Source organism: Acyrthosiphon pisum, chromosome A3, assembly GCF_005508785.2.
Source record: "Acyrthosiphon pisum isolate AL4f chromosome A3, pea_aphid_22Mar2018_4r6ur, whole genome shotgun sequence".
In the NCBI taxonomy this organism is placed as follows: Eukaryota; Metazoa; Arthropoda; class Insecta; order Hemiptera; family Aphididae; genus Acyrthosiphon; species Acyrthosiphon pisum.
The window spans coordinates 16,988,376-17,050,764 of NC_042496.1; the positions used below are offsets into that span (position 1 = coordinate 16,988,376).

Below are 62,389 nucleotides of genomic sequence, written 5' to 3' on the forward strand. Positions count from 1 at the left end.
ACACGCATCAATATATACCATGAATCCAAGAACACATTGTATATATTAATAAAAGACAATTTCTTTGATGCCAGTAATTAAAAAAAATTATTAGAAAGTAACTATGGGTGTCACGCTGTTTCTGTTTTCAGCCTTTCGCCGCATTAATAATCGAATTCCAAAGCCCATTGTCCTTTGACGTGTCTTATGGTTGTGCAATTTCATTATTCAAAGAGGCTCACCATACATATATTATGTATATATGTATATGTGTGCGTGTGTGAGTGATTTCTATTGTGTTAACGATAATTCTAATAGTACCTATACTATATAAGACAGAGACTTATTGTCGATGCGACGAAGGGGACTGCAGAAGGATTGGTGTGTAAGGGTGGAGCTTTTGGTTTTTATTATTATTTTTCTATCTGATCAAATCCGATTCCCACCTTAAACCTATTGATATTCATACACCTGATCGGGTTTAATCGAATAGAATACTAATTAATATACTGTAATAATAAATAAGACTCACTAATTTAATTCCCCGATACGTGAAAAAATTATTACTTGACGCATATAATATAGGATATGGAACTCATCTCGGATAAGCCTATAAAATATATAATCGAATAACATGCAGTTTATATTAGTATAACAGTGCTGTAGCCAGAAATGTATTCATTATTTTGGAGGAAGGAGAAGTAGTTTTATCATCACTAGTTTTTACTTTTTAGAATCATTAGAAATCAGAATATAAATATTTGAATGCGTGGGATAATAATGTCTAATAATTTTGATATCTTCGCGCCTTTTTGTTTTAGGTGCTTATTAAGCAAAATATTGTTTAACTATTTAAGCAGGAAATAGGTATTGTCCTACGGTCATCTTGTATAGGTACGTATCGCTATGCGCGTATTTCAATTTTGCTCCAAGCAAAATAATCGTTACGCAAATGGAAAATTTAGTTATGTGCTAATACCTACTAAATATTATAATATACAATAAAGGTACATGATAAAATTACATTAGTAAAGAATTTACTGAATAATAATTAACAATTGTGTGCGTGGTTTTCGTTGGCATAAATGGCATAATTTGCAAACCACTCTGCATAATATAAACGACTTACAAACTTTGGGTCACAAACCCAGCGTGTGCCTTTTCGATTCGGTTATTTATTGTGGTTTTTCTGGCAAATATATTATTATATGCAATATAATATGTGTACGCAACGTTCCCTGCAGACATTTCGTACACGACAATACGTGTACATTTTCGCATAATAATAATAATAATAATAATAATACTATAATATATATATTATACACCATATGATTTACAGGTGTTTCCACAATAATGCACAACATTCGTCTACCATCTTCCGATCGCTTATATATATATATATAATACTAACTAGATAATACTTACGTCTTCATGACTTCGCATCACGATGTTTACCAAGACGGGAGCCGATATAAATTGTATTGTCGTTCACATATACCTATTATATGTATTATATTATTATTTATTTTATTATCGATCGATATGTATCGTCGTATCGGTTCTTTCCGAAACGTTTAGCGAAATCTAAAGTAATCTACTAGGAACATACCTATATAATGTTTGTGACCTATTGTACGGTATTAAAGGCATCTCTATTATACTTATTTTTTTATACCTACAGGATCTATTATATTCTATCGAGATGAAAAATAAAGCAACAAATAGTTATAATTTTGAAAACCGTGTAACGTTCTCCAACCGCGATAATCACGACGAGCCACTTAGATCAGACTGTATAATACAGCGGTGTTTGGAGTGTTAAATGGTGTAGGTAAGAGGAGACGTTTCATCGGTTGTACTTAATAATAAAACATAAACTCCCCGAAGTAAAATGTATACAAAAAAGAAAAAGAAAAATCTAATGATGTTTTATCAAAGGAAATAATAATAATTTATTAGTTGTGACATCGTGTACACCTATTATATACGTGGCAAATGAATGGATTGAGGACACATTTAATGAGTACAAAATTAATAGACAAAATGTATTATTATACATCAATAATTTCTACAAATTGCCAAGAGCCCATTGTAACTCGTAAAACATATGAAATAATCAAATCATTCAAATACCTTTTGTATTGCATGTTTACTGTCTAAACTTTCTAGTGAAATCGCTATAATATTATGAGCAACAAAATTCATATCAAGTATTTCAATGATTTATAATTTATAAGTTTTAATTTGTACACACAAATACAAATCTATTATGTATTACTATATAGTCTACATGCATTCGAAAAATCTGAGATTATACAAATAATTAGGTAGTTAAACATAGCAGTTACCATATTTTGTAATGTTATATTATATTGGATTTTTAAATAAATATGGCCCCTGCAAAAACTATCAATTTTATTTGTCATTAAAACGACCTTAGCGACTGACAAAGATTAAGGTACTTCTAGTGGTTGATTTGATAAAGAACTTTACTTTGCATTGTTCAGATCATATTATTCAGACTCAATATTATTAATAGTTTTTAATATATTTATTATAAAAATGTAATAGCATTTAAAATGTTTATTCCCGTCAAGAATTTGCTGACATTGAAAAAGTGTTCCGACAGATGCAAAGTAATCTTCATGTATTCATATTTTTCAAATCGGACCTTTGGATGTACTTACATTTTTGCCAGTCATATAGACATATAGCTATTTCACGTCCATAAATTGATTTTGACTATTTTGATCTTATAACTAACTGACATTTGCATGCGGGTGCGTAATATCTATGATGTGGGTGATTGCTGAGGAGTATATACACACGCTAATGATCATTTACTACACACAGAAAGGCGAGCAGTGACTTCTCCAAACGAAAGAATTGCCTGAGCACAACTCCTAAAAAAATGGCACGTTTGCAGAGACCTTAAAAGATATTTTTAACTTTTAAGGATTTACAAATTATAAAAGTCAGAGCTGCCTGTATTATATAAACAATGTTTTGTTATAAAACTATTATTAGGTATTCATCAGTTTCCTAAAAAGTAAAAAAATATATGATATATACCGTCTGCCGTCTTGCATGTTACTATTCCAACTAAAATCATTAAGCATGATAGTCATATTTTTTTGTCCTCATTATATTATTATTTAATGTTTTTTCTAGGGAAAAAACTATAAATTATGGGAATAAGCCTAAAATCTACAGAGCCAGCTGTTTAAATAATATTATTTTGTCCAAAATACTGGTTATAGACGAGTGGGTCACTGCAATGTGCAGCAATATGGATGTATTAAATTTGAATTTCAATGATTTATCGCATCATACAGGAAAAATGATTCTGAGTAGATATGGTGTATCAGCGTAGGATATTTTATTTAAATATTGCTATTAATTTATTATAATAGGAAGGTTGAATTAATTTTCGCAAAAAATATCGCATTATTATTATCATAAAATGATCAGTAATTAGTTTGGTTACACAGAACGATCTACTTTAGTCGAATCACTCGAATATCGTTTTCAATTTTCAAACCTTAGTTATACAAACTGAAAATTTTAAATATTTTTAACAACAAAATAATTTGCAAATTTACGAGGTTTTAATGAATTTTGTCAAAATTTAAATTTAAAAAAAAATCGTGCATAAATGTAGCTATCTTTAATATTTTGATATAGGTACCCGCTTAAAATAAAAGCTTATGAAGAACTTTGTACTGATTATATTTTTAAGCTTTTTGGCTGCATGAATATCTTTTTATCGACATTTATATTATATAAAAAAACTTAAAATAAAAAGAGTATTATCTTATGCTTTCTAACTTTTTGGTAATTTTAATTGAATATACCCAGCAGTTGTTGCACCAAACAAAAAAAAATGTATGAATATTTTTACATGTAGGCATGCCTATATGCATATAAACGTATAATATTATAAACAGTTTTGAATTTTCTTCAAACCACAAAATATAAATACAATTGACAAATTAATATTGACGTCGAACGTCTTTCAGGGCGCCACGGCCGCCGCGTATACAGTGACACACGATCCGCGACTTCAATGGACGTCCACCGACCGCACCGCGAAATGACATGGTGACAAGGCAGACAGACGGGAAAGCACACACTTGACGCTTGACGGCTTGTGGCTCGGCGACGGGACGGAGTGCAGTTTTCGCCATTTGTCGTCGTCTTCGTCGTCGCCGCCGCCTTTCACAACACAGACGAACAGCTCGTACCATTGACTGCCGAGTACAAGTGACAGGACGCGACTCCGATCCCGTCGTTGAACTCGACCTCCTTCGTCCCCGCGGAGCCGGTGGATAAGGTCACCTTTGCAGGCATCGGCCGCCGCCTTTATCCAAGCGTCGTTGCGCTCGTGCCATGGCGGGTAAGGCAGACTCGGCATTGACCGTCGGACTAGCAACCGACGGCCGCGGCGCCGTTCCACCGTCACCGCAGGGCGACCGTCTTCACTCGTAGGCGAATAGCGGTGCACCGCCGCCATCCCGTCTACGTTCCTGTTCGAGGTTACATCGGCCGAGGGGGTTTTCCGCCCTCGCCGCAACGAGCAGACCTATACGCATATAATATATTATAATAAAATATATTGAAATAAAACTATAATAAAACAGCTATAGTGTTTATTTTATAGTATGATATCGTATAGTTTTTTAAAAACAAAAATTATACTAATTATTTACGTATCGGTAGATTTATTCGTGTTTGGTCAACTGCTGCAGCTACCGCTACGTATTTAAAATACATCGATATATATCACAGTTATTATTATTATATATTATTATATATTATGTTATTATATATTATTATTATTATTCATCATAAATATCTTTAGATAATACGTAAAAACAAGAATTTTAAGATCGTTCCATTAAGGTACTACGAGAGTAGCTGGTAATAAAATATGTAGTTCACAAACTAATCAAACCAATTTTTGACAAACCATTGCACCTGCATGCATAATAGATGAACTTATTATAATATAATATTGTAATAAAAATTTTAGTGACATTACATAATATTATATCAATGTAAATATAAAATACGTATCTATTTTTAAACCATAGTAATATTCGATACTAATTTTTACAATTATTATTATAATGATAATTTATAATATACAGAGTTATTATATTGTTTGTTGTAAACGGAGAATGGGGCGAGCTGGTAATAAAATACACATATGCACGCAAGGCTGCGTATATATTATGGTATAATATTATGTTATAATTTAATATTCTTTCAACAATCCAAACAATTAACATTAATTCGCATTTATATTTTATACATAAAATATGTATTATTATTTATATACATATTCTTTGGTATTATTATTTAACGTAGTAACTTTGGGCACGTCCTGTGCTCATAATTATATTCACTCAACCGCTATAAAATATACAATCGATTATAAATAAATATATATAAAATACAAGTACCTAAATAAATATTTTAGATCCGTTCTAATATGAGTTTATAGTATGAACTATAAAGTGTATTATATATTATTTAAGAGTCATTTGTGTGGGCATAACTATTAAATATAATATAGGTATTATGATATTTTGTTTCAAATATTATTAAATTCTCCACACACGTGGTACCGGCTATTCATCATTGTGATACTGTTTAGTGTTTATATTATGTTAAATATGTTTGTGTCCGTGTAAAATTGTACAGAAATATCTCAATTGATAAAATATAACATTAAAATAAATCTCTTACAAAAACACTTGGTCCATTTCCTATACAAAATATGAAAACCATACATCCAATAAGAATATTTAATGACCATTTTTAAGTTTTTCAAAAGTGACACAATTTTTAGTTTAGAATTTATTACTTATAATTATAATAGTAGTGATATGATGAGTTAAATCATTTTTATTCGTTTTCTGGTAAAATCATACAGACATTATTATACTCAGAATATAATCTAAGGTTATAATCTGGGTGAAGTAAACATCGCCCGACGCCTGTTGTCCATTTGCCATCGGCCATCAGTATACTATTAAAGAATAAACAATAACTACCGTGGTAAGTACATGGTATACGTAAGTACGTGGAGTCGACTCACGATAATTTGAAATTGACGGGACTGTAGAAAAACTTCGAATTACCGAGAATCAGTTCGAATTGTTGAGTAGTTCGAAATAATGAGAGGGCCAAAAAAATTCGAATTATAGTTAAGAAAAAAATTTTGTTTTTATTATTGTACATACATACGTATTAATTATTTCAGTAAATTCGGTGATACAACTTACATATTAGAGTTATTTATTGTTAATTTTAACATTTTTAATTATTTATTATTATTACAAAAGATTATTATTTTTAGAAGAAATCTGTAATGGTTTTCTGCTTCATTGAATTTAGTTTCATTTTTTCAATAGTATTTTATGTAGTAATTAAAGCATCAAAAACCTCAACAGTGACTTCTGACTGGAGCGAAAAATTTCGTAATTTTTCCAAGAATGAACTGGCTTCTTTTAAAGTCACAAGAGGTTAGGTTAGACCGACCAAACGAAACTAAAATAAAACTACATTCGGCAGACGGCTATCGACGAATCGACGAGTTAAATTACGATTAGAGACGATTAAGAAATAAAACGATACGGTTCTTACGATAATATTCTATAGTTATCGACAATAATAATCTAAATTTCTACGCGATTGTATAGTAAATGATTAATAAAAAGATTATAAGAATACGGATAAAATACATTTGGTGAATATAATTCGAATTTCCGAGCATTGAACGAATGATAGGTACTTCGAATTGTCAAGTGTCATTATAGTGGCCAGTTTTCCCAAAATTTAATTTCGAATTACCGAGTGTAATTAAATGCATTGTTTTTGTTCGAATTACCGCGTGATTTTCAAGGAACTGAGTATTTACTTCGAATTACCGAAAGTTTCGAATTATCGAAGATTTGAATTATCGAGAGTCGACTGTATTATTAGTGGTATGAGATTTCCCAGTAATAAGCACAGTCATTCAAACCGAAACACAATTTTATACAATTCGAAAATATTGGTTTTGCGTTACGTGCGTAATGAATTATTATTAATTTAAACTAGGTTGACCTCTGGTCGTATTTCAAAATAATAAAATTATTTCTTTTATATTTCTAAACTAATATCTATTAGTTTTTTTGTTGTTAATTTCAATTGTTGTAATAAAACATACATGATAGATCTTACATAAAGCTCAAGGAGTTTTATATTATATAATATTTACATATATCCGTATATATATATACATATTTTAACTGATATCGATTTTTGTGGTTATTATTTTTCATGAATACACCGATGGGAGGCTAATAGCCAAAGAATTTATAAGAAATAAATAAGTTGTATCGTACAAAATCATCATAAAAAACAGGGAAAAAAGCGTCCTATGAAGTTCGTAAGAACAACAGGACACAAAGCTGAAATAAAGGACAATTCTGTTTAAAACAGGATACAATATACCGTATGGTCATCCTAATAAATAAACACAATATTTTTTCGGACGTCCCTATAAATGTCAGTAAATGCGTAAGTAATGGCATCCTCTTAATTATTGAATTCAATAATATTTTTCCATACAACAATAAATCGATCAGTACGTTATTAATAATTACTATTGGTCAATATATATATTTTTTTTTTTATTAAACATAAACGCCGTGGCAGCTTTGGCCATTGGTCCAATATATTATTATTTATGAAACAATAATAATAAATACCTAGTATGTTTAGTGTAATGCATAAAAATAATTAATATAAAAACATATTATAATAAACAATAATAATTTTACATAGGTATAAATATTATGTTATTGCTTATTATTATAAATAATAACAATATACACAACAAAGGTGTAAATAAAATGTGCGAACCAAGTTAAGTGTACGTTAAGTGCTGTGGACATGGGTCTTGACGTCTTGCCCGGGGACCATAATATTATATTATATTATACGAATCGCACCCGTATTATATTGTATTATATATTATGAGGGCGTTAATGGGAAAAGAAAGTATAAGCGCTCCACCCTATATAAATGTTTGCGAACATGCGAAAACCATCACAAAGCTCTCGGCGGGAGGCGCCAACGATCGTTTGGAAATTTCCAAACACGTAATCTGAAACATAAATATAATAAACCTATATATAAATGTGAAAGTGTGTGTGCGTGTATGTGTGTGTGTGTGTGTGTGTGTATATGCATTGTACAGTAAGTATACTTTATATATTAAGTATGTCAATATGTGTAATGTAGTAACATCATTATTATAAAACACGTGGTATGGAATCGAGTAAAAAGTTTACACTAATTAACTATTTAACTTAATATCTTACCGCATTGTCATTTATTAATTATTAAAATATATTATAATATATTGTACCTATCTATCATGAATATCGCCTATTTGTATATAAGTACACTGTACACGGAATACAATTGGCGAGTCCCATGACTTGTGCGTGCTGACATAATGTGAAACATTTTGCAGTATTTCACTTTTAAAACTTTATTATATTATTATGTTCAGTATATTTCCGTGCCTATGTCAAAATAGGTGATATTATGTAAAATGGTTCGTACCGTATAATAAATGTACCTACCTATTTAGAAGAGGACGCTTTGGAGAGATCGTAATAATATAATCATTACGGTAGTTATTATACAATGTTATATCGCTGTACATAAAGTCTACATCGATCTAATATTATTATAGCCTATAAACAAAATAATAGTACTCATTCATTATATCAAAAAAAAAAAATGCATTTCATTGTTATTAAAATCATGTATTATATTATATTCAATTATGTAGGTATCCATCAAAATGACACGCGTGAACAGGTGGATTTAAATTTTTTTTTTCTATACAATTATTTTGACGTTGAATATATTATTTAAATTGTTTATACGTTATGCGGGTACCGCACGTGTTTTTCAGCAACATAAATATTATAAAAATATTGTTTCATTTGAGAAAAACACATCAGCTGGTATAATATGATGTTGACGCCAAATTTTATACCGTTATATTATATGTAATGGTGGAGTACATGTGTAGGTATACACTATTTTGCAGAGGGGAAAATTTAAGTATCAGATATGAGTAGATTACAATACAATATTAGAGCAGTATAATACTGCAGAGTACTGGCTGCATAATAAATTATTATGTTCATATAGAGACGCATCACGTGATTATAAAAATTTCAAAACTAAATAAAAATAATATAGACGAAAATGAAATAATTTGTTCTATATACAAATTATACATTTAATATAAGTTTTATTCATACATTTTACGTTTTCCTGAAACGCGCAACAAAATAAATAATTGTTAAATTCGATAAATTTTTTTTTTCATCTTTCTCAAGAGTTAGTTGGTGAATAATAAATATTACGCACTTAATCGGAGACATTTTAACTATGCGAATAAGAGTTAACACGTCTTGTTAAGTATCAACATTTTATGGCTTACCTATATAGTAAAAAGTATAATGCATCTTATTACCGTATAAATATGTATAATATATAGTACTCAACTGTATAAACATCCAATGATTATTTTCGCAGAAAAAAATAACGTCGTAAATTCAAAATTCTTTTCTATAGAAATTTTATACTATTAATATTTTAAACACGATATAGGTATGCGGTTTGTCGTATCTCTTAACCAGCGTTGTATAATAATATTCAATAGCATGGCCGTAAGTCAATATTTGCTGTCGATATATTCTAAAATGGTAAAAATTACCACAGAATATAATATTATACAGCATATAGGTATTACATTAAGTGGTACAACTGTACAAATATAGGTATATAAATTTATATACACGCATCAACATTTCTGATATTTTACAACAAATATTTTTGGAAAATGTACCTTCTATATTATGTACCTTCTCGGACGATACATCATGGTAAAATCTATTTTATTTTTTCGATGGTGTATTTCGGATGTAACTATTCTCATATCCGGGATTATAATATTATTTGATCTGAAAATGTCACACAAATAAAACTGATTGTGTTGAATTCGTGATAAATTATTATATTGGCGCCAATAAGCTTAAGCATTTAAATTATATAAAGAATTTCTATAGTCATCTGACCAGTGTGGTAAGAGTAACTAATGATCAACCAAACCCGGATGTGCAAAAAATATTTTGAATTGTAGTTTAATTTTATAAATTAAACGTTTGAACCGTGACATAATAAAATGATGATATTATGTGGTAGGTACAGAAATCAATACGTAACAACAGACGAATGTAAAAAGCATTATTGTAATATAATATATTATACGGGTTTCGTCTCTTCGATATAAAATCCAAAAAATGATCATTTATCATCTGGGACATCTTAAAATAAAATTACATTATATATATAAAAAAAAAAGTTTACAGTATATTATTATTTAATCCCTCGTATTTGCCTATACAATAGGTACCACTATAAACGTGACCGTGGTTAACTTACTTTAAGCGTATATAACAGGATAAATGTCTCGTTGACAATTTTTTATCGAAACTAAATGAAATAAACTACCTATTTGTGTGAATAAGTATTTTTATAAAGGCGCCAGTATACGCATGACTTCCGGTCAGTATATAAGTACGGTACACGTCATGACCGTAGATCGATAACTTATGGTATTATAAAAATATATTATATAAAAAAATAGGTAATGTATAGTAAAGATGTGAACAATTATTGCAATGCGAGCACAATGGAAATTCTTCGAAATTTTCCCAACTTCTATAATATAATATAATGTACTGGCGCCGAATTGTACCAATACGCAGCCATTCATAACGTCTCTGTTGCCAAATCGGTTTTTGTGCGGCTGAACGTGAATCGCACAATAAAGTCGTAGAATATTTTTCTTTACATATATATTATTGTTTGCACACGAAGAAGATCGTTAGAACTGTAGAGAACACTATATATTATTGTCCCTTTATCCCACATAAACGGATTATACGGGATATGCTGACCTTACATCATAATACCTGGAGCGTTACATCCGTACGACATTTATAATATTATGATACAATATTATTACGTACCTACACAAGTCGCATTTTTGTTTCGGACGTGTAACGCAGGTACCCAAAGGCACCAGCTATACAATTTAAGATTTAAGCGTCTATACAATGATATAAAGGTTTACACTGCGTATAACGTATGACGTCCTGGAGACGACTGCCGCAGTGCGCAACATCACGATAAACCTATTACTTATTATTATACATTACAATACGCACCTATACCACCGTGTACAATGTGCCTATTTACAATTGGTACAATGTACTTGAATTTATTACAAAAAAGAAAAAGAAATCAATATAATACGTATGGGTACATTTTCGTGAGGACGACACGCACAAAGGCCTAAATACGGTCCGGCGGGATACATGCTGATCGTGTACATAATAATATTATATATTATTATATCGACACGTTTTGGCCACGACACGGTTAACGCAACAGCCAGATATGGTCCGATTTTATGGGATCGCTGCGTGTCGCCAACTGCATATATACACAATATACATAATACATATACATATATACACGACCTTTTACTACCTGTGGTACACAAAAATGTTGTCGTAGTCTCTGCCATGATATTATTGCATATATCGTACGACACCGAGGGTGTTATTATATTGTATTCTGTACTATCTATATAAACGCAACAGATAATATTTGATATATATATAATATATATATGTGTATGTACATTGTACGTGTAGGTATACGTATGAATGGTATATAGGTAGGTACTTATGTTACGTGTGCGATCGAAATATAAAATGTTTTGTGTATTGATACGTCACGAAACCCGCATTTTTTGGCGCTGAAAATTGTTCGAAATAATCGTTCAGGAACATCCATATTTTCTAATGTCAGCATAATATTATACTATAGTCTAAAACAAATTTTTTAGTTGCTTTTCGTTCACTGTGAAATAATTTAATAAATAATTTTTATTTTTAACTCGTTTCAGTACCACATAAGACTATAGACCATAATATATTGGCATAGAACTACGTACAATATTATTGATTCTGTCTCATGAAAATGTCCGAGCACTATAATACCCAGTTATTTTCTCTACTCACTGACCTAGATGCAGCATAGCCAATTTAAAAAAATGTAAGTTTTAAACAGAAGTTTAGTTATCAGTAAGATACATTTATGTATGGTAACAGTGGAAACTATGGCTTATGGCGATATAATATATTAATTTACAGCGCCTTTAAGCGACTAAATTCCTATTAAGTAGGTATACTAACTGTTACAAATCACAAACATTTCGTGCTAAAAAATAGAACGTGTAATATAAATTAATTATGCTACTTTTGGCTATTGCATTAAAGTATAAGTATTAAACCCATCAATAGAACATATTAAAAATGTTGCTGCTGCGTCTTTTCGATGAATACCACCTACGTGTGATCCTATGTATAAATGTTTTACTGGTCTCAAATAAACTATACATAATAATAATATATGCCAATATAACTAAACATATAATGATTATATATTTATACACCACGCGTGTACCTATACCTACTGCAGTCCATTACCTTATTATAATAATATATGCCCGTAAGTCATCATAATATAATAAATAAATGTAAAACGATGTATCTATAATATTTATAATATATTATTCGATTTAAAATTAGACGATAAATAAATCTCATCGTAAAGTTAGTAAAAAATTAATATTCGACGCAGACTCATTAACATTTATAACGTATATTCACATTATAATAATAATATTACAAAATAAATAAACGTCATTGATTTATTCCCCGTTTTCCTATTTCGATAGTCTTATCAAAATTATTTTGAATTAAGTCTACGTCTATATACATTATACACATTATACATAATATTATGTATATACACAACAGGCCGTTCGGAACATTAATATATTATTTATGAAAAGTTACATTTGTTTATTTAACTGTTTTTCTTTTATACACTCGTACCTATAATATATGTATATAAAATATATGTAGTAGTGAAATACACCACAAATAAACTCAGTTTTATATAGAATTTTTTTTTCTTTTAACACACGATGCCTTGCATTATGTAATATGTTAATTTTCGATTATTTATTATAACAAAAAATGTAATACCTTAAATCTTCAGCTATAATAGGTACGTCATACTTATAAGACGAGTATATAGGTACCTAATTATCGGGCATACAGTCTACAGCATTGTTGAAACCAGATTTAGGAAAACATCGTAATACATGCAATTATGTAAATCGTAAAAACCGTTTATATTTTTTTATATAAATGGGTATATAGACATTTATTTTATGGTGTTAAATAATATGTTAATACAACATTAATTAATATAATAATATATTGTCATTTTTCTTTAATAGATTATGCACCAATCGATGTTCAAGCAGTGTAAATAATTTATTTTTATAAGTTCATTGGCTGGTTTTGATGAAAAATGTGTTACATTTGTATAGGTTAAGCTGCATATAGGTACCTATTGTAATAACTTTTGTAAATTATATATTTGGTGCAGGATGATGTACGTACCTAATTGTGTAACGTATTAAATATTTATGTATGTACTTCCCACCTCCTCGATTTAAATAAGTTCATATCTTACTTATTATTTTTATGATTTATAAGAGCCAAAAACAAAAAAATGCATACAATTATCACACATTTTATCAATAGCGCAAAATTTTTTTTTGGCTAAAAGACGCATACCTATACGTGTAATTTATATCTGCCTAAGTAATATATTATTATAATAGTCTCACGCACCATCTAAATCCACCTGTTGTAGGATTGAATATTATAAATTATAATAATATCGTTGCGTCCCGCGAGATTTCTCCTTTATATTTAAAATTTTAAACAGATAGAAATTCTTAGGGCTGCTGCAGCATGCATGGTATAATATTATGTTGGGTGTGAACCACTATAACTGTATTTATATTTTACCATTATATGTAAGTACATATTATATATGTATTTATATCTGCAGGATGTCTGTAATTCATCTTGAGCATTTGTTCTGTATTATCATAGAGTACCACCACATGTAATTATTTTCGATTATTTTACTAAATTTATTATAGCTACCTTTTGGCCCGCTACGCCAGCCTATATGCGTTTGTCATATACACCGAACATAAGTCACGTTTCATCAATGTCCCATGACGTATTGCTAGTTGTTACTACATAGGCCATCGGCAAAGTAAAATATTGTATTATATTTACATTTTATTTTAATATAGGTAGGAACTCAGATTAAATGTATTGTACTCGGTATAAATAACTGTCCAGTCAAATTTAATATCAAAACCTTCTCGCATTCTCCCGTTCGGTATATTTATTCATCACTAATAATCTGTATCAATAACACACATATATTTTATTCAATGTCTCATAGTTATGTCAAGCGACAATTTTATGTAAGTATACAAAATACATAAAAATTTTACACACACGGTTGTATTTATTTATATATTTAAAATTCATCATTGCTATACACAGTGATATTCATATAATATTTTTGACGCAGGTGTTGGAATCTAATAATATAATATATTATATTATGTTTTAATAGAACCTGGAACTATTGCTGGAACTATAACTTACCACTTGATGTTTTTTAATGAAGTATATATGCTATAGATATATATACTAAAATACACATAAAAGTAAAATATCGAGTTAGACCCCTCCTTCTGTCTCTGGGGAATAGTTAATAGGGACGCCACTAATGTCACTGAACATGATGCACATCCCAAATGTACCTATATACCTATTATATAAGATAATACCTGCATGCTGCAGTGAATATTACATAGGTATAAGTTCATATAAATATAAGCTATATACATATTATCTAACGTGGCTTCGTTTTGTTTTGGATCTCTTCTGTAACAGGTGGAAACGATATTTCCAAAAATATATATAATAATTTATTACTAATTTCTATTATATATAAAATACATACTATTATATCAAGTATTAATAGTTTTTCTGTTATTTATCTAGTTTTAAATGGGAAATTATTAGTGTGGAGTTCATTTTAATATATAGGTATAGTTTTTTTTTTTAATATGCCTATTATGTTTTTACTAAAAATATATTAATATGTACATGTTCTAAAAACAAAATGTTAGTTTATAATCCTTTTATAGGTATATATACCTACTATTCCTAGAAGAATTACTGCAATATTTATGTATAGTTAAGTACGCTCAGCTTAGTCGATTGTATTGGTAAATTACAACTGTTACTTATTCAACTCACTACAGCAAATTTGTCTCCCTGCATGTCTATATCCTATGTGTTATAGGTTAGTCTATATATAGCCATAAAGGTATAATTTTTTTTCAACTAGCTTTCAAACTGTTGCGATCCGATTCGGCGATACTCGATATAGCAGGTCAAATTTATTTTTTCTTGATACCTATATATCAGGCCCCACAAAATAAGCGTCTGACAAATCGCTTCTTCCGTTTCCACACTGAGCGGCGTTATTGTGTTTAACCACGGTGGTTACCCGATCCGACCCATCACACCAGCGGAGGATTACGCAAGCTCCTGCAGCAAACTCGCATGCACCAGCTGCAGTCTGCACGTGAGGTTTAGTTTGGTTGTTTTCAAACTCGGAAGTCTCGATCGAAACTCGCGCCGTTACGTACTCAATGTCGGCCGAAGTAAACCTAATTGCGATATAGTGCGATGTTCGGTATCAAACCAGAACTGAGGCGTGTCGCGAGGTCGCTGCTTGACCTGCACTGCACATCCGCTTCGGCCGGCCAAACATGCAGCGACGAACAGAAGGGCGTCTCAATGTTAACTTCGGTGGCAGCGGTCGTCATTATTATTGCCATGTTGATCAACGATATTTAATAATGGAACTTTGGACTGGCATAATTTGCCACGACCATTTCGGTCGGGCTACTCAGGACCGAAACCGTATTTGAATCGAGTCGCCGGCAGACGGTGAATCGAACGATAGTTCTACGTCGTTGCGACTGACGGTAACCCTATATTGGATGCGCATCACCCGCAGAAACGGTCTGCACCGCGATGTACGACATTGAACTGCGTATCGCCGGTCGTCGTACCACCGAAATCACCGCGACCTGCCAACACGATCTTGCTGCGGTCTGGTCATTTTTTAGCTCGGCGAAAACTCGGTGCACCGCTATCGTTTCGGCGGACTCACCGTTGAGGGAATCTCAACTTCGGATGATGCATTCTGTACTCCAGTGATAACTGACGTGATCGTAATATATAGATTACATATATACAAATAGACTGGTGTTAATATATTATCATATTATAAGGAAAGTGTGTTATATAAATTATAACTTATAACTGTTAGCATATAATATTGATTATTCGTATTTAGATTGTTCTTTGTAACAATAATACAGAAATAATACTATACTGTATAGTGATACAGAAACGCATAATATATATTTCAATCATTATACGTAGCTGCCCAGTACCTACCCATATAGCTGTCCATAGAAATAAGATTTTAAAACTTTTGTCTAGGGAATAATATTAATATACTATAGTTTACTAATTATTATTAAATGTTAATGTTAAAAATAAAAATTGTGCAAAGGAATTAAAGAAGTTCGGTAAGTTAAAACTGTGGGTGTGCTAAATGCCTAAATTCCCGGTTTCCAAACGTATTTTAAATTTTAATACATCCCATTAAGCTATAATCGCATATAATATAGTACAGTTAACAAGGTAGAGGCGTTGAGCGCCATGCGGGTTTTTACAGTTTTTCCAATGTCACCAATATCGGTAAAATGTAAAACACATTGCCCTGAGAACCACATTTGAGTCCCACTAAACTTATACTTTTATTAAATGATACCCAATATTGGTTCTCATATTTATTCGGATTCTAGTCATTAAAAGTATTACTTACAGACTCTGCACAATATTTTGATATGAAAAGCAAAAACATAATTTTATTATTATTTGTAAAACATATTTAAACATAACCACAAAATATCAAGTATATATTAAAATTGTATGTATCGTGGCAATAGAAAACAATATTTTAACCAAATTTGCGTATGTGTTGAGGAGACAACGTTGTGGTGATACATCCACTGCAGGTAAGTATACCCTCGCGTGATAAAACAATTCAATAATCACATGAGAATACTAAACTGCATATTTTACAACAAAGAAATAAATGTAGGTACAATATAGTTACACGGAAAATACAGTACCTATTATATAAAATATTTATTTTCTTATGTATAATAAATAAGTATAATATTGTACAGTAATCAGTGATAACTAATCTAATATTAAATATATTAATAGGCACCTGGTACCTATATTATAAAAAATAAATTAATATTTTATAACATTCCGTAACCCACTGCAGTGGGTTATTAATTGCGACCCACATTTGGATTACAACCCACTGCAGTTTGGGAATCTCTGTCATAGAGTGTTATATGTATAAACCAAAAACAAGTTGATAATAGTGATTTATTATAATTTGGTTTACCATAGTTTTACATAATACCTAAATAGAATAATATATAGTTCAGAGCACTGTACGAGATGTGGCTCGCGACCCACATGTTCCTCATATTGTGAAATCGATACTAAACGAAGTGCCATATGAAGTCGAATGAAATAATATTTATTTTCATTTTTATTTGTTTATTTATAGACAGGCGCGAGGCGGTTGCCCAATTACAATATAGATTAATTGAATAGTATACTGCAATTTTTAGTTTTACACAAAATTATTGATAAAAAAATTAAAGAAAGTAAGAATTTAAATATTTATTAAACATTACCTAATAGTTACATATAGAGAGAGATCAATATTTACTTATTTACTCATATTATATATATCTATGACACTAGATTATATTGAACAGTTTCAAAAAGTAATAATAATTGCATTGTGTGTTAAAAACATTAATATAGTTACACGCATTAAGATCTAACATTATACTTGTTTACTAATATCATACTTATATTTACAGGAGCATTTGGACTGTACAGTCCGTGGACTGAAATGGCACATAAAAAGTATTTATAAGCGGCACGGCACGGTGTGAAATACGATAATCGTTACCACTTACCACGTGCGTACATAAGGCATAATAAGCGTCCGATGGTCTGTAGCAGGGTCGAAACAGACGGCTGGTTTTTTTTTTTTAAATATAAAGTTAGATTGTGGTAAACACTAGACAGTGACGTTTTTCGTCGGCCGGTCAGTTCGTCCAGTTCACCGGTTTCGGCATATTTTTATTTTCTGTGCTTGTAGGAACACGGTGCTTTTTGGACCCTTAAATATGCCGAAGCCGATGAACTGGGTGAACTGAACCGGCCGGTGAAATACGGCACTGTCTGTAGTGCACCACAATCTAACTGTATATATAAAAGCAATTGGACGGCGGACGGCGGACGCCGGCCGGCCAATAATCCGATCATCTATCTGGACCCTATAAGCGATGCGCAATATTTACTGTTCACGCTTATATTTTTGTGACAGAGCATTATCGTTTGAAATATTTAAATCCATGTTTATTAAATATCAATTGATCGTATAACACCCAGTCAATCAATCCATCCCGAATATATAAGTACCAAAGTATAGGTATACATATTATAACTATTATAACTAATATATACCTATATTTTGTTCGATGCTCCTGCGCGGGTACTGAGTTACGTGTTTTGTGCCGTACCACTGCAGCATATATAGGTTCTGCGTATATAGTCACTTGTCAAAAATAGGTTTAATATATATACATTTATCGCACCTGTGAGTGCGCACTTGTAGAGGTATTTATGTACAGTGTTGAATGCTGTTGTGCAGTGCCCCAAATTCCGACGAATCCGACCGCAAATCTCGATCTATACAACCTATAATAGTTTATTCGCGTCGCCACGACGTCTGTGAGTGCATACTGCATAGGTATAATATAGTAGGTATACTGCAAGTAAGCATGTTGTAGTGTTGTCAAATAACTAAACAAGTCTTTATCTGCACTTCCAGCCCGATGTGTTGACGTTACGTGTCGGCGTCACTATAGATTTTGAATTCGGTTTATATTTCACCTAGTAAATTCTTCCAACTTACCTATATAAATATATAATAAGGTATAAGGTATATACGCGTATTTATTTACTTAAACTTTTAACGAGCAAAATTAAATATGTGGAAATAGCAATCACCAATGCATACGCCTATATAATACCTACATATTATGAATATATTAGGTAGATATATATATGTACAATATACCTATTATAGTAGGTACTCAAGGACCTTCATTATTTTTCTCCTTCAGTAATTATTTTTGATGTAGTTGAAAATCACGCTAAATGAAAGTTCAGAGGTATTAAAATTATTATACAGTAGGTATTTTTAATTTTAAACTGCGTAGATAATAATTATGATGTTTATAAGTATCGTCATTCTACAATTATGAATTAATGGGATATCCATACCTTACCAACAAATTGGCTACAATATCATGACGATATACCTATACTTTATTATGTTTTATTTTACAGAGCTTTGCAGAGTACGCATGTTTCAATTATAATAATAATAAATACCGCAATAATACAAATTTAAATATACCTTGAGGTTAAATTGTAAAAAATAAAATAAAAGGACAGCTTAAAAATGTATTAAAAACACGAGTTATTTCTGAACTGTTAACGAGTCATTCACAAAAATATAAACTACTGCTATAAGGTAGTTTATTAATTTTTTTTTTTTTTAAACAAGTACCCTTGCAAACAGTCCAATCCCATATTTTAACTTTTTTAGGTACATATATTCCTGAAAATATATCATAATATACCAATGACTTGCTGTCTAATAAAACATTATACATTCATTATTACAAGATAGCCACGGAGCTAGTGATCTAAATATTGTTATAAATATTTTGTACATATATTATTACAGCGTGCATATAGTGGGAGTATTACAAATCACAATATAAGTAGGTACATGTAATATAGTAATAATATTATGTCGTAGCGAGTCGTATATTATAATTTTATATTTGCGTGAAAACGACGATAATCGCGCGACCGAGGTGGTGCTGTTTTTCTACACAATATTATATTTAATTATACGGTAGGAGGCCGTCGTCGGTCGAGCGCGCGCATTATCATCATTTATATATCATTATTATTGTACCGCGACCGCGGTATATGCGCCAGCGGCGGTAGTCGGGTTGGTATAAGCAGTAGGCACCCACGGACACGGCGCGTAACGAGTGGAAGCGAGCGAGCGACCGGGCGAGAGAGAGTGAAAACTCGGTCGCCACCGCGGCCCGCCGATGACTACCGGCGAGACGCGCGCGCGCGCCTCGGACCGCCGGCCCCGCACGTCCACCCATTGGCCGGGCCAGCGTTCGGTGGGCGGAGCCACGGTGGCCGCGAGGCGCGCACGACCCGGTCTGTCTACCCGCTGCGTCAGTCACGCCGTGGAGCCACTCGGCGTTCAACAACCCGCTGCGAATACCCCGACCGACCGACCGTGGACGTGCGCGCCCGCACTCGAGTGAAATATAATACCGACGACGACCAGTGTGCGATAATTTTTTTAAATTTTTCATTTGTTTTTAATTTTTTCCTATTGATAATTTTTATTGGTTTTCTCGTTTACTTACGTGTGCCCGATTCTTCGCGAGTGATGCCGCCGTGCCGCTGAGACCGACGTCGTAAATAATTGTATCTCTTGTCGCCGCGTCGATATGCGATCCGCCCGTGTACCCACTATTATATAATATTGTTAGGTATATTATTATTATACATTCGTGATTGTGTCTTATCGCCGTATCATCATCCGTACATCGCGACCTTCGCCTAAATAACACCCCGATACCGGTATTATTGTACTATTATATATCATTCGGGAAGCATTGTATCGTCATAATATATAACATCCGAGGGTGTGACGCGTAAATGACGACCGCGTTATGTTAAACCCGTTTATGGAAAACGCACCTCTGGTCAACGGCATGGGCGTCAAGGTCGAGGAAGACTATATGGCCGCGTCCCAGGACCACTATCATCAGATGCATTACGGGCAGCAGCAGGCACCGCCACCACCACCGCCGCCACCGCCTCCTCCGCCGTCGGCGCACCATCCGGGCTACCCGGGTCCGAGGGACTTTTTGCACATCCGCCGTGACGTGGCCGACTACCACCACCACGGCCATCACCACCATCATCACCATCACCAGCACGGCGGAGATCATCACATGAGCGGCCTGTACCCAGGGGCCGTGCACCACGACTTGCAGCTGCACCACGGACAGGGGTACCCGCCGCCGCCGCACCAGCCGTCGCTGCAGCCATCCGCGTCCGTACACCGGCACAACGATTACGGCGGCCAAGACCCGTACGGCTGCGGGGGCGGTCACCCGGCCGGCGCGTTTTACCGGTATACGAGACACGGCCCGGTGGCGGCCGCCACGCTCAAAGACATGTCGTGCCTGTGGATTGACAAGCCCGGGCCGCCGATGCGCACGTGTGGCAAGATGTTCGGGTCCATGCAGGACATCGTGTCGCACATAACTGTCGAACATGTCGGTGGGCCCGAGTGCACGACGCATGCGTGTTTTTGGCACGGGTGCGAGCGCAAGGGCCGGCCGTTCAAGGCCAAGTACAAGCTGGTCAACCACATCAGGGTGCACACCGGTGAAAAACCGTTTCCGTGCCCGTTCCAGGGGTGTGGCAAAGTGTTCGCCCGGTCAGAGAATCTTAAAATCCACAAACGCACTCACACAGGTACGCAATCACTACCTATATTATATGATAATAATTTTAAAATTTATACTGCCATTTGCTACCCTCGTACTACCCGTGTAATCGTAGATACGACAATAAATAGGTTTTCTTATCAATCATAATTTATCACTGTCTCAGGACATGGTGTTCTGTGTTACTGTCAGTACCTATGTGGCTATGTGGATCATTATTTCCTCCTTTTCCCATGTTACACCCACCCTCACGTCACACGGGCGAGTATTATCTGCCCGAAACGCACAAACCATCATATTATTATTATCGTTTTCATTTTGTTACAACATTTTACTTTTTGTATTTTCGTATTTTTGAATGTACCTACTTCAAACTGATAAAAACCATGCTCTATTTTGCATTCAGTTCCATTAAACCTAGTCATTTGATTTTCAAATAATTACATTTACCTAGATTAAAAAAAAATAGGACTGAGATAATGCCATTTTGTATGATTAAATTATGACATGCGCTGGAAAAAAAAATGTGGTAAAATTTATGTATACCTACGAAAAGTATTGCATTAATTAATTTATTTTTAGTGTTATATAATAATTATATAACACTAAAAATAATATCGCTACAGCGTGTTTTAATTATTAAAACACGCTGTAACGATATTATATTATCATATGATTTGTAAATTAACCGATTGTTTGAAAGTTTGTCAAATTTACTTATTTTTTGAGTGTAAATGAATTTTTATTGGCTCTACTGGTTGCACATTTTAATACTTTTTTAAATTTATAGAAACAACATAATAATATTTTCATCATTAATTAATTTGTAATGATTAATGAATAATGATCAAATCGTTTCAACGAAGGCAAATATCTGTAACAATATTATTTTATGTCAGTGGTAGATATCATCATTCACCAAAGCGATGGGGGGGGGGGGGGAATAAGATTCAAGAACTTAGACAGTTGTATTTGATATAAATTCAATAACTATTATTGCAAAGTTAATAATTAATAACAATTTATATTAGATTATTATATAAAAATTCGAAATATTTTATAATTATATTTATTTATTTTATATTTTATATTTATGTCGGTGTGAAAGGAGAAAAATTCTCGTCAAATGGAAAAACTATCTAAAAATAGCTTTAAACCCATATCCAATTTCATTTTTTCGATGACCACTCGTCATCGTCATTTTACTCATATTAGGTATATATAATAAAAATTAATAAAGCATGAATTCTATAATTTAAAATTAAAAAACGTAGGCCTAACTCAAATGAGGGGGGATTTCTCGTTACTATTTTTTGTCCAGTATTTAACCTAATAATTTACTTAATTATAATTAGCGAAAACTGTGCAAGATTATAAAATATAAAAGATCTATAGGTAAATAATATTATATGAATTTAAAAACACTGATTATTATCTATACCAATTGTATATATTTAAGTTGTGTGTGTCAGATTAATTTAAAATCGTACTCACCAATGAACAATAAAAGCAAGTTCAACTTTAGAAAAGTATTAAATCAATGTTAAATATCGAAAACATAATAACAACATACAAACCGTAAAATTATAATGGTACTCACTATAACTTATGTCTTATAATAAATTTGGTTTTCTGTTTGTTTCTTTTTGTATAAATTATTGCCATTTTCTAAAATATCCGAAACAGACGCATGTATATATTACGAAACCATAATGAAACAAAGTAATAACACGACAATATTTCATAAACGCCTCTTGGAATCATAAAAAAAAATACAAACGAAATCCAATGTTCATTTTTTATTGTCTAATGCGCATATACGGGTAAATAAAATATAATAACCGACTGGTTAGGGTGGTTTCATCTCAAGCACCTCTATTGTGAACCACCCTTTTTCTTTTTTCGGACGGCGTCGGCGACTATCCGGCTACGACTATTCATTTTCTCTATCTGTTTCTGGCGGTACGCGTTCATTATTATTTTATACACATATATTATTATTTTATGTTATTTGGATGGACATTTTTGTAAGTCCGACAAGTGCCAACCGTCCACCGATCGATAATTCACGTCGATCACACCCTGTCCCGCAAACTACCTCACAGCCTGTCATCTGGCAGACTCTGAGTAAATTAATTGCCACTGCTGTAGATTCGGGAAACCGCCTGCATAAACATATAATAATATTAAACATTATCAAACGCGTTTATGCACAAAAAATTCATTCGAATGAACCACGTTTATTATTATTATTATTATTTTTTTTTTACACATAATATACCTACCTTTCTTATAACTTATGGGTGCACATATTATTATTATTACAATGCACTCGGGTAGATAGGTAGGTTAGTTAGATGCCAGTTATAAATATGCATGGTTTCAAAATGGCGCCTTACGTATGATTTCAGATCGGGTTGGGAAACGTATTATTAATCGATTTATTTATAGCTGCGGTTTCACGTCTATTCGCGTATGAAAGTTGTACGCGTCACTGTACACCAGTGTTGTTATAATATGCTACCGAAAGATCATAGGTCGTGTTCAGAGCGCGTTCGTATGTACTTACACGTAGAGTTTGGACCGTGATGCCTCCCGGGCTCGAGGCTGACTCAAATAAGCGTTAAAACGTAAATGCCACTATTGCGCAGAGTTTTCCCCCTCGGGACTTCAGTTAATCTATTTCCATAAACGTATTTTTATGCTTAACGTCATCGTGCTTCCCTATTGTATTATTATCAAAACTTAAAAACTAATTTCATCATCATTTTATATTTCGTGAATGTATATCTCACCATAATTTAATATTTATATAAAAACTATACACATCAATTAGGTATTTATGTACATTTTTTTTTGTTCATTAATACATTGTCTCGCCAATGAGCTTCAAAATTATATATTGAAATATAATTCATTGATGTCAAAAATATATTATTTACATATTAGGTAAAGTTCTTATTAATAATAATATAAATATACGTGCTACATACTATTTAATAGTAAACGTAATAAGTATATTATATTTTATCGCCTAGGTACATATAATACCTACGTACCTATTATTCACTATTAAATAAAAATACATTCCATTGCTACGTCACTTATACTATAGGTACCAACATTCTTTGTTACGCCTATTAGACTATATAACGTTAAAAAAATATTTATTTACAAACGTTTTCCACCTTATCAAGAATATCTTTACACCGTGATAAATAAACACTAAAAAATAATTAATAATCGTTTTAATGCGTTATGTTGAAAAATATGAATTTTGCCAATAATAGTTATTTTAGAAAACACTGAATCAAACTTGGTTCTAAAGAAGTCGTATTTGTATATATTTTCTCGGCATAAAAATATTATTTATTTACAACGCCTATTGGAACTATGCCAAAAAATCATTTTATTAATCTATTGAAATGTGGAATACATGTATAATTAAAAAAAGTATCGACATTACTGATTCTCGTATATATTTATTATGTTTATGTTTTCTGTTTTCAAGGAAAAAGAAATGTGTATGTAATATTTTAACTTAAAAAAGGTTATTCTTTTTATTATTCTTTATCCATAAATAATATTATATCAATACTAAAATAAATATTTCAATGTTAAATTATAATAACGATACGGTGTGCTGATCATAATGTTGTTTCAATGAAAATATCTAAAATAAATAATTTAATGGTGGTTAAAAAGGGAGTTGTGACATTTTGATCACGTATTCCAAAATAACACAATGTATATTATTAAAATTATATTGATAATAATTATGATATCGCTAAATATTTAAATTCGAAAATAAGAGACCGTAATTTGTCAATCGTCGTGAACAAAAATAATAATAATAATAATAATAATAATCTCGCCAACAATGACATTATTTTGATGAAATATGCTTTAAAGTATAAAATAAACTCTCAGGCATTATATTAATATTTGCAACATTGTATGTATCATATTACTTATAATGAAGTATAATATAAGCTTAATGACTGACCTGTAAATCCCATGTTAAACGCATTAAAATGATATAATTGAATTTAAATGCAGAGGTCTGGATGACTGGATGAGATTACAATATTATGATTTTGATTTCGGGCGGCAATAAATATTTCGGCAGGATTCGCATCTTCAGAGTATTATTCATACATTATTATATATATTTACATAGGCATGCTTAATTGTTGTTATTACGTGTGCACATAGATAGGAAATGTAGACAGCTGGCGAAGGGGTGTCGGGGAGGGATGTCATTATTTTAATATTTTATCGAACGAGGACATCTGGAACGGGTTTTTTTTTTTTAGGTTGTTCTATAAACAAAATAAATTACACGTTCGCGCATTATGAATGGTACGGAAAAAAAGAGATGGAAAAAAACTGGTTCTCGCCAAGCATAAATTTCGAAAACCGTTCTCCTACTCCGAGATTGGTAGAAAAATATTATAATGGCCCGATATTATAATAACCCGTACTGCGTGGCCATAAATTTCGTGTTTTTATGTGCCTCGGAAAGTTTCCAGCCCGTTTTAACACATACAACCGCAACACTATATATATATATATATATATATATATATTTATATATAGTAATACACTCAATCATTATATTATATTATAATATAGCCGTGCACACGTATGATGATGATGACGATGATAATAATAATCATACTAAATGATGATGTCCGCCGATCAAGATGTCCACACGTGGGCCAACGTGCTTTTTAGCCGTCTTCATATATTATTATGTAGTGTGCAGAATGCACACTTTACTAATTAATAAAAATCTCCGGTATTCGATAACGAATCTAAAAAATTGAATAACCCCCCAAATAAAGTGCAATAAAAACGTCACATCGCGCGTCAGAGCGTCATCGTAGTGTTCGGATAAAAATAAATTTAAAACGTTATAATATACACACGTGCTTAAACATGTATAGCCACTAGTCAGTATATTATATGTATGCACTGAACGATTTTTAATTTTGAATAATATACCATAATATATAAGATCTTATCGAAATTCGAGTTCTATATATCGCGGGGTGCGTGTAATATACCTACACGAACGAATATTACAAATAATAATACGCACGTAGGCATTTACCTGTTAAACGTTGAAAATGTTTTTAAATTTTAAATGTCCGATACAGTCGTATGATAAATGTGCATCGGTGTATATAAATATATTTATGTAGATGGTGTGTATATGCGAGATTTACGCGCGTGTACCTATATACGTAAATACGATTATTTTTTGTGGCGCGTTAGAAATATTTTTATTTGACATTTTTGTGGTTGTAAAAAAAAAACACTATATCGTTATTATTTTTTAATATATACGATATTATATTATATAATAACATACTCGCCCGCGTACTCGTACACGTTTGAGTGTGTTATACATTAAATTTTCTCTCCTTCGGTAAATATTTCAATTTTACATAATATATAGTATATAAACGACCGTTTTGTTCGTTTGATGCGTGTATAGTGTATGCAAGTAACGGCATCATGATGGTGTACGCAGAAAACAAAACGTCATCGCGTTGCATTCATTGCAGCGGCCCTTTTAAGGATATGATGCGACAAAGTTCAGACATAATATTATAAATACTTGTACCGTCGTATTAGAAGATATACTTACAATACATCTTTCATAGCGTGCGTTTGAAGAACGTTGAAAGGACGTTAGACCTTATTGCGTTAAAAAATTCTCTGCGGTGTTAGTAAAATTCCGCGTTTTAAAATTTGGATGACCCTATAAATGCGTATAAAATATATTAAATGCATATATGCGGCGCTTAAGGAGATATTATTTCGAACGGCGTTGCAGTTAAAAACATATATACCTACGTAGTCATGTTATACATAATATCATGTATGGTTTGCGTACTGCGGTTTTGGCGTAAGCCACTATATAGACCATATAGCACACATTACTCGACCTTAGATACTCTGCAGGTACTATAATATAGGTATATGCTCATACATATTATTTATATATTATAATATATGTAATATGTATATACAGTGTTGTGGTCTGCACAGTACATATTTTATTGTTAACCTTTGCGGTTGCTATTAGGTGTAAAAACTAATGGGAAAAAAAAGTCGAGGCCAAGTGTGTGCAGCAAAATATATTATATTGTTATATTTTCGGTTTTATCTTCACCCCCAAAGCGTGCGTTCCGTCCGCCCCACCACAGCTGAAACCCAATCGTGATGATGTTATATAGGATGCAAACTTTTTTTTTTTAATAATCCGCCGGGGAAGTCCTTGAAAAAAACATGGCCGATAATTTTTGAACGTATTAAAAATATAGATGGAGACCAGATATGTACTGTATAAGCGCGGTTCATATAGCGCCCCATCCACGAACGTACGTGTTTCGCTAACGGGTTGAACAGACAATGACAATATAATATATTATTATTATAATATTTAATGCGCGCGCGCATGTGACAATGTGTATATTATATATACATAATAATATCGTTTATAGCGGCGGGGTGAATGTATACGGCCAAGTCCAGGGCGTGCAGCGGCAAAAGGCCGGCGGCGCGGGCATTAAGAATTACTAATGAGACGGAAACGGCGGCGGCGAGGCGGCGGCTGCACGCCGAGGGTTTGTCCTATATAATATTATATACATAGGTATATAATACACTATGTATATTGGGTATGCACGGTATAAACCGACGTATACCAGAGTGTAACAACCGCGAATTACGCCCCTGAAGCCTGCAGGACCCTCGGTACGCATTTATATACATACTATATAGGTTATACTATACGCGCATTCATAATAATATAATAATAATATACACGTCTCGCACCCACCATATACTATACTACCGAATATCGTACTTATACTACCCCATGGCGCAAAATGCCCACCGACGCTTTCGCCTTGTGTCCTTTCGACACACACACAAGCATTGATAAAGTATATATGTATACATTTATATATAGTATATATGCGCGTTCACTTTTGGTCTCTATCTCTCTCCCCTCTTCCGCCCAACCTCTCACTCGCTCACTCACTCCCGCTTCAGCGTTTATTAACGGTCGAACATTATTATTACATTTCGATAACCGCATACAACGCATATATATGCGATGTCGTCCTCCCCACGATAAGTCCCTCGGCTTATATATATACCGACGGTTTCGTCCAGCTCAGGTACCAGCTATATATATATATATATATATACATATATAATATTATCGCGAGAGAGAATAGGGACACGACTAACAATATATTCCGCATGGACCTAAACGTGGGCATCTACGTAAGGTAAATGTGTAATAGTGTTGCGTCGTATTCCTATATATATATATATATATATATATGTATAAATAATGTTAAGCCGTGATATTCTTACGAGTTATGCGGTATATTATAACCCCCAAGCTATGTTTATAATAATTAATGAAGTATATAGGTATTAAATTATTATTATTTATACAGCAAAAAATATGATTTTATTAATTTTTTTTTTAATAGTTATGTTTATTCACAAATTTATAACAGATAAAAGATCATATTTTAATAGATATGCACTGTGTATTCATATTTTAAATTGTAATATATATATATTTATATGCCTACACTATATACGGGTATATAATAATATAATATGTGCACGCATTCTCGTTCTTGTAAAATTATGTTTTTCTCAAACGTATCAAATTTGAAACTGGTTTTGATTTTATGTTTTTTAAATTATCGCTCTGGCACAGAACAGTTAATTTTATAATGCACTGTGTTCAACCCATTATAATGTAATAAAGTCGAGATACACAAAACGCAAATTTAATACAATTATAATTTTAAAAGTAATTAAAAGTGTTTTATTCTAATATCGAGTCGTCTCCATAATAAGTGTTAAGTGATTAAAACTGATATTATATATAGTAGTATTGTTAGCTAATGAAGTTTGTGATACAGTAGTAAATGGTACATTTTTATCCGTGTGTACAATGTTAATAGCTAAAAAAAACAAGTAAAATCTACAATCTTATTCATCGTTTACAATTTATTATATTATTGAGGCGTGTAGGTAGGTTAGGTACCTTTATTTATAGATATAAATAAAGGCATACAGATAAGACTGTGCGATTTATTTCGAATATGTATCTCTCATCTCTTCAGCGCGACATCCGGAAACACATAATTTATAAATATAAATAATATAGATACATGTTTATACCAATAGAATAATATTTACCTATATTTATATATTATTTTGTCCGACTACTTCTTGCATAATAATATAAGCTGTAGAAATAACCTCCATACATGTGTATATAATTATAAGACAGTAATTGCAGATAGGATCTCGATTTGCGTTTATCACTACTACGCTATTTGAAGAGTAGGTACCTACTTAATATTTAATAACATTGATTAAATATAGTAAATAGTAAAAATGTATATTTAATCAATGGTAATAAATAATAATATAATAAAATATTAACGTACCTATAGTTTTGACGCGCATAAAACGTATACGCAAAAACGCGTGTAAAATTAACACGGCGTCGACGATCACCGAACTTGATGCGTCTCAATTACAAAGAAAAAAAAATCTAATAACCGCCGGTAGCGGCGCCCGGAAGGGGTTTAAAAAACTGGTGTCGGCCTCCATACGCGCTCATGTACGCATACATAACGATTAACGGCCTCGGTTTAATCGTTGTATATAATTTGTCGCGATCGCATCGATTACAGCTCGTCAGCGGAGACCGCGAGCGCCCGGGCGCGGTGGAGCAGCAGCACGACGATCTGACAGGCTGGGCCTGTTACATAGCACGCGCCCGCGTACACGATGTAAATTATATAGGTACCGTATACCCGGTATCGACCTGGGATAACACATTATATATATATATATATATTATACGACTCTACCGTGGAGACGTTCGAGATCATATACCGTTCATAATAATATATATTATATATACATACATACGTATACCGCGGGTATCTCGTGGTCGTCGCCGTCGTCATTTGCATACGAGACAATCCCGCGAGCGCGTTGTGTAGATTAAAAAACGAGATATACCACGGCCGCCGCCGCCACCACCCCGAAAACCGCATTCCACAGTTGATGACTTCTGATCTCCTGAAACTGGACGGCTGGGCCGGACGAACGGACGACCCGATGGTCGATGGATATATTATATATACGTATATGATATTTTGTACATTTAGGTAGACGTATACCTATATCGTTTTATCATATATATATGTGCGAGCGTATACTTGCGTGTGTAGTGGTTAAAGTAAAAAACTATATGCACGCGCGTAGGTACATTATCCGGCTGGACGCGTGCGACCGCACACACGCGTATTTGTCACGGGAAACGTTTAAAGTCTAATCTAAATGAAATCTAAAAGATTTAACGAGCCACCATCGTGCGTGTATTATATATACACATTTGTATTGTGTTTCGAAACGATACTAGGTTTTTTGGTACGTGTACCTATATGGCTATATATATATATATTTTTTTTTTTTTTTTGACAAATCGGAATATGAACGACATTCCGTCTCCATATATTACACGATAAAAACAATAATAATAATATTATGCATTCGTAGCGCCTTCGGGTTTTTTTCAACAGCTACCGCTGTAGTCACAGTATTGTGGATCCTACCTAGCTACTAAATAATTTATGCTGTGTAGTTCGCGTATCAAAATCATGTGAATTACCTGCATCGCGCATCAATTTTCAGTGATTATCGGAAACGAAATGCGCGTGGTCATAACATTAACCACGGTTTAGCATTAGGTTTACCAATATACGCGGCCGGGTGAAAGCAATAGACCGCGAAGCACATTTTGGACAGAATGTATATACTTCCTAACCTTTAGTTCCGATCGATTGAACCGCGCTCGAACCCGGTCGTGCACTGCAGCCAATATTAAATATTATACGCTTGCGTAATCGGTTAGTACTATTATATCATCGTATATAAACAAACCTATAATATACCTACAAAATAATAATAACGATATCATATGTCTATAGTCTGATTGAAATAACAATCGCGTAATATAATATTATTATTTTATGTACCTATATCGTAATAAACGAACGTCTCGCTATATATCGGTACAGATATAAAGTTGTATATATAATTATCATATTTCCTATGTGTATAAGAGTACAATAATATATACGATATAATGTGGGTCAATGTTATATATTGTTATTATGGCCGCGGTGCCACCCTTAAGCGGCGGCGGCGTTTACCAGTGGGAGGTACTCGTGTTTAAAAAAATACTATTTTCATTCAGACAACGATAATTTGTCTGATCTAATATATTCCCCGTGACAGATGGTATATTATAGCAGCCATGTTAGCGCAGAGATCATCCATTGGCTGTACTGTACTCTGTAACTGTTTCCCCGCGGCCACCCCTTTATCGATCTGCTCGCGAGTTCCCCTCTTCGTATGGGTGTATATATTTATATGATATATGTGTGTGTGTGTGTGTTTTTGTGTCTTCCCCTACCGCGTGCACCCGACGACAAACTCGTCGCCGTTTCCGTATATATAGATACATATATATATATATATTTACAGTATACGTATATATACGGAGGACCGTGTAATAATAATCGAGATGAGGGAAAAAATTGTATATGGAGAGAAAAAAAACACGCATAGGACAAAGGACCCTCCGATAATCCGAATATATAGGTATATACGCGTCTGCAGCCATATACAACATCCCCAAGCGAGTACACGCATATATATATACACACTCGTGCAGATACGCGAATGACGACAGTTTAAAACTTAATCAGGTCCTCTCGTCGTCGTAAATAATATTAAACAGATACAGGATGCTCATGTGTACATAGGTACACACATGGATACATCATATAGTTTTTCTTTGTATAATATTATAATATGTCGTATACAATTTACTGTTTTTCAGTGCAGCAGTCCATATCATGTAGGTATCATGTACGCTGCAATGGCCAAACTTTTTAATATTGCTATGATAATATTGCTTCGACAGTTTATATATATTATATTCGAAAGTTCGTAGGATGTAAAGTAAAATGTATAGTATAACCCCCGCGGGAGATGATTATAATTGTGATCTGTATTCGGTATCACAATCCTCCACCGATTGGTCACTCTGATTTTTCGGAAAACGCGATGACCGCGTATAATAATTACGATATAAATAATGTATATGTTTTCGATCGTTGGTAAATCCGCCGGAGCGGAGAGATGATGATAATATAACAACGTAGTCTGCGTGCGATAATTAGGGGGCGTACTACTGTATACGCGGTACACCGTGTAACAAGGATTTTCTTTTCACCCTTGGCGTTTTGTCAGCTTCACTGATCCCGTATAAAAGCCTTTAAATCCCAGTTTTCAATATTAAATCGGGCTTATACCCTGAAGTAGATACACACACACACAAGCGTACGTCATAACACCACTGTTCTCGCCTCTCTGTCTGTATTCTATATATAATATGTTCTGTTGCAGAACACATATATTATAATATACTACAAGGCGCTCCCAGTGGAACGACAATAATATTATGTATAGGCATAGCGATGACGATGATAATAATAATAATAATAATGGACGGTGATTTTACGGTCGTGAGAATCACAAAAACTGAACTGCAACGTCGCAGCGAAAACGACATATATATATATATATATTTTTATATAATAATAATAATATATATCGTATAAACGTTCGAAAGATAAAACGTCCTACACGTAGGGTAGGCGTCTAGGGGTTGTTGTTAGTGTACGAGTTAATAATCCTCCCCCACACGCCCTAGTTTAACTAAATAACAGTATATAATTTTAAAGATTTCACATAATTATTTATTGATTTCCTATAGTTATACGAGTTCAAAGTTGTAATTGTGTCTTGATAACAGCTATATATAACTTATGGTAGACCTATTGACTGTTGTCTATATACAATTGTTATAATAATATTAAACCACCATTGAAAATAAGTGTGAAAATACCAATATTTTTTTGAATTTCATTCATCTTATTAAATATTTTATCTAAAATGTATAATATAGATAGTAGATACTTAATATTATACCCACGGTGTACTTTTAGAACGATACATCCGCATTTTATAATACACAATTATTTATAATTTTGTTTTTTTAAGTATCTTCGGCCTACGGGATGAAACTCTGTCGCGTGCGCAAAATAGACATTTATGTATACGTTCCTCTTTCGTCAATATTATTGAAAGACCATTAGACGCGCGTGTTCGCTTAACACTTGCTTTATATTACTTAGCACATGTATGTACCGCTCTCTTTTATATTTCACGTATTGACGTCGACAAGTACTGTTCAGAAAACGTCTAACGAATATAAAGAGTGTTTTATTGTTCGTTTAAATTAATAGTGCCGCCGTGCTGTATTTCAATTGACAAGCCCCCTGTAAACGCTTAACTTGAAATTCGAGTATTAATTTAATTATAACCTGCAATATAATATAATATAATGAATTATATATAATAATATGTACTACCGAATCCTTCGTCTGAAATAACGCGTGTCGTCAATGGTATTATATTATTCAGCATATAATATCTCGTCTAAAATCGTTGTGCGTTTCACAAAAACAAAACGGTTTACACGTCAAGTAGGTAACATTAAAGTTATGTAAAAACATTTAAGTGATTTTTAGATTTTATTAGTATAATACATTTTTTTACAAAAATGTTTGAAATAATATATTATATAATATAACTGTTGTAAATTAAAATTCAAACGACGATCTTTCCACGTGAAAGACGACAGTTACAGTACAATATAAATTATCTACATTACAATAAAATTAGTAAAGTAGTCCAGGTTGACACTAAAGTACCTAAACCCACTACGCTATACCGTTGTAATGTAATATTTTAATATTTTATTAATGGCAGCGCATTAAAATAAAACCACCGCGTTGGAGGTTTATTTGTCTTTTTTTTCAAAAGCACTCGAAATTACGGAAAAGCACAATAAATAAAACGAAAAGAGCAAAAGGGGGAGGAAAATAAAAAACTAAAACGAAAACACTCGAGTTTCACCACGCAGAACTTATTCGCACCCACTCCGACGTTGGCGACGAGTATACAATAAATAATATTATATTATTATAAAGTTGTAAACGGATCTACATTCTACGGCATACCGAAAGGCGGCGAGTGCAAAGGTAATGCAACAACCACCCCCTTCGACAACCCCTCCCACCCACACACACAAACACACATACACACACCTCTTTCCGGACCAATTCACCGTCATTAGCCGTGTGACGTACCACCTCGGAGGGAGAAAAATTGAGTCGAGGGGTTTCCTGTAAATATTTACAGAGCTCCCGAGTGTTTCACCCGACACCAATGCGAATACGTGTGTATTTGTGTGTGTATGTGTGTGTACGTACTCGTGCGTGTGAGTAGTAGTGGTAAATCCGTCTTTTGTCGACGAAAAATACACACTCGCGGCCAGTCAAGAGAGCCTTCACAGGCACGCACTCGGGTAATACCTATATAGGTACAGCCACAATGAAGTGCCAAGTGACCGATTCAGCAGTGTATTTCTTTCCATTCCGGTGAATATTTATATTATTCGCGTATTACAGAATATATACAGCAGCAGCAGCAGCACCACTACTACCACTATTATTATTATTATTATTATTATTATTATTATCATTATATATTGTTGTGCGGCTGCGGCTTCTTTGTGGCATTTGGGCCCGCGGACAGCGCGGATCGGAGCCGGGTGCGTTTAAAAAAATAATAATACATAATACACTAACAATATAAAGAAAGGTTCGTTCGTCCGCGCCGCGTCCCGTAACCGGGTCAGCGGTATATCGGGTCGGTTATTCGTCTCTGCAGACGTTCGGTCGCCGTGAGAGAAAGAGTTGATGACAATCGCGCCGCGGTGTGTACGTTTCAGACGGTTAGTCCTTTCGAAACCCTTTCGCGGGCCGCTTTCCGAGAATCAAACAATATAATATTGTGGACATCAAAAATATGTAGTAAATATTATATTATATTATTATTGTTATTATTATAATAATCATCATCATAATAATAATCGTTATTATATATAAGTACACGTCCAATGTCTGAGAGACTATGGCATACTACTCTTCTGTGGTTTCTTTATTTTTTTTTTTTTTGTATACTCCGAAGACATCTGTATAGGACGTGATTTTTCTAACAGAGCGGACGCTGCAGCGTTTTACGAGTTTACGACGAACGGTCGTCGGAAGACAGCGGAGGCGTGATAGACGTATTGTTCGCGTGGCATATGTTTTTGGATTTCGTACATACGTTTGCAAGAAGAAATTTCCGTCTTTCGACTGTGTTCGGATATTGAATCGTACCTTTATCGTTATTTAGTATAATATTATATATTATTATGAGCGCGCGATAATTGATTTTTAAACCGCTTCATCCAACAGCTCCGCCCGTAGGCGTTTCTCGTTTAGAGGTCTGCAGCAGCATTAGTGTATAGGTAATAGGTATGTATAATAATATAATTTGTGCACGCGCGCCGACACGACTCGCTACTATATATATATATACGTATAATATACATAGACATATAATATACTATAACGCACCACCGGTCCACCCTTAGGGGCCAATAAGTCGCGGCCAAAGAACAAACGATACATCAACGGGCAATTAGGCTAATTTGTGAGAAAACAACGAAACGTGAATAAGAAGGCGTATACATATATAATATATAAGTATATACGTTATTATAGGTATCATATATATGTAAGTGCACAGGCCACAGAGGGGTTTGGTTGTAAAACGGCCCAAGGGTATTTATATATAGCACCCGACACTTGTTTATTACGTGCTCCCGATAAGGCTTCTTCATTTTTTTTTAATATATTTTTTTTCACTTCTCTGTTTCTCTGGGTGCTGGCGAGTGCCCCGAGGTGGTAGGCGTTTTGTTTTAAACCGTGTTAGATCTAACTAATAAATCCGTAAACGTGTTAATTAAATTTTTTTCTTTCTCCTCCTATATACACAACGGATAGGTTGTTGAGTTATCCCATGTATATACATATTATTTATTATTATTATTATTATTCCTTTTTTTTTCATTATTTTAATAATATTGTTTATGAGTATTGTAAGTATTGTTACTACAGATATAACACCGTGCGTATTTGGCACACGACGTGCATTATGTTCTTATTATTATTACACTTGCACATGATAGATTGAGTTTAAAAAATATGCAATTACTATAGGTATGCATTGCCCACTGCATTTGTGATATATTATATAATACATGATATTCATAATATTTTAGTATAATATATTAATATGTGTCTATTAATCAGTATAATATTATTATAGGTGTACAATGTACATATAAAAATAAGTAAATAATACGGGATATTATATTATGAGCAATACACATTTTTATAAACAACCCGCCCCCCCTCCCCCCACTGTTCTCTGCAAAAACCGCAAAACTATTCCCAAAACGGGTTGAATCGAAATATTTATAGTTTGCTCACCGAAAATGACTCCTTCTTGTTTTTCTATTTGTAATTCGAAACATAGCGCGTACATGTTATGTTAGCTGCCGTTCTTGAAGGTGGCACGAGCCACAGATAAACAAACATTCGTGTCTCGTCTCCGACCCGTTGACTGTTTTTGGACGTGTCGCAGCAGATGTTTGTTGTATGGCTTATACACGAACCGGATAGTTCGCGGGTGGTTCATTGCGGTCCCCTTGTTATCGATCAACTCGTCGATACATGGGGCAGAACACCATATTATTTAAATCGTAATTCGAAAACACGGTCTACACGGTTATTATTGGCTCGTTTATAGGATTTTCGAGGGAAACAAAATCGATCAATCTCTAAACAATCTGTTCCGATGTCTTTATGTTATTATATATATGTTTTTATGTTTACACAACACACAAACGCTACATTTTAACTTAATATATAACATATTAATCAACTAGGGTTACATAAGGGTTGCCGATTTCAAGTATACCAAATGTACGTAAAATGGTTAATGTTGGAAATTTTTATTTATTGCACCATAAAGTCGTTTTTATGGCTATAATAGTTAAGTTATTCTTGGTAATTTTCACGATATTATCTGATTTCGTTTGTAAATAAAAAGGGGTTCCTCTTATGTAGGTATTATTTGTGTATTAAAACTAAATTATTTAATTTTCTAAATAAAAATACAATTATTGTTATATTATACCGAGGGGAGAATAATATTTTATTACCTTTATAATATAAAATACTTGTATTAGAAACATATGCTTTTTGATGATATAACAAACTTTTAGGTAGGTTAGTCTAATTCCGTAGAAAAACTATATAAAACTATAAATAAGAATCAAGAGATAAAATTATTTCTCAATTTATGCACCCTCAGTTAATGTTCAATCAAATAATAACATAAGTTTTATTACCCGGAGAACGATTATTTCTTAACATATAGATATTATCATACTATTTACAATTTTGTAAAAAATATACATTTTAAATCCTGTTCGTCAACGTCTAATCAAATCAAAATATAGGTATTTTTAATCATAATATAAAATATGTTTACCTATGTACCTATATGTTATATAGTTGATAATTGTTATTGCCATATTATGCTTATTAGACAGTAGGTAGGTATAATAATTATAGTCGTTGCGTTTCATAATATGTTTAATTCAATTTGTTTCCACTTAATAAATGTTTGTATATATTATTAATTCCGTAAACCTTGCCAATAATGCTAAACGCCGCATAGATAATAAACTTCAAGCGGTTCTAAATTATTATAGATACACTTATTAGTCAGGTATTTCGCGAGTAAGTATAAAAAAAGTACTTATTCAAATTTACTACAATTTGACAGACAGATAAAATCTGATAACTAACTGTCTTGATTACGGTGCTGCAATAAAACGTTCTACGCGGTATTAAATAAACAACGACCGGAGGTGTAGTCGTAAATCTTCCGTCCCGACTCCCTGTACTACATACTAATATATTTCGTATACCTACTTAAAACATTTTCGGACGCCTCACAATGTATAACGTCCGCTATAACTGTTAGCGATTTTCCTATTTAATTTCGTATTATTATACGTATATACGACGAGCAGAGCTAAGAAAAAAAATCATCTATGTACGTGGGTGAACTGAACTGTTCAGCATTTTTCGCGCACGTGTGCCCGACCTAAGCATTATAACATAATAATAATATAACTACCTATATAAGTTACGTAATAATATTGTGTACGTCGCGGCGAATTAATGCGCGGTCGGTACACTCGTGAAGACTTTTTTGCTTCCACCGCAAAATTAGCGTATGATTCGGATCTCAGCAGACGGAAATATTATGACTAGTGGGGAGGCTTGCGCGATTCCACCCTCGTGTGGTGGACAAAAAAAAATAATAATAAATAGCAACAGAAGAAAACGTTTCTGTTGTGAACGACGGAAGTCGGCGGCGCAGAGTACAATAACGCGCATACGTTTTATATATATACATAATATATACACACTCGTATAAACTGCAGTGCACTGCTGCAGGGTATAACACAATGCCTGCAGGTAAATAAATCAAACCGGAGTAATTCACGAAAATAAAAATACTCTGCGAAGTTTTTTTCGCTCGGAATCTCTCTTAGTTTTTTTTCTCATTCTTTACACGTTTTTTTTTTCATGCCCCTCTATCAATACACACACATATATACAGTAAACCTATACACTCGCGCGCACACAATGTAGATTATACAGCTTATGTTACACGCGGCTATTGAAACATCTAAATACATATATACATTACCTACGCCCAACGATTTACCCGCAAAAACGCCCCGAGAGACCGGAGGAGCAACTATGATGGGGACGCTACCCGAGTTCGCGAGTTCGTCGCATATTATTGTTCGTCCGGTGTAACTTCGGTGACGGTATTTCTATATCACCGCAGTCTTCATAATATTATTATATACGAATATTAGGTAGGTACTATGCGGCAGCGGTCGTATTTCCAAAAACGAAAAAAATACGACAGGCTATATACAATTGTAAGTATACTCTGTTGTGTTATTATTATATTGTAACTGTGTTTGAAAACACTTGACGGGAACGCCGCGCCGAGACGTCTCGTCGTATATCCTTTCCCGCGGATCGGGTCGCGAATTCCTGTCGCAGGATTTCATTGAAAAACATTCCATTCATTTTTAGAGCAAAATATTGTCGTGTACAAAACGCAAACACGAAATTCGAGTTGGCGCGGCTTAATCGCCTTTTTTGTCGTCGTCAAACGGCTTCGCGTCGTCGCGGAACGATGTAGCGTGCTGCCGGCTGATGCGCGGTATAATGCAACAATGCCATATTGTTTGCTCACAAGAGATTGGTCGTTAATGACTTTGCAGATTATAAAATTTTAAGCACCACGCGATTTCCCAGCCGAGAGACGTTTCTTTTCCGTTCGAATTATTCGATCTACTAAAGAACGTAAACGCCCGCGCATATTACGATGGGAACGTATTGTTTATACTATTTCTTTTCGATTTTTTTTCTCCAAAATTCGAAATCTTATAACGGAAACGGCCGTATAGCGTGCGCTTATACATACATGCAGTCGTATACAGGCGACGGTGTACAAGACAAGTTATGGAGGGGAGGGGGGTGTGAGATATATATGTGAGAAATGACCGCGAACGCAATAAATAATATAATATTATGTGTATACCGCGTGCGTGTTTCGTGTATATATGGGCAGATACACGGGCTGCTGTAGCAGTTCACCACTATATCGGGCCCGGCACTGTTCACGACGATGATTTATACGCGGACACCGCTCGCGCATATAATAATAATACTTATATATATATATTATGTGCGTATATATAAGTACGAGCGATAGAATTTTGACGCGGGTGGGGTGTGGGGGGATGGCTATACGTAATTAATTATCGGAGGAAAAAAATAAAAACGAAAATAAAACTGTATATATACACGGCCGATCATGACTTTACGGTATGCGCGCACACACACAGATACACGCGAGCGCAGACGACTCGGCGGACTCGTATAATATAAAATATAAACGTTACTAGTTTTTATTGCCCTTTGTTTTCGTAGATATATTATAATAATATTATAATATCGGTATTGGGTGCGTTACAATATTTTCGACCATCTACTCATATATTATTGTAAAATACTACGGAACACGTCTTCAACTCGATGGTGATTTCCTCCTTCGTGTCTCGAACAACGTTTCGTTTTAATCGCAGCAGAGGGTCGTTGACACTATAATATTATCTCGACTGATATCACTTCCCAATTGATATGAAATTTTAACACTAAATTATAGTAAACTGTAATCACGGGATAACGATAATCTCGTTGATGGGTCAATGTAAATTGAACGGAAAATGTGGCCTGTCAGCTCGTTACCGAGTTACGGTTTATGAATAGTATAAAGCATCACCTCTGGATGATATACTACAATGCTTGCGCCTACGCTTACCGCAACAACAAGAGGAACGTGTGAAACTATTTTCATTCACCGCAGTCCGAGAAATGTCAACTCGGCGTACATGAGCTGACCTGTGAACCAGTCATCATTATAGTTTATAAATGATAACATTAATACAAACTTTCGATAAGGATTTTGGATGCGTAATATGCATATTTTCAATTTCGTTCAGTTTTTTGTCCACAGCCGAACGTTTCAAAAAGTGTCTAATTTTGCAATGTTAAGCATTTTTAAGACTAGAGCAGGCATGTGACAATTTTGTACGTAATAGTATTATCTTAGTTTAGGGTAATATAAGTATTGCTGATGGTCAATATAACTGTTATTTGCGTGATAAAATGTCAGATAATGAGCGATGGAACGTCGTCACTTCGATAGTGGCCAGCGGGGCTGGTTACCGGTCATGAAATTCCTCACCAACCGCCCCGGCGACGTGGTGTTCATAAAACATAATAATATAATAACAATATTATTATTATTAATAATAATAGTATTCGTTTATAAAATAATATCATTTTCTTCTCTCTCCCGTCACCGTCGTCGTCGTCCAGCTTGTACGCAGTGGATATTAATTATGCGCGTGTCAACCGGCAGCGCATTAACATATTTCACGGTGTAACAGGAGCCAAAACGAGATCTCGAAAATGATATACCAACTGCTGCATTGGCGTGGTACGTATAATATAATATATAAATATTATATTATATATATGTACACGACGAAGAGTTTTCCATGTTATATAATTTTACACGGCGCTGCACTTGTTGTTACGGTTCAATGGTGACAACGTAATGGCCGGACATTATTGTCGTTGCGTGTCGCGTTTTATTCCGTTTTTATTGCTATTATTATTATTATTATTATTATTATTATCATCATCTTCTCGAAACGTATTTTCCCCGTCCTCGGTCGGCCATATTTATTAAAGTCGTCCACTGCCAGTAATTCACCTCCGACGGTATAATATCGTGTATATATACCTAAGCGGTGGCCGAGACCGTAATATTATGTTATGTTGTATGGGTCCGCGTATGAGTATAGAGTGCGAGGAGGTTGGGAAAAAAGCTCGTATCTATATATATATTGTATAAAAAATAATAACTACAATACAACTATTCGGTACACATAAATACATTATATAGATGTATGATATTTTCATTTTTTTTTTCGAAATACGAGTTTCGATTGCCCGGAATATTTCATTAGGAAAAAAAAAGTAATAATATTAAATAAATGTTGAGCGATGAAAAACATTATTTATAATTTCTATATAAGAAAAAAATACATCGTAGCCGGTGCATATTCGTCGGAGACCGGTTTGGTTTGAAATAAATTAAACGGCAATGATTTTTTCCCTCGTCTCTTCAAAGTAAAACTGTGTCAGAAAAACATTACCAAATTAATAGAAATAGTTGTACGTACCGTATTAATGCGCCCGTCACCCAGTTTTTGATCAAACGAATGACAGCATATCACATTTGTTTCGATTAAACAGCATTCATTTAAATACATTTAAACGGCCCTCGTGTATACGAAAACCTACCTATATTATGATGTACTTTGTATATTAAAATCGTTACACAGTCGCCCATAATATTATGTTATTATATAATTACTACATGATATACTAGACGACGAAAAAAAATATTCGTTTTACACGACCAGAGTGGTAAACGTAAGTATAAATAATAAATACAATGTTATGCAATATAATATATCTACATTCTATCCATCGATCACGCTTCATCACTGTCGTCTGTCGTCGTACTTATATAATATAATGTACAATGTATTCAATATTATCATAACCATTACGCTAAAGTACTACCTAACTAGATGTACTGCAACATTTATATGTATATAATGCATATAACTATATAAGTAATTACTATACGTTATATTATATACATATAAATATATATATATATATAAATGAATTCTATGATGAATTATTATCGTGTGAAAAAGAGCATCCGTGTACTTAGGTAGTTATAGGTCTCGGAGCACACCTCATATTTTTAAAAATGTCTATAATAGTTACGTATGTATAATATAGTGTTTTTCCTCACAACAGTTCTAATTTGGTTTTTAAAAATCGTGGAACAACATTATACGGTTACGATAAAATGTATTGACATCATTAGTGCGATTAGTGCAAGTAGAGTACCTATTCGATATATTTATTGTATAATATTATCATTCGTTTATACTGAATTGTAAATTCGTTCAAGACGGTCATCGTTTCGAAAATTTCGTTCCAAAACTCCTATACCCGAGAGTCTTGTAGTCGACCTGCGTCGCGTGACGGAATGGCTCATCACTTGAGCCTGAACGACTAAGCAGTAAATAGTGTCATTCAGTTGTTGGACTGATAGATGAATAAGGAACGATGCAATTTTTAAAATAATATTCTCTAAAGAAATATTTACTGAAAATTATTTAATTAATTTCTGAAACATAATATAACCAATTGATAGATATAATATGCAAAGAAATAAACTTATTTTTATAAACCGGGTATAAAGAGGAAGTCGTGCTCATCCAACCCCGTTCTGTATCTACCCTCGTAATATATTGCGTTATTAGTACTTATTACTTACTATAGTTATTTTGTATTAGTTATTATGTACCAATATACAGTAAATAACCAAATAGGTATGTTTATAATAGGCTTTGAATAAACTCGAAAATCGATTCTTTCCACATTCATAGCGTTGCAGTTTCCAAAAACAAACGCTGTAACGTAATTCCGACCATTTCAATCGTAACAATTAATATGAATGGATTTTTATTTTTATTTACTATAATACTATTGATTCATTAGTTTATACTTTATTATAATTAAATTTAAATAACGTCCCCCTACATTTTAGCATTTTGATTTTAATACCTTTAATACCATGTATAAATATTAGCGACGCCATTATAATAATATGAAGTTGTTGTATACTAAAGCTGTTGAATATATTATTATTATTATTACGTTTTCCCTGATTTATTTAATTGCTCCAAATATTGTGGTATTTTAAGAGTTAATTATGCGGCACAATTATATGAAACTGTGTTGAACACGGTGGGTTAAAAGTTTCCGGAGTAGCTGCGTGGCCACACCGAAAACAATAGTCGTACAGCGGGAAGGCACGGGGGTTGCTTTTTAAGTTAATTAGCATTTCAAAAAGGAAGTACCATGACTGAACAGAAAAATAACATTCGGCCCGAAAAAGCTGTCCGCTGAAACATAAATAATAATATTATATTATATACTTCGTTGTTGTGTATAATTATGAACAATTAGGCGTGTCCGCATATTACATTGGTGGGGTAGTCGGTGGTTGGCGATTGGAAGGGGAGCGGTAGTGACGAACAATGACTAGACCGCAGGAATATTTTGCACCTTATTAATGTACAACAAAAACTCTGGACAATATAATATTATGTGTATATGGACTACGTGTCCGGAAAACGGACCAAAGGATACGGTGGAAAGAAAGGTTCGGAAAATCTAAATATATATATATATATATCTTCGTCGTAAAGCTTACCGGGTTTTGACGTTGTATATTAATATAATATTTAAGATGACTTAACGGGTTTACGGGTTTTATAAACATTGAAACCTGGTATAATTTGTACAAATTGTTTTATAGTTCTATAATCTTCTATAGTATTTAGTTGTTGAGTCACGTTAATTGCATCATAATTCATAAATTTTCTAGAAAGTATAAACTTATATAGTTATATATATAATAACAGATATGAAGGAAAAAATGTCACACGAAAAAAAAGTAAAATAATAATTCGATTTTATATACAGTTATACTATAAACGCCATTGATGCGTTAAAAAACTTATTAAAATATTATTTAATAGTATGATTTTATCGCAAAACGAACGTACTATGGAATGCAAAAATATTATTATTGACAGTTATTAATAATGTGAAGTACGTGTAGCTTTCACTATCGCTCGTTATGGTACACTTAAACGTAATAACGCAGTAGCCGCCGATTGAGAGTACATAATAAATAATAACGTTTATAATTAATGCTATTGCCTATTATTTCGCCTTAAACGAGCTTTTGATATTTTATTGAACTTATCGCGTGTGTTGTAAGAGTATATCATAATAAAAGTAAAGGGTCCAGGCCTTCTCTCAATTTGCGGGGCTTAGAAAAAAAATGAAAAAGATATTCTACGAGGTGTACAGCCAATAGCCTACATATCGGAATTACTGACCTGATATCAGACTTCGGAGGGAGAGGGTCTTTACCTTACTCCGTCCCAACACACAACACACATTAAAATTCCAAATGCTAATTTTTATATTTCTCTTAGCTAACATACTTTGTACTAAATCTGCAGAAAAAAAAGTTTTTCATTTTAAAAGTAATAATATTATAACATAATCAACATACAATAAATCCAAATAGAATAAAAAAACATTGATATATTCCTACTGTTTAACAAATTAAAGTTTTAAAAAAAAAATAATTTTATATTTATATATTTTACTATTTAAATTATCTTTTTCTAAATAATTTTTAAATGATTTATTACAATAAATTACAAAGACATTATTAAATTTATTCTACGATATTAGTGTATTTTATTCTAGTCATCTATGTTCTCATCAGGCCATTATAAACATGGAAATAAATAATAATTAATGAAATATCATCGTAGGTATATACGGTTATTGCGAACAAATGTTTTTTTTAATTAGGTGCACTATTCAAAATGATTAACAATTTAACAATTTAACAATTTAACTGATTAGGAGTTAAGACCCAACACTCAACTGCAGTTTACCGCGTGTGTACCTTAGTACCTACTATAAATTATAATAACGGATATGTGAAATGCGAATCTGCGAGACTTTTCATTTTTTTTACGATTATGATATTTACACTGTGGGGCAGTAAGCGTGGTAATTTATGGGCGTTTCGAAATTTTCAATACACTTGCTGCGTATGTATATAATAATATACTATTATTATGTTGCAACTGTTGTATATATATATAGGTACATATAAATATATATACTATATATACCTATAAATACTGGCCATGTTGTAGCAGAAGTATATTAGTATAGTAGTAGTATATATAGTAGTATAGTAGTAGTATAGGTACATATACGATATAGTATATTATAGTATAGTAGCTCTGTCGGTAGACATTGACAATTTTATCGTGCCCACTCCGCCGCCGGAGGATTCGCACAATGGGCCAGTCGTAAATAACCCCTCGTCTGCGCGTGTGTGTGTGTGTGAGAGAGAGAGTGTGTGTGTTTGTGAGTGAGTGTATAATATGTGTGAGTGAGTGTGTGTATGAGTGCGTAGTGCGTATGCGCGCGCTTTTTCACTTGAAGCACATTTTTCCCGGTTTGCGCGTCTTCCTCGCACACAGGTTCTCTCTGACCGTTTTTTATTTATTTTACGAGACCAGAATGTGCACACTAACACGCACACGTCGTGTTGGCGAATATTATCTTCGTTAACGACATCCGTCGTGAACGCCTACGCGCGTCTGTATGGGTATACAGTGTGCATAATATTATTATATAGTATTTATTTACACGAGCGCGCGCGCAATATCCATTCAGTTTCTGGAAATGTTAAACAATATAATATAATATTATGTGCATTTGTATTTTTTTTAACCAAATATCGTTTTTATTATTATTATTGTTTCGTTTTTTTTCTTTTCCAAGCAACCTTTGTGACGTCATCGCCACGCGAACGTTATTCCGAAGAAAAAAAGTATTTTCGCGGGACGCACGTCATCTGGTCTTGTCACATGTAATAATAACAATATTCGCATCCGACGCACGGTGGAGCTGTTGTGTACCGCGAACGAGCGGGGCCTTTTCAAAGGGCGTGTGTGTATATATATATAATATTATTATTATACGCACACATAATTAAAAACCAAACTCTCTAATCGTGCGGGATAAACACACACACACACACATATACATATTATATTATATATAGTGTGTGCAGTTTCTGGTGGGTAGCTGATGGGAGGGTTGACGGTAGTTTTTCCGCGGCGATGATTGCCATCCGTTCATCGAACATGATTATTATATCATGTAATATTATTATTATTATCAAATCCGGCGAATGACGCGAGGTATATATTATTAGATTCTTTATCAGTAGCATTGCAACGATACCTACAACTATAATATGCAAGCCTGGGCAAGTTAATTATAATTTTAAATTAAGTTAAGTTGATAGAAAATATTTTTAAAAGTTATACGGGAACTTACAATTAATTACTTAATACTTAGGTTAAATTATTTATTTAATTATTTTTTTAATTTATAAATAGCCAGTAATATCATTTAAAATAATAAAAAGTAAATGTTTATACGCAACATGTATCATCAATAACAATTATTGTATTACCTATATTTATTATTTGATTTTTTATAAATTATCGTAAATTTCTTGTATTTGATTAAAATTAACTTAACTTTTTAACTAATAGTTTATGCCCAGGCTTTATAATATACATATCTATATATCTTTATATATTATATTAGCCTAGTGACACTAAGCTAGTGTGCATTACACGTTTTAGGACCTGACCGTTCTAGTTATTCAATCCTTGTTTACACTCCAAAATTGCAGTGTGTGCACAAGCGCGCGTGCCTTGTATAATAACATATTATTATTTATATTATGATATAGAGGTATATACCGCAGTTACATATTATGCAATTTTACGCACGAACCACTGGCACCCGCGGATATCGTGACGTCGATCGGTATGTCGAATGATATATTTTATTATGTATATAATATAATAATCACAATATATCGCATTTTACCCATAAACCGCGATTCCGCAACCAGCAAAGATATTATTATGATTCGAACGAGAGGGAAATTGCCGGCTCACCGCCCGCGGAAAATACAGGCGTGCAAAACGTACATCTAATTCGCGTATCGGATTACCTACACCGATTGCACGGAATGTGTCCCCAACGACATATTATTCTATATGTTCAATAATAATAATAATTTAATATAAACGTTATTATAGAACATCGTAAAGTTTGAATTATATGGTGACTGCGACACGCGTTTAAACGAGTTTTGCGGAGCGACTAAAATAATTTATTTCGGATAAACGACGTGGTTATGGTAAAAAATTTAAATGAATCAAAACCTGTCGTGGCCGAATTTATAATACTACTAATACCGTCATTTTTCCCACGGATCTTTCGATTTCGGTTGTAAAGTGTACACACATAAGTCCCACAGTATTAATTGTCTATTATATTATATATTATATGTTTGCGTAATATCGCGTCAACGCGGAACGTCTGGCCAAGATCATATTATTATTATATACGCGTGTCCGTATACTATAGAAGTCAGACATTTCTCAAAATTATTATAATAGTATTACAGATAGTATTTTTAATAAATTGTATATTATTATTATAGTACAAACCCGATATTTTTGAAAACAGTACAATAATAATGGTAAAATTGTACTTGCCATCAAAGCTCACGACCGTGGGCAAGTTTCTCCTCGGAACTTTTTAGTTTTTTAATCCAACCCTGTGTGGATACATTTAGTCTTTTCGATCCTATCGCCGTGTATTACACACACGAATCTGCACTTCCCTTACACATATATCATCAACGATTATTATTAACACGAGTTATTTATTACGAGAAAAAAAATGAAATAGGTATAATAGTAAGAAACCGAAACCGTCATTGTTCTGTCAATCAGATATGGAATACCTATTTTTTTTTCTTGTCGACGTTTATTTCCGACCACACTATTGACTCGGTCCGATCTTACCCACCATCGTCGCTTCTCTTGTATCATAATTTGACAAAAACGCAAACGACATATCATTCGTATTGTACAAGTTTTTACGCATTACGAATACGTATATAGGTACCTACATAATGGTATTATACCGCTACTATACAATATAATATTATTATTATATACTCGAAGATCGTCAACTGGTATTCGAGCAATAGTAACAATACGTAGAAACGCAATCTTGCCTTTTGCCGTTGTCACGAGGTGATTGACGATCTCGGTGGTCAAAAGGTACTGAAAACGATCACGGGGATAATTGACCGGATTTTTCGATCAGATTCGCTGTCAGTATGACAAGGGTGTAATGAATCCTGGAATGTTAGCTAGATTTCACTGCAATATTATATAGCATTATTGTGTTCGTGTGTATGATAATCATTTATATTTTCGGTGTAAAAATATAATATTATATACGAGGGGAATCGCGGTACAATCAGATTATGATTATTGATATCGAGGATCCATTGTTGAACGCCGAGATGTTTATCGATCCGCAATATTTGTCGTTTTTCTTCCCGAACGTCTTTATGTTATATACCTATATTTGTAAGCGTGTGTACAGAAGAAAAAAAAATGTTTATTTTTTTCATTTTAAAATTCGCTCAATGTAGCTCACACATAATATGAGCGTACGAGTCAATCACACACACACACGCCCGTTTGTGTGCGATAATAATGTTATGTGGTTCGTGATAAAAGGTATATTAAAAAACGGCCGGTGAGTAGTATAGTTTTATGCACGTTCGTTAAAGTCTCATCCAGTGCGCACGTTCGTCACCGAATGAATTTTGAAACACACGCGCTTTACAGCTCTCGATATCGCTCCCATACGTGTAACATATTGTTATTAAAAATAATCCGACAGACAGACAGACGGGACGTCAACCGTTTAATTAACATGACATATTATCATCGGCTTAAATCGATATCCCTATCGTGTTATGACAGTAATAACAACATCATCAATCAATGTTGTCCGGATGGTCTGTCCGATTAACTTTTGGGAGGTTTAAATATCAAATATATATATAATATATTACATTATTATATGTATATAATGTACATGTATATCAACTAATGCCACAGTCGATGTAATGAGTGATCAAATTTGCATAACTAATATGATAAAATGTTAAACGTCTATTGCCCACGTGGTATATATATAACTGTATAGGATATAAATATTACCTATATTGTTTCGAGTGCGTATTATATGCCTGATCGTTTTGGTTTTTCGATGCTAAGGGGATTTTCGTATAACGATACTGCGGGATAGAAAAAAAAATATTAATGACATATCAAGATTTGGGGGGATTATATACCGACAAAAGGTGTGTATAATGGATGAACGCAAAGTGATTCAGGGTATTTTTCAACGATAAATCGATTTAGGATTTTTTAAAACAGATGGGTTACAATAAAATACGCAAAGTTTATAGCTCGTACATATACCTATATTGTACTGTAAACCGATATTTTTTTTTATCTAGTCACTTTCGTCGCATCGTAAGACTGCAGGTGCAATATCATATTATACCGCGTCCGCGTGTGCTAATGTAATTATAAAGGTAATAAAACATGATTCGTATACAACAGTTCTTACGACTTACTAGATATAATATGTAGACATCCGTAAAAATAACATTATCCCCTCAGCCCTAAGTGAAACGAATTATTTGTCCAATCTATTTCCTATGCAAATGTTTGGACACCGCATTAAATATATACATCCGAATCACTTTTGCAGTATTGTTTGCTGAGGCCCCTAACCGTTTAGGGGATTTTCGAGTAGGCATTCTAAGTTTTTATCACGCCCCGTATGATAAATTGTCATCGGTCTTATGTATGTATGTATGTAATGTATATGTGTGTGTGTGTGTGTGTGTTGTATGGACGATATCCATTTTTCCACGAAGAGAGCAGCTGCAGAATTGGCCGCCACAATGCAAGACAAATGGTCCCTAAAACATATATTCCCCTAAGCCAACGCACAGATTTACCGAGAATATAATAATGTGTATAATATTGTGATATTTTTTTATTTAAATATTTTCAATTATCTATTATCAAAACTTCTCAACCAATTGGAGTCAAATTGGTCGATCGTTATTATGTTTGATTCATATATTGACAGACGCGTTTAAACAATTGTGTAGCTTTGTATAGGTAGGTACCGAATTACTGAGAAAAGTTCTACTGGGACATAAAAACTTAAACAAATGTTCTGTACAAAAACTATAAAACAGGTTTTTTAAAAACACAGTATGTATACTAGCCGTACTCAAATTGGCTATTTGTTAATGAATTTCGTCTCATATTTAATATTAATGAAAACAGATTTACTATAAGTACTATTAAAAAACAACATTAAAATCGCGTGTGCATTGGATATTATTATAGTTGTGGTTGAATAATACGATATTCGCATATTATGTTTCTGAATAATTATACGATGGTATAATAATAAAATGTGCTGGCCGAATGCGCGAAACAATAAAATAATGTCCTGAGTAGAACAAAACCATAAATCCTGACGAAAATACATGTAAACCGGTAACGTTCCTCAAGGCTGTTATGATTTCTTTTATATTGTACAACCCTTTTGTGAAGCTGACAAATTCTGTGTTTATAACCCTTATTATTATTACGTCTCTTTATATTACGTTCTTGCGCTTGTCATGCGTTCTATCTCCCGCCCCTCGCATATACGAATCACAGAAATATACCAGCGCGTATAATATATATATATATATATGATAATGATATCCTGAGATAAGTGCTGCTGCTGGATGATTGAAAAATAAAAGATGCATATGAAAAAATAAATAATAATAATAATAATAAACCGAAGACGGTTCTCAGGAGTTACCCACTCATTATATTCATACGAGTAAAAAACAACCGCAGACGTTGTTTAATTCATATATAATAAGCCATTTTATATTGTAAATTCATTACGGCGGTTGTACACACAATCTTTTAATTGTCCGCGTATAATTAAAACTGCAAGTGGACTCATAATTTGATTTGTAGTGTCGTTTGTTGCCGGACCACCGGAATCGAGATGGCTATAAATTATTATGTATACGCATAATATTATGTTATATATATATACGTATATACAGTCCTCTGCAGTGTGTATGTCGACTTACTATATGTAGGCAGGTATATATTATTATATACAATATCACTGCAATACACGCGGACGTAGTAGTTGACGGGAGGAAAAAAAAGTGATCCGGTGTTTATATTATATTTTATTTCATTTGTTTTCTTCATTCACATTACACGCGCGTAGTATATTTTATACCACGAACTGTCGCGTCTCGTAGGTATATTATATTATTATACTTTACGGTTATTGTATCATCGCGTGTTTAGGTGACTATAATAATATGACCATGTCCACGCGTATACAGCACGATATGACGGATACGACCCAATGGTCGTCGCGTGCTTTGGGTATCATACTTACTATAAATTAATATAATGTATTATAATAATTATAATGTATATTATTATAGTGTTACGATGATACTATAATACAATACACGTGCTACACGTGCCGCGAGATGTCGGAAAATTATTTAATTTCGTTGTTCATTAACACACGTGCTGTAGTTGTTTGTAATGTTGCCGAAGTCGAGCGACCTGGTTTGCCCTCGGGTGTATATCGAGACGTAAACAATAGAGAAAACTCGGCGTAATAATAATATTTAAGGCATAACATTGTTTAAACAGAACCGAGTCATCAATCAGTAATTATTGTTATTATTGTTTTTATTTTTTATTGTTGTTATGATTATTATTATCATTATTGATACCTTCGTACGGTAGACGATATAGGTACTCGTACAAACGAAATGATTTGCGTTTATTTGTATGCATCCGAAACAATAGAGGTGTTGCGCACACGCATTCCGATTGGATGACAGCCTGGTCGCATTATATATAATATGTAGGTACCTATTTATATATTGTAGGTATATTATCTTTGCAGTGGTAGCCGTTGTATTGAGAACTGAATTCCAGTATAAGTTATAGATTTACACACCATATACCCTTTTATATGGGTCAAGATAGTTCGAATTCATCGTTTTTATTTTCATCGACATACCATACAAGGTATTATTATTATTATTGTGTATGGAGGTGGGTTAGAGGATGTTTACTAATAATAATTTATGATGATGTAAGTATAATAGCAACTGTAACGGTAGGAGTTATTCAATATTGTGTTTAATGGCCGAAATGTCATATAATAATATAATATTATTTTCTCAATCTAAGTGAGTAGCTTATCTGTTGCGTGTGGTCTAAATGTCCACGTTTTCTAAAAAGAAAAAGGACTCAACTGGTGTAATACGTGAGTGCTAGTATTTTAGAAAAAGTTTATTCTAGGGAACCAAAAATTGAAGAAGAAAAGAAGGCGAAAAAAATGTGTCCCGTGTGCAATATTTATGATCGGGCGCACATACACGGGCGTTGGGTCACAATGGACGTCCCGTCGCGAAGGTGCTGGCCCCCGTTACAATTTAACACCGGGTGGGTATTTCTTTTCTGTCGATTCGTTCAGCACCTTAAAGTCCTTTCGGGACCTATATATACCGTATATAGATATTCAATAGAGATTTTATTAAGTAGCGATCTTTTGTAATGGTCCTCTTCTCTGGAGTCATTGGTCATCGACGCTTCCGTCCGGCAGATGTGTAGGTACCCATTGTCCAGCTGCTCGTGGTGGACCCACGCACGCACGCGCGTACGTTCTATGCACCTACGATAAATATATATACCTGACAGATATGGATTGACTTTGCCGATGATATTTTATCCGTTTTCAATATTATTTAAAGACGTATTTATTCTTGGTGGCGACGGCGGCGGTGAATGGTGGTGGAAACTGGAAATTCAATAATAATATAATAAGTACTATAATACAGTGAGTCGAATTTCATCGCGCTCACTCATCGCTGATTCAAACGTGATAAAACAATAGGACTATTTGTAAGGTCGGTGACCGTCGGTGTACACGCCGAATTCATATTTCAGAACACAAATCTAAGATATCTACATCTAAACTCTATTGTTCCCTTTCGATGTTACCCTCGAATTTCCTTGTGCGCCGGACAAGTATAAGTTCTTGAGCCGTCACCGGGCTTACAAGTTAATGCGTTCTAAGTGAAATAAATCGCATCCGATGCATGTTAGATACGTCACGGACGATACGTGTAAAATATGACAATAGAGTTTAACAAAAAAAAAAAAAAAATACAATAATAAAATAAATAAATAATCGTTTTAGATCTATGGATACTATTGGTTTCGATTTGTATACATATATTATTACTCCGTCAGGTACATATTACATATTTAATATAATATACTCGTGACGAACAATCGACATCGATTGATATTGCGTAATACTTCACCGCTTTGCCTATAATATAATATTATTGATTTGACCTTTACACAACGTATTACACATTCAATTCTTTCGTAAACTTACCGGGAAAAAAGCTATATCTAAGAATCATCACTTGTGGGAGTCAGATATTTGTCCATCGATTTTTAATAATAGATTATTATTATTATGACTATACAATACGCGTCAGTTACGTGTACATGCTACCCTTAAGTGATGCTGGAATTTTGTTGTTGTTGTTGTTTCCTTAATAAGTACCTATACATATTTCCTTATATTCCTACGCTAGACCGTTTTCCGATTTGTAAAAAAAAAATACATTTCAATTCATTTGCGATTGAAATCTCCAGTAGAGGTAGACAACATATTATCTGCAGCTGTACCAGCCGTGAGTGGGCACAATATTCCGGAGACGCGTATATATCATCTACGACGAAATATAATACTTCCACGTTGTTTTCATTATACGCATCTCAAACCCATAAGTCATAAACCCGTTTAGTTGTACTTTTTTTAAATAACTCATTAAAAATTAAGAGTCCTTGGAAATGCCACCCAATTTATGAAAGAAGAATATCATAGGTACCTATATAGGTACCTATATAGGAGCATGAATACGAAGAAAACGAAGATTCTTTTTATTACACTTATCTTTTGACGATATATGCATATATGTGTACACGCATACACACACGTACATATATTTTTATTGCATTCTAGTCTATTGTATGCCATAACATATGTAAATCGTTAAAACACTCATCTCCAGCTCGTTTGTATAAGGTACCTGTATGCAGGCGTTCCGGAGTCGTTAAAAACGAAAACATCGCCGTTACGTGTCGCTAATCGTTTATTACCGATAAGAAACTGACCCGCGACTTAGGCGCCGGAGGAATATTCGCTTCCACTGACCACGTCGTATTATATTGATATTGACTGTAGTTCGATAGTAATATTTTATTTTATTAGACGACGCGCGTAGGTGGTTAAATTATGTAAAAACGAAATACGCTACGTCTCTAATATAATAATATAATCTGGTCGTATTATTTTTGTTTTATCGTTTGATATATTATTATTATGTCGTGGCCAAAAATATTACACATTTGTTTTTTTTTTTGTATATTTTTAATAGTTTGTTAAACGACCGTCGCGTACCTATACTACTTTATCATCGCCCGAGTCCTACCCCTAAAACGTATTCCTATATATAGTTTACGTATTTAACGACTATACCTATATACAGCAACGACATGTATAATGGGGCCTTTCATATTATATTATTATACGCAAGAACAAAACGCTGAACACGTCATCACGACCGGTAGTCCGGTTCCCATATGGAGGTGTGAATCCGTCTAGAACGTTACCATGTCGATTGCCATAATCAGATTGTCGATAACAAGCTTTCAACTCCTTTTCAACTGTCTGACCTTAGTGCGAGTCGATAGGACGACGGGAGGGAAAATGAAAAATATTTGCAATGAATAACAATATCGGTCTGCGAGTTATAGTAAAAGAGGTCATAGGCATACCGTGTGACCAACCGCATAAACTCCAATCATGTCTGAATCGTGTAATTGCACGTTAATAAAAACTTCAGAATAAATTATGTTCGTCAAAATAGATATTATGACGATAATAGGTGGGATGGGAAACATTATGGTTCACCTCCTGTAGTCAATATATTTAAAATGCGTAATAATAATATATTATTATTGTTGTTATTTTTTGTATACATTTTGAACAAGAAAAATGTAGGTACTACCAAATATATTTTGAATGGAAAATTCTATCCCTAAATAACTACCATACCAATGCAATGGATGTGAACTCAATTTACACGCTAAAAGATAATACGATATCATGACCAAGGACATATTCGTCAATCTTAGTGTCAATGTTACACAAAATTTGGTCTCACAATAAAAACAGAAAAATCCTTCTTTCTTTTTTTTTGGAGAAATCGACGATTCGATACGGGTTACGTATAAAGGCTTTTGTATATTCCCATACCATTTAGAAGAGGATTTATGGGCTATCCGAGTAACACAAGTGAACCTTAACTCCAGAAGTAACGATATTGACCACACCACGCACAACAAAAAAAAAGGGTCTCGAACCTAAAATCTTCAAGGTTTTTAAACGACCTTTTTTTCCTTCTATACCGTCAATATGTAGGTATTGAATAAGTAATTTACTGACTGTCTTTGTTCCGAAAAATTCCATTACTATAGGCTTACTACACTATCGAAACGAAAACGATAAAAATAATGTACATTACCGAATTTTTGCTGTAAATTATTGTATAAGAACGCATTGTGTGCGTTTGACAGTTTCCTAACCTCCTGCAGTAACACTGGTGTCACTTGTATTATTATGTGATTTTGTTCATGGGCCACGTGATGCACAAATACTGATCGTTGCAATAATAACTACGATAATAATAATAATAATAATAATAATAATATTAATAATAATAAGAATAATAATAATATTAACATAACATTTTTGGTGTTTTTATAGGCGAGAAACCGTTCAAATGCGAGTACGAAGGATGCGACCGTAGGTTCGCCAACAGTTCGGACAGGAAAAAGCACTCGCACGTACACACGTCGGACAAGCCGTACAACTGTAGGATATCTGGCTGCGACAAGTCGTACACTCATCCCAGTTCCCTCAGGAAACACATGAAAGTACGCATTCGTTTTAAACGTATAATAATAATATTATTTCTCCAACCCACCGAGTAATATACTCATTACGACACATTCTCCGTGCGCTCGATTTATGCGTTTTAACATTTTATTAATTTTTATTTATCTCCGTAGGTGCACGGTAACGGCAAGATGGACAGCGACGGCAACTACGATTCGGAAGACTCCAACTGCTCGTCCGGTGGTTCGATCAGGGTGACCGACAGTTGCACAACTGCGACGCCCAGCATCGTGTCGCCCGTGGATCACCATCACGGAGCGCAGACGCCGTCTGTCCTACACCCGACGGCACTGCCACTTCCCACACCGCCAACGTCCGATTGGTAAGCACGTCTTAAATAAGAATTTTCTTAGGCTGTATATTATAATAGTAGCTTTATAGGATTAAAATCTTTTCGGATGTCGATTCCTTGAATTCCGGATGTAATATGACGTTCCAATGTTAATATCCTGACAAAAAAAATTTTTCACCTACAAAATAATTCAATCCAATATTGACAATTTTTTGTAATGTTATTATTATAAACGGTCATCTAGAAACTTGTGGAAATTTCCGAAAAAAACATTTAATACAATATTAACTGACCCAATAAATAAAACCATATAGCAAACTACTCGATTATTTTTCCTCTACAAGGAAAATCTATGATTCATAAAAAATATATTTTGACGACGAAAACCTTATGAAAAATGGACCAGAACAAAAAACATGTATCCGCATATCCCTAAAAGATATTTTTGTTAAAAAAAATTAACAATTGAAAGCCTAAGCTATATGTTTAGAGTATCTTATCACTTATCAACCAATGAAATTTATTATACTCTGTCGTTATATAATAAATATACATATTATATATTTATATATGTCCCAATAGATACACAACAAACGACAACGTGAAACGAAACATATATTTCGAATTTTTGTACATTCAACTATAAGACATGTACATTGTAAAAGGTATACAACAATACAATATACGTATTAATCGACCATACAATAATATACTATGAGTATAGATTTCACGAAAGTCGTCGGTCTGAAAATAATTCGCGGCGTGAAGAATAAGAAGATGTATTATGTTAGAATGTACCTCGTTATTTTCACCATCGTCTACATATTATTATCATAACAACAATTATTATTATATTTTATTATAATATCTTTTCCGCGTTCTCGCATATACATAATATAATTGTAATATATTTTAACATAAATAATGAGATTGAGACGCGCCTGTTACAAAACTTGACGACACGAAATCGCTTTTTTTTTAATGTGTGCATAATATTATTCTATCAAATGGATTGTCTAACAGTGATCTTCTGACCCTCTACAGGTACATGAACACCGGACCTGGCGCGCCGTCCATTCAACCATCGTCCGTCGACCACGGTCACCACTATCTGACCGACCTAAATCACCATCACCATCACCATCACCCGCACCACCACACGTCACTGATGGCACATCACCATCACGGCACCGCGGCTTATTGAAACAAATCCCCCGCTTCGTATTACAACACCGCCGCTGCCACCGCCGCCACTTCCGAATGGAGGTAGCACACCGCCACCGCCGTCGTCACCGGTGATGACGATTGCAACGGTCGTTGGTGATCATAGCAGTGGCGAGTACATTCTCGCCTCGACGACATGACACACACCTATAAATATAATGTACAAAATATAATATAATAATATAATTATATTAGTTGTCATACTATTAAGTATATTATTATATTATATATTTTGCGGATAAAGGAGCATTTCGTTTTGTATTTATCTGACGACCGATCATCGTAAAAATTTGATAATGCCATTCAATCATTGTGCAGCGCGTTTGGATGTATTATCGTTTATTATAATATTATTAGAAATAATATGTAATATATTAAATTGTTTTTAGTTTTAACATCAGCTCTCTATCGTTTTCCATTACGATATGAAGTGGGGGCCACCTGTGATTTATATTATTAGTATTTAATTTTTTTTTTTTTTTAGTGTAATTATTATCGACGGGTTATTTAAATTTTTTTTTTAATTTAAAGGTTCTCGTGTATACTTGATGACGTTAACGATACTACAGATGGTTTTTTTTTAAATTGCATATAATAGTATCGTATACAACTGAACCCCTCTGTTACTGTGCCTTTAAATTAAATATTTAAAAATTATGATTTTTTTTAAATATCAACATTATAACATGTATACCTAAATGTTATTGCATATTATAATGTACTTGTAATATTATATTGTAACCATCCAATCAAAAAAGAAAAGAAAAAAACTTCCATTCACTTACAGGTACACTATATTTGTACAATCTTGTATTACTAAAGAATTTAACTCTGAAAGAGTATGTTAGGCCAACATACACATTCGGTTTAACATAGTAAATTGTATTATATTAGTGTATCAAAGGCCTATATTGTAAAAAGAATATTTATATATACGTATATATTATACAAATAAAAATTTTAAGTGATATGAAAATAAATTTTATTTGTGTTTTAAAAATTCATCGTTCATTGTTTAATAATCATTTGTGCAGTGTTTATGTACAATGTTATGCTGCACGTCAGCTGTTCTACTTCCAACCTACCTATAGGTATAACACGTACAATAACGTTCCTTTTGAATCAAACGCACATCCGCGTGAGGTAATAATAATATAATATTAATTCCTTAGTCTAATAAATTTTTAGGAGGTAGCTGAACAAAATACGGTGAAGCCGTCCGTACCCGGCCGACGCACGAGAGGGTAATGATTCACTCATGTGAACCAAAATCATAATTTTTTAGTGTTCTCGAGGCACAAAAGACGTCGTAGGCACAATATTGTTTAAAGAATAATATGCTTATACATCAGGGGCGTTGTTGGGCTTTCATCGGATAAACGAAAAGAATAAAATTTAAAGAGTTGTACAAAATCTAATCTGTTATTAAAGGGTAATACACTAGTACCTGTATATTATACTATTATGTTCGGCATAAGAATTAAAATATTATATTCGCACATTTTAAAACTATACATTTTTATAGTATATGAGCAAATCGCGATCGTAGCTAAAACGTATAGTCTGTTGGGTATTGTTTGAATAATATTTATACTCTATTATTTCAATCTTAATATGGACAATGAAAAATCACTATAGAAAAACAATATCGTGTAACCTGCAGGAATGATCGTTAATGATATCATCTGTTAACAGTAAAATTAGGCTCGATAAAGAATACTATATAATTATATACATTTAAATACCTACAATCATCTGATTTTTCTTTTAAACTTAAATAATAGTAGCTGTTTTGTATGTCTTGTTAAACATTGGTGGACGTGACTATTACGATATTGACCATCAACGAGTAAAAACTTTTCCGAAAGTAATAAAAAAAAAATATTCAGCTTATACAATTATACCTAATCATAATGATCGTATTGAAAAACACGACATTAGTTCTTTAACTAGTTTCATTGAAATTCCATCCTGGTACACTATTTAGTATTTATTAACTATATTTTCTATCGTCCTAGCCGATCAGTCTTAAACTGGTTTCAAAAAAAAATCTGCTTTAACTACACAACTTATTCTAAAAACAATTGTAAATGTATATAACCTATTGTGTTCCTATACATTTTTTTTTACATTAATTGCAAATAATATGCCTACCTATAATATGCATAAAATAATATTTGAATTGATCGGCGGTAATTTAACGGATAAGTACGTTTATGTTTATGTAAGTAATAAGTAGGTATATATAATGATCTATACTGAAATAATATGCGTTTGTTTAATATATGTTAATTCATTTTAATCACGATGATAACCGTTTTGACTTAATATCTCATTGATCCGAACCCTTAAATCGTACACCTGAGTGAACTGTATAAGTTTGTATAAGTGTTAAACATTTTGTAATTTGTTTCAAAGAGGCCGTTGTTTAGATACTGGTTCGAAAATTGTATGAACGCGAAAATAGCACTAAAATAAAATATTATGTTTTATCGCCTCCTACGTAGGTACCTTCAAACGAATACTCGCGATATTATCCCGTTTTGTTGATGACAAAGTGTATTTTAAATTATAATATGATATGATAATGTAGAAATATTCACATACAAATATTTTGAGTATGATACTGCCAAGAAATAAAAATATTAGGGACTCATAAATGTATTACCATTGATACCATCATATTAAATGGACGATTACCTACTTAGTAGTATTATTTGGGAGGGGCGGGAGTAATTCTGGTATATACCACTGAGTGATTTTAAAAGCAGCCCAATTATTGTTACGAAAACATGTAGACTATTTTTAAAGTTTTGAATTTTTGAAAAAATATAATATTATAGACGCCTACTGGCCACTGTTATATTATAATTACCTACAATAATAATTAATATTTTTAGTCTTTTAGTTGGAATTAATAGACTTGTGGGCATGTGTTTATTAGATATTAAGTTTTGTATATAAATGGAGTGTGGGTGTGTGTACGTGCACATGTGTTGATGTGTGTGAGTGCTTGTTATACGAAGAAACGTATTATTATATATTATGTATTATTTTAATGTGAGCTATTATTAGCTCACATTATTATTATATGAACGGTCAACGGAAAGACATATACGCATTAATCATAATATGCATAATATTATAACTTATGAACAGGTACACATATTTTACAAAGATTGTTTTATCCTAAATGGTTTTATTTTTCAAATATTATTTTTTTCATTCCAACCCTAATTTGATGTATTAACTGACACAGTAAAAATTCAAAAACACAACAATTTTCAGTGGTAAATTTGTCCGAGATTTTTAAAGTTAATGTTTAATATTTTTCACTTTTTCAGTTACCTTATAGCAGTCGTGTTTAGTATTGTAATTAAATTTGTTCAGCGCCTCTCTAGAAAATTTAAAATTACGTTACTGAAGTATAGATAAAGCCGTATAGATAGGTATAAGATAGGTATA

At 33.2% G+C, this 62,389-nt stretch overlaps 1 protein-coding gene across 1 annotated transcript; it reads left to right on the forward strand.

Annotated features, from left to right (window-relative positions):
* Nucleotides 1–20,466: 20,466 nt before the first annotated feature.
* Nucleotides 20,467–59,924, forward strand: LOC100168291 (zinc finger protein ZIC 4). Its single transcript, XM_001943022.5, has 4 exons — nt 20,467–21,854; nt 57,217–57,386; nt 57,522–57,730; nt 58,745–59,924. Exons 1-4 carry the CDS (start codon nt 21,041–21,043, stop codon nt 58,902–58,904), a joined length of 1,353 nt encoding a protein of 450 aa, XP_001943057.1. The 5' UTR covers nt 20,467–21,040; the 3' UTR covers nt 58,905–59,924.
* The last annotated feature ends 2,465 nt before the right edge of the window (nt 59,925–62,389 follow it).

Coding starts and splice junctions, on each gene's coding strand:
- LOC100168291 (XM_001943022.5), top strand. CDS start 21,041: ATGTTAAACCCGTTTATGGAAAACGCACCTCTGGTCAACGGCATGGGC. Junction 21,855..57,216: donor CCACAAACGCACTCACACAG/GTACGCAATCAC, acceptor GTGTTTTTATAG/GCGAGAAACCGTTCAAATGC. Junction 57,387..57,521: donor CCCTCAGGAAACACATGAAA/GTACGCATTCGT, acceptor TTATCTCCGTAG/GTGCACGGTAACGGCAAGAT.